Source organism: Capra hircus, chromosome 1, assembly GCF_001704415.2.
Source record: "Capra hircus breed San Clemente chromosome 1, ASM170441v1, whole genome shotgun sequence".
In the NCBI taxonomy this organism is placed as follows: Eukaryota; Metazoa; Chordata; class Mammalia; order Artiodactyla; family Bovidae; genus Capra; species Capra hircus.
The window spans coordinates 55,057,385-55,129,473 of NC_030808.1; positions in this window are offsets into that span (position 1 = coordinate 55,057,385).

Genomic DNA, 72,089 nt, shown 5'->3' on the forward strand with positions numbered 1-72,089 from the left:
TACAGTCAAAGAAATTTTCTCTTTTTCTTTAAGTTTAATCCATTTTTTAAATTAGTGTTGGAGAAATTCTAGTTATCACAAATTTGATGACATGAGAGAAAGATGGAAAGTCTCAGGACAAGAACTTGACCTTAAATTTGGCATTTGGCTTTGGTTAACTTATTCACTACATATACAATAAAGACTTAGATGCAGATATGATCTCTCCACAAAGGTTCTCGTATAAATGAAACCTTTAGATCCCTTGATAATGTGAACTGTCCTGAGAGCTAGAGCTGAGTCTTCACCCACAAGTAATTTTAAGTTGCAAAATGACTTCTACATAAGAGAACTGACAAATGAATAGAGAGGACTTCTGCTGCTCTTGCCAAAAGTTTCCTGTACACTATCTTTTAGTTGAATTTGTTTCATGCTTGCTAATGAGACATGTCTTTGGCTAAGAATGACTTTTGGCCCATCCAAGTAAAACTCACCCGCTGTGCTGTTGCAGACATGGATCAAGCCTTATCCTATTCTCTTCAGCAGAATATGACATGCAAGTAGTGAACTCAGCATGCCAGTGGTGAAGCCAGCAGAAGGAGACTAAAAGGGTTTATCATGTGCTTGAGCAGCATAAGGGGTTTTACTTCCTAAGGATCCACATGACATGCCAAATTACATATTTTCATCCCCCTGGTTATTAACATTTCGGTGCCTCTTTCTAACATCCCAGCTATCTTATGACATGCTGCTGCTGCTGCTGCTGCTGATAAGTCATCTTCAGTCGTGTCCTACTCTGTGCGACCCCGTAGACGGCAGCCCAGCAGGCTCCCTTGTCCCTGGGATTCTCCAGGCAAGAATACTGGAGTGGGTTGCCATTTCCTTCTCCAATCTTATGACATAGTAGATGTCAAAATAACTATGTATTTATATTGGTGATATTTTGGAAACATAGTATGTGCACAGATTGTGTGGTCTCAAAGATGTGACCAATCACTGTGCTGGATTAGCCTATCATCAAATTGGGCAGACATCAACATTTGTTACGAGCATGTTTCACAAATTGGCATTGTTATGTCATCTCTATACTGTTCCCTTTCACGCAGGATTTTGCTTCGTATAAATTTAGCACTGGCCTCAAAGCCATGCTGGCAGGCCCATGAGCATCTACTATGCTGCAGAACTCCCTCAGAGGAAATGAATCACTTTGGAGGAATGAAGAACATTTCACTTTTTATCCAAGGAAGGAAACAAAGCTAGGAAGCTTAGGAAATAGGAGGAAACGAGTTATACCCTTTATAATGAGATAAAGTCAGATTCTATTACTTTGGGACACCAAATCCATTCCTTTTAGATTCTAACAATTTCATGGAACCAGTATAAGAGTACTTCAGAGAAGCATTGGTTATAGAAATTATCCGTCTAATCTTGATCTCAGGCTGTATGGCCCCATTGAGGCATCTGCCAGGTAAATTTGTGTCCCAGGGCCAGAGCTAGAGTGAATTTTCCTTCTGGATAGAGCCAGGGTTGGGACAATCTCAGAGGTGAGTCTGAACCTGATCACTTATGAGTAACGCGTATTGATCTATATGTCAAAAATACAAGAAGAGTCAAAATCACTTAAGCTAAAATTTAGGAATCAATTAAAATTGGAACACTTACTCAATTAAAACTGGAATGCAGCCAGTTAGGGTACACATAGCTGAAGTACCTGAGGTTTATTTTTTGTCATTCAATTAATTCACAATCTTTATTAAGCACTTACTGTATGCCAGGCACTATTGTCAGCACTTGGGATAGTTAGTGAAAAAAAAAACAGGTAACGATCTCAGATTTCTAAGAACCTAACTTCTAGGTTGAGGGTTAGGAGAAGATAATGTCCTATGGACATAATAAGTATATTATATAATTATAAGAAAGTCATTACTATGGAAAAATTTAAACTGTAACAGGGTAATGTGGATTAGACATCCGAGGAGAAGATAGTTCGCAATTTTAAATAATGATCAGTGCAAACTTCATTGAGAATACAACATTTAAAAAGATTTGAAGAAATTGAGGGGATTAGCATGTGACTGTCTAAGGCAATAATGTCCCAGGCAGAAGGAGCGGCCAGTGTGTGCCCTGTGGCAGAAGCATGCCTTAACCATAAGAGACTTGTGCTTTTGTGTTGAACTGGCCTCAAGGTTAAAGGATATGCACACATTATAAAGGCTTCCTGAGTCCTTTCATTTTTCAGTGGCTGCCCATGGCCCTTACTTTGGTCACCTGTATTTTGTCCATTAGCCCCATAGAACTTTTGCAGTATCTGTCTCTGTATGGCTCAGATGCTGTAACTCCCAGTAGACAACCGTAAATCTGCTTTCACCCAACTGAAGATTCATCGAACTGAAGATCCACTTACCAAACACCATTTCTGGAAGTAGGGTGAATCCAGATGGACCCAGTATGTGCCCCAAACATTCCTATATTTTATCTCTGCAACCTATGAATATGTTACCTTACAGGAGAAAAGGGACTTTGCTGATGTGACTAAAGTTCTTAAGTAAAAAGAGTATCCTGGATATTCTTTGTGCTGTGCAAGTCACATCAGTTTTGTCCGACTCTTTGTGACCCTATGGACTGTAAGCCCACAAGGCTCTTCTGTTCATGGGATTTTCCAGGCAAGAATACTGGAATGGGTTGCCATGCCCTCCTCCAGGGGATCTTCCTGACCCAGGGATTGAACCTGTGCCTCTTGCATCTCCTATATTGGCAGATGGGTTCTTTACCACTAGCTCCACCTGGGAAGCGATATATATACAAGGGTCCTGATGAGAGTGTATTGATGGGTCAGAATCAGAAAGAAAGAGATTTGAAGTGCATGTTGCAGCTTTGAAGATGAGGGAAGGAGCCTAGAACCAAGGAATGCAGGCAGCTTCTAGAAGATGAAAAAGGCAAGGAACTGGATTCTACCCTAATGCCTCCAGAAGTAAGCATGATTTTCGAACTTTCAACTTCTGTGGCTGCAGGAGAATAAATTTGTGTTGTTTTAGGCTGAAAAATTTGTTCTAATTTGTTACAGTAGCAAGTTGCAAGAAGTCATCAAGAAGTGGTGACCTCCAGTTGACTTGTGAGCTAGACCCAGGCAATTGGAGGCTGCTCACCCTTTCCTCAGGGCTTCTCTGGTGGCTCAGTGGTAAAGAACCTGCCTGCTAATGCAGGAGATGCAGGTTCTGATCCCTGGCTCGAGAAGATCCCCTGGAGAAGGAAATGGCAACTCACTCCAGTATTTTTGTCTGGAAAAATCAGTGGACAGAGGAGCCTGGTGGGTTACACTCCATGGGATCTCAAAGAATTGGACACAACTAAGCAACTAAACAGCAGCAGCAACACCATTCCTCATCCTTGTGTGTTGTTTGCCTTCCCCATTCCCAGAAACTGATTCAAGGATATCACCTTGAATTGGAAATATGAAGTTGAGGTTATCTGAACTATGAGTGGGCAGGCACTGCTGCTGCTAAGTCACTTGAGTCGTGTCCGACTCTGTGCGACCCCATAGATGGCAGCCCACCAGGCTCCCCCGTCCCTAGGATTCTCCAGGCAAGAACAATGGAGTGGGTTGCCATTTCCTTCTCTAATGCATGAAAGTGAAAAGTCAAAGTGAAGTCGCTCAGTAGTGTCCAACTCTTAGCGACCCCATGGACTGCAGCCTACCAGGCTCCTCCGTCCATGGGATTTTCCAGGCAAGAGTGCTTGAGTGGGGTGCCACTGCCTTCTCCAGGACAGGCACAGAATCTACTAGTTTTGCAGCAACCCATGAAAATCTTCATAACCAAGTTCTCCTGCTTATAAACCTGTCCCCCAGCAGTCTGAAGAGGTCTGTCCTTTTCTTCTGTTTCTCCCTATCTTCTCTGTGTATGGGGGCCAGTTTCAGATTATATTGGGGAAACCTCAGAGGAGGCTGCAAAGCAACACAACAAAAGGAAATTAATGCAATATGTCATGAGTCTGGATTTATTTGCCTGAGGAGCCCCAATCCTACTATTTCTGCTGGTCCCAAAGATCTGCGAAGATTCTGACCTATGGATGAAACATAGAGACAAAGTTTTCTCAGTGCCTAATTAACTTTTCTGAAGAACAGCCTTACAGCTCATAGAAATTGTTTCCCAAATTCATCAGAAAACCTCAGTACCTCGTGCCAAGTACTCTAAGTTTTCAGGGAAGCCCCAGCCCAGCCCAGATCCCTAGTGTAACTCAAAGTTTGATTATGTATAGGTTGACCTTGGTTTATAGGAAGTCAGAGGGTTATTCACATCATTGCTTTGTCTTCTCTGTGCCACATTATTCTCCTATTACCTTGACAAGGCTGATATTTTAATATGCATTGGCAGATTTGAAAAGACTCTCTATGTCTAAGACTTACAGTTCTGGGACATGGGAAATATCCTGAGACCATTTGTATTCTAGTTCACACATTCAATGTAGGATACATCATTATATGTTGATAAAATAACAGAGCGAATACAACGGAATAGATTGTACTCTTAGCCCTGTTGAAGATCGTGTAGCCTTGAACACTTGGCCTTGCCACACCACTCTCTAGCCTCTTAAAATGTAATAATCCTTAAGGTTATTGAGAGAATAAATGCTCTGAGATACCTGGAAGAACTCAGAGGTAGAATTTCATAAACATCTAAAATATAAAATGCTGGAACTGGAAAGCAGTTTATAAATGAAATGATCTAAGACTCATTCCCTAGGCAAGAAAACTTTCGGACAGAGAAATACAGTGATTTATACAACATCATATACCTGGTGAGGGACAGAGGCAGTGACACATAGCCAGGGGAACACAGCTCCCTTAGTGCCATCCCAGGCTGCACTCATTTTAGCATATAGATTAAAAAAAAAAAAATCCAATGTTTTCAAAAGAGTAAGCAGAATTCTTTAAATCTTTATTACAACTTTTTTTTCTAACACCCCATCAACTTACTGTAACCAATAAATTTCCACTTTATTAAGACTAAAAGTGGGGACAGTGCCCTTTGGGTTAGCGGTTTCTTTTAATGATGAGCCTGGATGAATAACGAAGTAGAAACAGGAAGGCTTTGAATAAACAACTTTTGAAATATATGAAAACTATGATTTCCCTCAATTTGTTTCCTTGTTTATGGCTTGGAAAAGTTTTTATGTTGTTTAGCTCTTCTAAATGTCATCTAACAAATGATCACTCACCTATCTATATATGCATTTTTCGCTCTAGTTTCTCCCAAATGGCCGTCTTCAGAAACTCTAAAATAATATTGGCTTTATTACCTGATGGATATTCCTCTCTTGAAAACAGCAAGAACATCAGGAAACATAAGGCTATGGACAGAGAAGGAAATTGTTCCATGCAAAGAATAAACAAAGAGATTTTCCTGAATGCCTTAACTCATGCCCTCTGCCTTCTTCAAGGTGGTTTAGTGCAGGAATAAAGGACTTCTGAGAACACAGAGCCACGTATGGAATAAGCCTGAGTAGATGTGAGCCTTGGATCCAGAGTCAAATAAAGGAAAGAAGCCATCATTAAAGGTGTGAAACAATAGATATGAAATAAGAGAGTCACCAGGTCATGCAACTAAACCAGCCACAGTGATGCAAGATCACACAATATGAAAGTAGGAATCAGAGTCCAATTATTGAGAAACTCCAGTAAAGAGAAAATCACTGCTGGAATATCATTTGAGTTGGACACATGAGTCCACTGTGGTGAGATTTTTTTTCTCCTTTCTGTAGTAGGCTAAGCTTGATTCTGCAGTATGTGTGCCTAAAAGCAAAATTGAGGGTGTGTTTGATACCATTCAGTCCTGCATCTCTAATATGACAGAAGGAAGACATTTTTGTAATAAGTAGTCATATCAATAGGAGTTTCTCAGCTTCTTTTGGTACATAGTAAAGACTCTTGCTTCAGTTATAGCAAATATGAACAAAGGATCCTGCCCTTTGAGAAATTCACAACTGGGCACTTAATAAATATGTGCTTTATTACTTTTCTTAAAAGAGAATTTCCATAGTTTACAAGACCTTCAAACCCCAGAGATAGGGGATTTTTTATTTTTATTAATATTGAGAAATGTCACCCACTATTATGTTTTTATGGTTGGATCCCTGGTGATTATCTATTATCACTACAGACAACAATTCCACACTGTGCTGCTAACATTTTCAAATACCTGAATTAAACCAGAAGTGGTATGAGGTCCTGAGAACCACAGGAAAATGTGTTTCTTTTTTAGTTTGCCTTGTAACAATAATTTTATATTTTAAAAAATTAATGTGGGAGCTAGCTGTTTAAAAACAAGGCAGAGTGTATAAAACAAATAAAATCTTGGCAAACAGGACATCATGACCCCATTCACAAGGATGATGAGGAGAGCAGGCTAAGTTTTCAAAGTGGCATTTTAGAAACTTTATTCTAACCCGTTTTTGGAGATTTAACCACCCATGGTACATGCCATGTGTTGTGAATTTCAAGCATTTCTTATGCTTTTACTTCTTGGAATTCTTCTATTCTGTGTTGCAACAGTTCATCCTAGTCATCTTTGTACTGCTCTTTAAAAATGGAGGAAAGAAGGAAGGAAGGAAGGGAGTTACAAAACACTTCACCCTTTACATCACAAAAAGGACTTTCCTTTGAATTAGAAAAACTGACAGAAGAATTTACACCTTTCTCACAATTACAAAAACTTTTAACTAATAAAAATTGAAACTTGTATTACAAAGAGTGTCTTTTGCTAATATAACCAGCCATGGCAACAAAACCTGATAGAACCACTCAAGGTACCAAAATATTCACCAAAGAAATAAAACCACCAGAACCAATGGAGATAGAGAGAGAAAGACTTTAATTGGCTTGTGCAATTGTGGAGGCTTGGTAAATACAAACTCCCAAAATCTGATGGAGTCGGCCAGCAGGCTGGATTCTCGGGGAAGTCTTACAGGACAAATCCAAAGGCAGTATTCTAGTAGGCTTTCTTCTTGCCAAAGAGGAGATTGGTCTTTATTCTATTCAGACTTAGAAAGAAATAAGTCAAGCCCATGCACTTCATGAATGGTCCTCAGTGATCCATACAAAGAAATAGAGGAAAACAATAGAATGTGAAAGACTAGAGGTCTCTTCAAGAAAATTAGAGATGCAAAGGGAACATTTCATGCAAAGATAGGTGCAATAAAGGACAGAAATTGTATGGACCTAACAGAAGCAGAAGATATTAAGAAGAGGTAGCAAGAATACACAAAAATATATGAAAAACATCTTCAAGACCCAGATAACCACGATGGTATGATCACCCGGCTAGAGTCAGACGTCCTGGAATGTGAAGTCAAGTGGGCCTTAGGAAACATCACTATGAACAAAGCCAGTGGAAGTGATGGAAATCCAAGGGAGCTATTTCAGACGCTAAAAGATGATGCAGTGAAAGTGAGGCACTCATGCCACAGGACTGGAAAAGATCAGTTTTCATTCCCATGCCAAAGAATGTTCGAACTACAACACAATTGAATTCATCTCACACTCTAGCAAAGTAATGCTCAAAATTCTCCAACAATACGTTGGAGAATTCTCCAACAGGCTTCAACAGTATGTGAACCGTGAACTTCCTGATGTTCAAGTTGGATTTAGAAAAGGCAGAAGAACCAGAGATCAAATTGCTAACATCCACTGAATCATTGAAAAAGCAAGAGAGCTCCAGAAAAATATCTACTTCTGCTTTATTGACTGTACCACACATTTGACTGTGTGGATCACAACAAACTGTGGAAATTTCTGAAAGAGATGGGAATACCAGACCACCTTACCTACCTTCTGAGACATCAGTATGCAGGTCAAGAAGCAACAGTTAGAACTGGACATGGAACAACAGAATGGTTCCAAATCAGGAAAGAAGTATGTCAAGGTTGTACCTTGTCACCCTGCTTATTTAGCTTCTATGCAGAGTATATCATGTGAAATTCCAGGCTGAAAGAAGCACAGATGGAATCAAGATTGCAGGTAGAAATATCAATAACCTCAGATACATAGATGACACCACCTTTATGGCAGAAAGTGAAGAAGAACTAAAAAGCCTCTTGATGAAAGTGAAAGAGAAGAGTGAAAAAGTTAACTTAAAACTCAACATTCAGAAAACTAAGGTCATGGCATCTGGTCCCATCACTTCATGGCAAATAGATGGCAAACAATGGAAACAGTGATAGATTTTATTTTCTTGGGCTTCAAAATCACTGCAGATGGTGACTGCAGCCATGAAATTAAAAGATGCTTGCTCCTTGGATGTAAAGCTATTACCAACCTAGACAGCATATTAAAAAACAGACACATTACTTTGCCATCAAAAGTCAGCCTAGTCAAAGCTGTGGTTTTTCCAGTAGTCATGTGTGGATGTGAGAGCTAGACTATAGAGAAAGCTGAGTGCCGAAGAATTGATGCCTTTGAACTATAGTGTTGGAGAAGACTCTTGAGAGTCCATTGGACTGCAAGGAGATCCAACTAGTCCATCCTAAAGGAAATCAGTCCTGAATATTCACTGGAAGGCCTGATGCTGAAGCTGAAGCTCCAATACTTTGGCCTGAACTGACTAACTGGAAAAGCCCCTGATGCTGGCCAAGATCAAAGGCAGGAGGAGAAAGGGACAACAAAGGATGAGATGGTTGGATGGCATCACTGACTCGCTGGATGTGAGTTTGAGCAAGCTCCAGGTTTGTTGATGGACAGGAAAGCCTGGCATGCTGCAGTCCATGGGGTTGCAAAAGAGTCAGACAGGACTGAGCAACTGACCTGAATGAATTGAATTTGCTTTACTAAGTCCACTGATTTAAATGTTGTGGTTTATTTGCCAAGGTAAAGTCTTTGTGACTCTATGGACTGCAGCCTTCCAGGCTCCTCTAGCTATAGGATATCCCAGGCAAGAATACTGGAGTGGGTTGCCATTTCCTTCTCCTGGAGATTCTCCCTACTCAGAGATCCAACCTGCTTCTCCTGTGTTTCATGTGGTCTCCTGAATTGTAGGCAATCATTATTGCTGAGCTACTATAGAAGCCAGAGTTAAACGTTAATCTCATTTAAAAAAACACCTTTGCAGAAAACATTCAGGATCATATTTTTCTATGTATATGGTCACCATGGCCCAGCCAAGTTGACACATAAAGTTAACAACTACAAATATGTAGTTTTAAAATCAGTGTTATCAATAGAAAAAAAAAAGATCCAAGAGAAAAAGAATACACTTTTATTTCACACTTAAGGCAAAGTACCAATTACCCTCCATACGTTGGCTTAGATATACCTGCAATCTACCTGGGATCTGTGTGTGGTATGCTCATGTGTGTATACACATCATTCTAATGATAGAAATTATAAGCATTATGGAATTTCACTGTGATGCTAAAGATCTCTGTAGATATGCAGTAGTTACTGTTCACCATCTCCTGCTGCTTCTCCTTAGTCACTTCAGCTGTGTCTGATTCTTTGTGACCACATGAACTGTAGCCTGCTAGGCTCCTCTGTCCATGGGGATTCTCCAGGCAAAAATACTAGAGTGGATTGCCATGCCTTCCTCCCGCACCATCTCCTAGGAGAGAACTATTTTCTAATTCTTTGTTTAGTTTTTCTCTTGGATTTGGTTGGCTTATTAGATTATTTTGGATGTAATATATTATTGGATATGGATTGTTTTCTGGACAGTAATATGCAATGCCTTTCTTCTTTATAAAGAGTATGACTATTGAAATATTTATTTCATATACTTGAAAAAATAATTGCTTCTAATTTTTTCACCTACACAAAACAAAAATTTTGAAGTAACAGTCACTTTTTTCATTGTAGGAAGTATTTTCACACTATGCCAGGAAGTCATTAAGTGTTTTCAAGGTTAAGAGGTAATGTACTTTGTGTTAATTGTGTTTAGTCTAGATGTTTCTTATTAAGTGTTGGAAAGCACTTACGAGTAACAAAGTTAAATCAATTTGTTGTATTGGCTCATTTTGACACGTTCGACATAGATAAATTGGCTCCTTTTATTAATGAAAACAGTTTCAAAGTAAATAAAGTAATCATGGTGTTTGTACAACATCAGTAGGATATGAGAGGAGAAGTGTTAATGACCTTCAAAAGCCTTTCGAAAAATGTTTTGGTGAATCAGGTACTTTCAAGTTTTATTTTTTCTTGTTTATTTTATTGGCAAATAAATAAAAACTCTCACTTTTAAAGTGAAATTAATGTCCATGAACATATTTAATCAAGGGAATGTATAAACACATCTCATTTTTTTCTTAAAGACCACAGCTCCATTTTTCTGATTTTTCTGTAGTTCCCAGTATAAGACTATATATAAAATAGGGAAAATCAATATTTTGTCCTCCTGAAAAATGGTTAACAAGTCACCAACTTTTTACTAATAGACCATCTGTCCTAACGTGTTTAATGCCATGCCACAGTCATTCTAATAAAGAAATTGAAAAACAGGAAAATGAGGATCTGGGTGGTCCTAGGTTCTTCACCTACATTGACCAACTTCTTAGATCTTCCTATGTTTCAATCCAGCTTTGCTATGGCATTATGTGAGGCAAAATTAAAACTAACTGGGCAAAGGAAGCTAATAGTTTTCAAATTTTTAGTATGACCTTGCAACAATAGGTGGTATTATATAACTTCTAATTTAATTCTCAGAACAATCTTTAGAAGGTAGGGTCAATACACTCACTTTACACATGTAGAAACTAGAGAGGAGTTAACAAACTTGAACTCTGATCTACTGGACTCTGTAGTTTATATTCTTTATGCCATTTTCCCTCATGTGAGAAATGTCATTTTCAAGATGAGATATGCCGTTATAAACTCAGGAGCACTAAATTAAGCAATACTCAGTCATTAGTATTAGTCGATCAGTTGTGTCCAGCTCTTTGCAACCCCATAAGCTATAGCCAGCCAGGCTCCTCTGTCCAAGGGATTCTCCAGGCAAGGATACTGGAATGGGTTGCCATGTCCTTCTCCAGGTGATCTACCCAACCCAGGGACTGAAACTGGGTTTCTTGCAATGCAGGCAGATTCTTTACCATCTGAGCCACCAGGGAAACCCAAAATAAACAATAATTACATTTAATCTATTTAACAATACTGTTTAGCACTCAACTCCATGGTATATACAAAAGGCTCTGAATTTCCTCACTTTAGGGTGAGGAGGGAACCCACTGTCACTGCCCTACTCTGGAGTCTGTGAATTTCATGGAGTTGTTTCAGGGTAGACAGTGTGCAGTTGTGGTATCCCCAACCTTTAAACAGAATAACTCCTCTTTGATTTGCTTTATGTATGATCTCCCAGTGCGGGGAGAGGGGGAAACTTCACTGATTTTAAGAAAAATAGGTTTGACCATAATTCAAAATGATGTGTATACCCCACTATTCATTGCAGCACTATTTACCATAGCCAGAACATGGAAGCTGCCTAGATGTCCAACAACAAATGTCTGTTCTTATAGCGCATATACACAATGGTATATTACTCACCCATAAAAAGGAGTAAAATTCAATCATTTGTAGAGTTAGTAATGGACTTAGAGTCTGTCATACAGAGTGAAGCAAGTCAGAAAGAGAAAAACAAATATCATATATTAACATATATATGCGGAGTCTGGAAAATTGATACTGGTGACCTATTTCCAGGGTAAGAAAAGAGATACAAATGTAGACAACGGACATGCAGACATAGGGAGGAGAAGGGAGGGTGGGATGAATTGGGAGATTAACATCAACATATATAGACTGCCATGTGTAAAATAGATAGCTAATGGGAGCTTACAGTGTAACAAAGGAGCCCAGCTCAGTGCTCTGTGAGGACCTAGATGAGTGAGGTGGGAGTGGGGAGAGAAGTCTAAGATGGAGAAGATATATGTTTATGTATAGCTGATTCACTTCATTGAACAACAGAAACTAACACAACATTGTAAAGCAATTATACTCCTGGGAGTATTCCTTCTCCAGGGAATTATGTCTAATTTAAAAAAAAAAAAAAAAAAACAGTGTTTTCCTTAAAAAATAGATTTGAAACTAGATGATTTCTAAAAGATCTTCCATTTGGAATATGAATTAATCTGTGAATAGCATGACATCTGACTTTAAATACAAAAGTTCCTTAAGAGCAGGACATGACTGAGTATCACACAAATGCTCATAGTGGCTTGGAAATCAGCTTCCCCACCCTTCTTGAATTGTACCTGGCACGATACAGGTGACTCTGTCTGGTCTGAGGAATGCAGGAGCTTCTCTTTAGTTTAACTGCCCCAAAAGTGCATACCTTGGACTTTCCTTGTTCTAAATAGATTGTTAGAACCCAATGTTCTGACATTTAAAACTTAATAAATGTAGACAAAGAGTATGATTTTTGCATAATTTAAATCTCCATCATATTAAAAATAAAATTTTAAATCGAGCAGGGAAAGGAAAGATACACTCAATCACCTACAAGATAATAATGAAAGAAACAAACTGGACAATCAGCTGCTTTTTCTCATGAATTACTGTTCTGATATAAAATCATCTTTTGGAAGAAAATACAAAACGCTCTTAAATAATCTTTACTTTCCATTTTGCGAGTTGCTTGAATTTGAGGGACAAATGAATAAGACCTCACATTGTAAACCGAAGGCAAGATGAGCATAGGAGTCAGGCAGATGGAATTAAACTATTGGTTTATTACTGATAGAGTTGGGGAAGTGTGTGTCTTTAGGTTCATTAGCCAAGTGGGCCTGCTAAAAGCTTATTCCTAAATCAGTTCTTCACTTTCAGTTGCAGTCATTGGCAACTCAGAGCACCTGGCTTCCCCTCTGCCTCACCCTAAAAAAATCACTTGGTGCTGGAAAACTTACTGCCCGGTCCTGAGCAGGAGGGTTATACATGTTTTCTTCAGGCAGACTTTTCCCCAGATTCAACGATTGGAAATCAGCATTCCCTCTTTAAAAGGAAGACAAGAGAAGGCCACTGACAAGGCCTGACTGATGTCAACTAATCAAGTCATTTGTCTACTTGGTTTTCAGTACCTCTTCCATAGTAGGTGATTTTGATGGGTGTTGTATGTGTGCAAAAATGTATACTCTGTGCACTCCTGAATATCCACCCATGTTCCTTTCCTCCACACCTTATCATTGATCTTCCAATCACTTTTCCTTCCAGGCTCCTGAATCACTAGCTAGGCCCTTGACCCCTTTTCAGGTATCCATATATATTCTCACCTTCAGCCTTTTTTTTTTTTTTCCAGTGTGGGGAGGACCCAGCAAGTCATTTGCATCTCTGCTAACTGGGGAAATTTTCCCTGCCTTATTCTTTCAACACCATCTTTCAGTATTACAGAAATACAGATACCACTCATCTTTGGCTTGTGCTCACATAATGAATGATCTGATACATTCTTAAACCAAATGGGATCTTTTCCTTATCATTCAGCTGGTTATCTGAGATACTTTTTCATATAGCTGTAAGGGAGAGATAGGTGTGTTCTGCTGATGGGTAGTGTGACGGTTGACCACCCATTGTGAAGCTCACTTGTACTCTATAGTCCTGTTTGAGGGCAATGGCAAGGCAGCTATGCCATTTCCATCTTAGAGTGGACTGCTGGTACATCTGTCTGTCTTTATAATACCAATGCCAGCTCAAGATGGAGTTTCTGGCGGGCATTCCAGAAGCGCAATCAGTATCTCATGGTTATGAGTCCTGTCTCTCCCAGTGCCCAATTAAAGGCTGGAAGCTGTTTCTCAAAAGTGATACAATTCTGTTAAAAATGGCATTTCTTGCTTCTGAACTCAGAGGACTGTGTGGGGCTTCTTTCATTGAAAAGGACTATGGCTTGGATTTGGGCCATAGTCCTTGGTCAGCCCCAAATATAACTGAACTCACACCTCTCGGGTTGTGTGTGTGTGTGTTTTAGTAAACATGGGTTTTCTGGCCTCATGAAATATGTTCAAACCAGCATTACCACTTTCCTCAAAGTTTTTTTTTTTTCCCCTTTTTCTATACACCAGGGAACCCCAGGCTTTCCCACTTCTCTCAGCATGAATCATGCTTCCTTTGGGCTTTTGAGAACTACCCTCAATAGCTTGTCACCCAATCCCCTGTAGTTCCTGCAAGGTTATAAAATCCTTTGTCCCCAAAACTAGTGCCCTAAATCTATGAATCTTTATTTGTCTAGTCTTATGTTCAAGGGCCCTGATAAAGTGTCCTCAAAGTCAAATCCTAATGCTGGCTATGACTGTGGCTTATATAGGAAGGCAGCACACTGCACATCTAGACATTATGATCAGACCCATATAACATGTGACACAAAAGAAAGCTTAACAGGAAAAAGCAGAAGTTTATGAATGGGTACCTAAGTGTACCGCTGCTGCTGCTGCTGCTGTTTAGTCACTCAGTCATGTTCAACTCTTAGTGACCACATGGACTAGAGCCCAACAGGTTCTTCTGTCCATGGAATTGTCCAGGCAAGAATACTGAAGTGGGTTGCCATTTCCTTCTCCAAGGTATACATCTGGAAGCACTCAATGGTGAGTAACTAAAAGGAGTAGTTACAACTTGGACTTATATACCATCATACGCTAAAGAAAAAGAAAAAAAAAAGGAATTCTAGGTTTCTGGAAAGGTGAAGCCATTTATGGTAAGGTGACCAGGAAAAGTATGGTAAACAAGATTCGTTCTGTTTAGCAACATTTGTTACTTTAAGCTGGTGACCCATTGATAAGAAGTTGCTAAGAATTCTCCTCTTCTAGTACTGAAGAGGGTGGTGTCTTTACTAGTGGAAATTTGCTTTATAACTATACATTTCTTTTATATAGGAAAACGTGTGTCTTGTTTTTAGAACTTTTTCTGTATCTGCTGGTTCTCGGTGCCCCTTAGTTTAAAACAATCTGTATGCTAAAAAGGCATATTTTGTTGTGAAATGTGGTGCTAGTGATAAAGAACCCATCTGCCAATGGAGGTAGACATAGAGAAATGGGTTCAGTCCCTGGGTGGAGAAGATCCCCTGGAGGAGCACATGGCAACCCGCACCAGTATTCTTGCCTGGAAAATCCTATGTACAGAGAAGCCTGACAGGCTGTAGTCCATACTATTGCATGGAGTAGAACACGACTAAAGCAACTTAGCATGCATTCTGATACCATTAGGGGGAAGTGGTATCTACAATGACAGAGAAGTGGCTATTTATTACTAAGCTTCACTGATGCAGAGGGATAATGAAAAACTGAGGGCTGTTAACAAGAATCAAATGATAAGTATGAGAGCTAAGGGCTTCTTTGCAATGCTCAGTAATTCAGTCATGTCTGACTCTTTGCATCACCATGAACTGTAGCCTACCAGGCTTCTCTGTCCATGGAATACTCCAGGTAAGAATACTGGGGTGGGGGACCATTTCCTCCTCCAGAAGGGCTTCAGTTCACTTCAGTTCACCAGCTCAGTTGTGTCCGACACTTTGCGACCCCACAGAACACATCATGCCAGGCCTCCCTGTCCATTACCAGCTCCCGAATTTTACTCAAACTCATGTCCATTGAGTTTCTGGTGCCATCCAACCATTTCATCCTCTATTGTCCCCTTCTCCTCCTGCTTTCTGTCTTTCCCAAAATCGGGGTCTTTTCAAATGAGTCAGTTCTTTGAATCAGGTGGCCAGAATATTGAGTATCAGCTTCAATATCAGTCCTTCCAATGAACACTCAGGACTGATCTTTAGGATGGACTGGTTGGATTCTCTTGCAGTCCAAGGGACTCTCAAGAGTCTTCTCCAACACCACAGTTCAAGAGTATCAATTCTTCAGCATTCAGCATTCTTTATGGTCCAACTCTCACATCCATACATGACTATTGGAAAATCCATAGTCTTGACTAGACGGACCTTTGTTGGCAAAGTAATAACTACTTTTTAATATGCTGTCTATGTTGGTCATAACTTTTCTTCCAAGGAGTAAGCATCTTTTAATTTCATGGCTGCAGTCACCATCTGTAGTGATTTTGGAACCACACCTCCCCAAAAAAAATTAAATAAATAAAATAAAGTCTTCCACTGTTTCCCTATCTATTTACCATGAAGTGATGGGACCAGATGCCAAGATCTTAGGTTTCTGAATGTTGAGCTTTAAGCCAATTTTTTCACTCTCCTCTTTCACTTGCATCAAGAGGCTCTTTTCTTCACTTTCTGCCATAAGGGTGGTGTCATCTGCTTATCTGAGGTTATTGATATTTTTTCAGGCAATCTGGATTTCAGTGTGTGCTTCTTCCAGTCCAGCATTTCTCATGATGTGCTCTGCATATAAGTTGAATAAGCAGGGTGACAATATACAGCCTTGACATACTCCTTTTCCTATTTGGAACCATTCTGTTGTTCCATGTCCAGTTCTAACTGTTGCTTCCTGACCTGCATACAGATTTCTCAAGAGGCAGGTCAGGTGATCTGATATTCCTGTCTTTTTCAGAATTTTCCACAGTTTACTGTGATCCACACAGTCAAAAGTTTTGGCATAGTCAATAAAGAAGAAATAGATATTTTTCTGGAACGCTTCCTTAGGTGACAAAAATGCCCTTCTTTTCTGTAGTAAATCAGGGGGACACAGTTAATGAGAATCCTCATATGTGATGATAGGTGTCGCAGAGCTTAGTAAATGCTTAACGAAGGCAGTATTGTTATGTCAAGACATCTGGGTATGTGCACTGATGTTTTAGGCTCTGTGGATCCCTACAAACTTTCGAAACTTGCAGAGGTGTCTCATCATTTGTATTATGAGCTGGAATGTGAGAAGACAATTAACAACCTCTCTCCCTCTCTCTAGGCAACACAATTCTGCTATAGAAATTATTCTGTTATTTTTCTCTGGCTCAGGCCAATACCTGGGGTTAAAATCTCAGTATAATTGGGAACATACAAGGCCTGTGAAGAAATTATAGCCTGAAAAACCTGTATGAATTAGCTGGCAAGAGTGTTCTCTACAAGGACTTTTTTTTTTTTTTAAATAATCTATGGAGACATTTTCCCTAATCACCAGCAGTGAAATCTACAGCAAGTGAATCATGTCATTGTGTCAGGAATTAATTGTTCCTTTTTTGCTCTCAACAATGTGGTCCTCCTTACCACTTGGATGATGAGTGAGAAATTCCTACATCCCATCATGCCATCTATTTCCTTAGACCTTTTAAAGCACAGTAGCTATCCAGGTCGTCTTAGAAGCAGATGCCAAATCCAAATTTAGATGTGCAAGCAGTTTATCAGGGAAATGCTTTTTATTTTTTTTGTAAGATTTTTCTTTTATGCTTACCTGTTTAAAATCTTCATTGAATTTGTTACATTATTGCTCTGTTTTATGTTTTGGTTTCCTTCTTTTTTTGTAAATTAATTTATTTATTTTAATTGGAATCTAATTACTTTACAAAATTGTAGTGGTTTTTGCCATACATTCAGATGAATCAGCCATAGGTGTACATGTGTTCCCCATCCTGAACTCTCCTCCTACTTCCCTCCCCATCTCATCCCTCAGTGTTGTCCCAGGGCACCATCCCTGAGCACTCTGTTTCATGCATCTAACCTGGACTGGCAAACTATTTCACATATGGTAATATACATGTTTCAATGCTATTCTCTAAAATCATCCCACCCTCTCCTTCTCCCAGAGTCCAAAAGTCTGTTCCTTACATTTGTGTCTCTTTTGCTATCTCACATATAGGGTTATCATGACCATCTTTCTAAATTCTATACATGTGCGTTGTTCTACTGTATTGGTGTTTTTCTTTCTGACTTACTTCACTCTGACTTACTTCACTCTGTATAAGGCTTCCCTGGTGGCGTAGAGTTTAAAGCATCTGCCTGCAAAGTGGGATCCCTGGGTCGGGAAGATCCCCTGGAGAAGGAAATGGCAACCCACTCCAGTATTCTTGCCTGCAGAATCCCCATGGATGGAGGAGCTTGGTTGGCTACAGTCCACGGGTCTAAAAGAGTCGGACACGACTGAGCGATTTCACTTTCACTGTGTATAATAGGTTCCAGTTTCATCCACCTCATTAGAACTAATTCAAATACTTTCTTTTTAATAGCTGAGTAATATTCCATTGTGCATATGTACCACAGCTTTCTTATCCATTCATCTGCTGATGGACATCTTGGTTGCTTCCATGTCCTAGCTATTGTAAACAGTGCTGTGATGAACATTGGGGTACACGTGTCTCTTTCACTTCTGGTTGTCCTCATTTCTTTTAGTTCTTTTTTCTATTTTCCTCTCTGCTTCATTTATTTCCACCATTCTATCTTCCACCCCATTTATCCTATCTTCTGCCTCAGTTATTCTACTGCCGGTTCCCTCCAGATTTCTTTTGATCTCAGTTATTGCATTATTCATTATTGATTGACTCTTTTTTATTTCTTCTAGGTCCTTGTTAAACATTTCTTCTCAATCCTTGTCTCTATTCTATTTTTCTGTAACTCCATTTTGTTTTCAAGATTTTGGATCATATTTACTATCATTATTCTGAATTCTTTTTCAGGTAGACTCCCTATCTCCTCCTCTTTTTTTCTGGTTTGGTGGGCATTTATCATGTTCCTTTACCTGCTGAATATTTCTCTGTCTTTTCATTTTGTTTAGATTGCTGTGTTTGCGGTGGCCTTTCTGTATGCTGGAAGTTTGTGGTTCCTCTTTATTGCTGAGGTTGCTCCCTGTGGGTGGGGTTGGACTAGTGTCTTTCAAGGTTTCTTGGTTAGGGAAGCTTGAGTCAATGTTCTGGTAGGTGGAGCTGGATCTCTTCTCTCTGGAGTGCAATAAAGTGTCCAGTAGTGAGTTCTGAGGTGTGTATGGGTTTGGTGTGACTTTGAGTAGCCTATCTTTTAATGCTCAGTGCCATATTCCTGCATTGCTGGAGAATTAGCATGGTATGTCTTGCTCTGGAACTTGCTGGCTCTTGGGTAGAGCTTGGTTTCAGTGTTGGTATGGAGGCTTTTGGTTGAACTCTTATTGATTAATGTTCCCTGGAGTCAGTTTTCTGATGTTCTCAAGTTTTGGATTTAAGCCTCCTGCCTCTGGCTTTCAGTCTTATTCTAACTGTGGCCTCAAGACCTCTCCATCCTTACAGCACAGATGATAAAACATCTAAGTTAATGGTGAAAAGGTTCTCCACAGTGAGGGACACCCAGAGAAGTTCACGAGTTACATGGAGAAGAGAAGAAAGAGGAGGGAGATAGAGGTGACCAGGAGGAAAAGAGGGGGAACCAAAAGGGGTGAGAGCAGTCTAGCCAGTAATCAGTTCCCTAAGTGTTCTCCACAGCCCAGATCACCCAGAGAGATTCACAGAATTAAGCAGAGAAGAGAAGGGGGAAGGAGGAGATAGAGGTGACCTGGGGGAGGAAAGGGAGGGTCAAAGGGGGAGAGACCAATCAAGCCAGTAATCACACCCCTAAGGAAAAATGGAAACTGAAGACTAGATTCCTAAAGGTACAAAATTGATAACAAATACCAAAAAGAAAAGATTAAAATCCTAGAGAAGTTAGACTCTGAAAATACAATATTAAAAATATAAAACAAAATCAATGACAAAAATTATAAAAAATATATTTATGAAATATGTTTTAAAAAATGGGTCTTTTTTTTGCAAGGTAATAGTAAGCTATAAAAATGAAAATTCATTTCAGTTCAGTTCAGTCGCTCAGTCATGTCCGACTCTTTGAGACCCCATGAGTTGCAGCACACCAGGCCTCCCTGTCCATCACCATCTCCCGGAGTTCACTCAGACTCACGTCCATTGAGTCCGAAGGAGTGATAAAGAACTTAAAAATTTTAAAAATTAAAAAATGATAATAGTAAAAATGTATCTAGGAATATCTCTGGAGCTGTTGAGGGTAGTGTGGGGTCAGTTCAATTTCAGATAGTTCCTTGTTCCAGCTTATATTTCTTCTCAAGGTCTCTAGGCCTTTTCCAATGCTTAGTCAATGTTAACTACAGGGTTTCCATCTGTTGCACCTGTCACTTCTTCCAGAGCAGTTTCCTCTTCTTTGTTTGTTTGGGTTGTTTTTCTTTTTTGGCTTCCTTTGTTTGCAAGTCTCTTCAGTGTCTAATTTCTGCCTTGACACAAGGTGGTGAAGGTGGTCACTTATTTAGGCTCACTTGCTCAGTTGTGCTGTAGGGAGGGAGGAACACTGCAAACAAGTATCACTGGTGTGTGTGGGGAGTGCTCACAGTGTATGGACTACACTGGGTTTGCCCCAGCTCACGGCGTGTGTGCTTTCCTGTCTACACTGCTCAGGCTCCAAGTTGCTTTGCAAGGGAACTGTCCAAAGCGGGCCCTGGGTTTCATGCACTTCCAAGGTCTAAGCTGCTCAGGTTCATGTTCTCCAGTACTCCACAAAGGCACAGACTCGGTGGGTTGTGTTTTGTGCCCTTCCCAGGTCTGAGCAGCTCAGGTGACCAGGTGCTTGGTGAGCACACTGTCCCGGTGGGTGGTGCATCTTGATCACCTCCCCGGTCCCAGCTGCTCAGTTTCCTGGGTGCATAGCAAGAGCACTGTCTCAGGTGTGCAGTGTGTCTCCTCTGGGGAGCTGATCTCAGGCTGCAACCCTCCTGGCAGATGTCAATCGTCCAGGATCCCAGGAAGACTTGGTTAGCAACTGGGGGCCTGCTTACAGTTTGGTGGAGGATGTCATCTCTGAGGCCAAGATTTCCCCTTGCTTTCTGGCTCTGGCTGTCGCCCGCCTGCCTCTCTGCCTCTGGTGGGGGCTGGGATGGGCCAGTTCACAGCCGGCTAGCTTACCTCTGGTGTTTGCTCTCTCAATCCTTTGTTCTATGAGCAGGCCAGGCTGTGCCTCAGGTTAGAGCTTTTCACGACTAAGTTCTCTCTCTCTCTCTCTGTCTTTTTTTCTCTCTCTGGCTATCCCACAGTTTGGGTTGCTATCTCAAGTTAGCTCTCTCAGATTGTTCTCAGGGCATTCAGGCCTGGTCCTTACCCTAAGCATGCAACCCTCACCTCCCTGTTGAGCCCCTGCTTGCTGATGGTGGATGCAAGCATCTGGGCTACTTCTCTGTTTGGGGGTTGCAGTTAGGTGCGTATTCTGCAGGTTTTTTTCCCCCTTCTGGTTATGTTGCCCTCTGAGATTCCAAAACTCCCCACAGACCTACCAGTGAGAGGCTTTCCTGGTGTTTGGAAACTTCTCCTCCTTCACAACTCCCTCCCCAGGATGGGTCTCCATCCCTAACTCTTTTGTCTCTCTTTTTGTCTTTTATATTTTGTCCTACCTCCTTTTGAAGTGAATGGGCTGCCTTTCTGCATGCCTGGTGTCCTCCGCCAGCATTCAGAGGTTGTTTTGTGGAAGTTGCTCAGCATTCAAATGATCTTTTTATGAATTTGTGGGGAATACAGTGGTCTCCCCATCCTATTTCTCCACCATCTCAGCCCACTCCAACCGTGTTTTGGCTTCTTGACTGCTATGCATGTGGGATCTTGGCTCCCCAACCAGGGATCAAACCCACAACCCCTGCATTGGAAGGTGAAGTTTTTACCACTGGACAATGAGGGAAGTCCCAAGTGAAAAACTTCTGAAGGATGAAGGGGGAGAGAGAAGGAGTGGACAGGGAGACCTTGATGCATGCTTGACACCTATGAGAGAAGAAGGGAAGGAAGATTGTATGAAAAGAGCCTCATACAATAACATAGACCTGAGAATACTATGACCTGTTCTAGGAGTGTCACATGCAGTGGTAACGATTCAGCTCTAAAATCCTCTCCTGTGCTCTGTCGTTGTCTGGAAACATCCTGGGTAACTTTGGTGAATGCTTTGAGATTAATATGGAGGTATGGCCACCAGAATTATCACCCACAGCAGTTCTCCTGAGAGCATGTGTGAAGAACAAAACCAAGTCCCCCATATTCAACATTGACTTGATAACTCTTAGAAATTATACCATAGAGTCATTCTTAGAATTAGAACAGGCCATAAAATATAAGGTCAGTAACAGATAGATTAAGGGATTCAATTTATGATAGAAAAAACACCAGACTGGATGTTAGGAAAGTTGTGAACTCCTCTCAAACTCTACCTTTTTAGTCTTCATTAAATGAAGACAATAGTAGAAAACCTTTTATTTAAAGCTATGCCACTGGTCATTAAGGAAAAATCATTAAAGGGAAAAAATTTCAATGACATGTCATATATTTTATTTGTATTTATAATAAAAACAGCAACAGAAAATGCACACCATCTTTTGAACAAGGGTCCATGTTTGAGTTTGTATTTGCCATATTTGGAATTCTGCCTTTTCAATTTTTGTAATATGAGCTTCTGTGTGTGTGCTCAATGTCTCAGTCACATCCGACTCTTTGCAACTCCATGGTCTGCAACCCTAATGTCTGCAATGCCCCCCTGTCAGGCTCCTCTGTCCATGAATTTTCCAGGCAAGAACATTGGAATGAGTTGCAATTTCTCCAAGGGATCTTCCCAACCCAGGGATTGAACATGCATCTCTTGTGTCTTCTGCCTTGGCAGGAAGATTCTTTACCACTGCGCCATGTTAGAAGCCCTAACCTGAGCTCAAAGTACACCTAATTTTTATTCCATGTTTCTCCAATCTCTTTTAATTGTTTTCTTACACCTGATTTGACAATGATGCTTTAGCAACTCAGCTTTACTTAAACTATCCAAGGAAACTTGCACTGTTTTATTTTGGGGCTTTTTGTAATCATGTTTTATTTGCATGCAGAAGTCATAATTAAGCAAATATAGGACCAATTCTTAGTAAAACATACTTCAAGTCATTAAATAGAAACAATTTGAAACAATAGAAATTAGCCTAAATTCTGCTAGAATTTACAATGTTTATAGAAATGGCATGAGCTGGAACTACAAAGAGTAGGTGACATAGTAAAGATGAATTAAGAAAACCTCTACAAATCTCAGGCTTCCCTGGTGGCTCAGATGGTAAAGAATCTCCTGCAATGTGGGAGACCTGGGTTCAATCCCTGGGTCAGGAAGATCCCCTGGAGAAGGAAATGGCAACCCGCTCCAGTATTCTTGCCTGAAGAATTCCATGGACAGAGGAACCTGGCGGGCTTACAGTCTGCGGGGTTGCAAAGAATCAGACATGACTGAGTGAGTAACACACATATACTACAAATCTCAGAGGGCTTTTGGAAATTCTAAGTTGAATGAATAAATAAATAATACACAAGCAACAATCATCAGATTAATTTTTAAAGGTTTATCCTTTGTACATCATTTTTATATTTTGATTGCCTTTTATCTCCTTCCTGTCAAGATGTGGTTTCTACAAAACTCCCTTTTAGAATCTTTTTTTTTTTTTTTTTTTTACAAAGATGCTCACATGCACTAGGTATTTTCTGGGAAGCCGTGGCTAATGTGTTTGCTTTTCAGAAAGGCACTCATACCCTAGCTTCTCTTCTATGATATCTTCCGTGACCTGCCTAGGTTTGGATTACTAATCCCTACGTTATCTCTTTTCATCATATACCAATTCTAAGTGGAAATTGGGCTTCCCTGGTGGCTCAGCGGTTAAAGTGTCTGCCTGGAATGCGGGAGACCCGGGTTCTATCCCTGGGTCGGGAAGATCCCCTGGAGAAGGAAATGGCAACCCACTCCAGTACTCTTGCCTGGAGAATCCCATGGAGGGAGAAGCCTGGTAGGCTACAGTCCATAGGGTCGCAAAGAGTCAGACACGACTGAGGGACTTCACTCTCTCACTTCACTCAATTGGAAATTATTACCCTAAATGGTCAAAATAGCCCTAAAGTTAATACTGATTCACAGTAGCTCTTTACACAACTTGATACTCTGTATTTGAATGAATTTCTTGAGCATTTTTTTTTCCCAAAAAAGTTGAGGATCTTTCTAGCAGTTTGTGTATCTTTTACATTGCAAAATTTAGACGAAAGTGAGTTTGACTCTGTAAGTAAGCTTAGCCTCTTCTGACCATTAATTTTTATTCAGAGATTTGAAAAGGAGAAGAGCCCAGAAAGTTCATCAACAGGTAGAAGTGATGCTGCTTTTCATGAAAATCAAGTCTTATTTTCCACTTCACATAATATAGTGCATGTTCTCATATCCTTTTCATTATGATGTCAGGCTCAAGTGCCTAAACAATTAAATGGTGTTCCAGATGACAAGTTCAGCTCAACAAATATTTCTTGAGTCTTTATTGTGTGCTGGACATTATGGAAAAATGAGAAGATTCATAACATACAGTCTGTACCCTAATGAAAATGACAATAAATTGGGTAGTTTTCAGACAAATAAATAATTGTGGCATAAGGCAGCAAATCAGTTCATTTGAGAAAATTGTATTGACTATAAAGCAAAATAACCCAATACAAGGTGTAGCAGAAACTTTAGAAAGGAGATTAGGATGCCAGCAGTTGGACTGAGATTTAATGAATGAGAAACAGCCACCAAAAAAAGACCTGGAAGAAGAGCATTCAAGGCAAAATGACCTCAAAGATAAAACCCCTTAGACAAAAAATAAGCTTGTTCTGTTTGAGGAATAGAATTAAGACTAAAGTTGCTAGAGTATAACAAGTTCAGGGGATTCTAATATGAAGTAAAACAGGGATACCACAAAATGTCTTGTCTAGATTCAGTGTGAAGCCTGTAGTGGGTTTTAAGCAAGGAAGTTGCATTCTATTATGTTTGCTTATCACATTCTATAATTCTATGATATTATTTATATGTAACATGCATGCATGCATTCTAAGTCACTTTAGTCATGTCTGACTCTTTAATCATGTCTGACTCTTTGCGACCCCACGGACCGTAGACTGTAAAGCTCCTCATCCAAGGGACTCTCCAGGCAAGAACACTGAAGTGGCTTGCCATGCCCTTCTCCAATATACAATGTATGTATTATATATTATAGGGCTTTCCAGGTGGTGCTAGTGGTAAAGAATCTGCCTGCCAAAGCAGGAGACACAGGAGACGCATGTGTGGTCCCTGGGTGGAGAAGATTCCCTGGAGGAGGGCATGGCTACCCACTCCAGTGTTCTTGCCTGGAAAGTTCCACAGACAGAGGAGCCTGGCAGGCTATAGTTCACAGAGTCCCAAAGAATCAGACACAACTGAGCAACTGAGCACTCATTCTATATTATGATTACATAGAGATGATCCCTGAAATAGTGTTTCAGTTAATATTTTTCAATTTTATGATGATGTGAAAAAATCCACATACTTTGAATATTGATCTTTCTCCCAGCTGGCAATAAGCAGGACTCTCTTGTGATGCTGGGCAGGGATAGTAGCCGAGCTTCCTGTCAGCTGCACAATCACAAGAGTGAACAATGGATACACGTACAACCATTCTGTACCCACAAAACCTTCTCTTTTTCAATTTCAGCACAGAGTTCAATGAATTACATGATATATTAAACTCTTTATTCTAAAAAAAACTTGTGTTAGATGATTTGCCCAACTGTAGACTTCTTTAAGTGTTCTGAGCAACTTTAAGGTAGGCTAGGCTCAGCTGTGATGTTTGGTTAAGTTAGGTTTATTAACTGCATTTTTGACTTACAATCCTTTCAACTTACAATGGATTTATCAAGGCGTAAGCAAGCAAAGTTATAAATTAAATAATCATATTATTCCTCGTTTGTGGCTGTAGAAATAGAATTCAGCATTATGAACTTTCTCCTTTTCTCTTGACTTTCCCCCAGTATGTTTGTTTTTGTGATTCTACTCACTGATGACTCACTTCTGTAGGACCTCAGATGCAGAGCTTGATCTCATGAAGAGGTGACATCATTAATGAGTAAAGAGACATATTCTGATATGGTCCATAGATGTGCTACAGATGGGTGAAAAGTAAAAGTGTTAGTCGCTCAGTCATGTCCGACTCTTTGCAACCCCAGGGACTGTAGCCCACCAGGCTCCTCTGACCATGGAATTCTTCAGGCAAGAATACTGCAGTGGGTTGCCATTTCCTTCTCCAGGGGATCTTCCCAACCCAGGGATAGAATCTGGGTCTCCTCCATTGCAGACAGACTTTTTACTGTCTGAGCCATCAGGGAAGCCCCACTAGAGACAGGTAGTGCTCAGAAAATTCTCAAGGTCTCTTCTGTATTTTTGTAGCTTCTTTTTCAGGAAAGTGGGGAACAATGGATTGAGTACAAGAATTATGAGCATCACTGCTGGGCCAAGACAGTTCAGAGCTGACATGTCTCCTCCATCTCTCTCTCTGGTTTGGAGGTTATATGTTGAGATAATTATGCCCCAGCTATGTGAATCCTATTTTCTAAAAGTCAAAATGCTCACACAAAATTGCATAACATTTTATAAAAAGAAGTAAACTTTTGTCCTAAGCCATTGAGATTTCCAAAGGGGTTTTTTTTTTCTTTTTTAAATTGCAATTGTTTTGACATAAATTACATTAACTAATAAAATAGGCAACCTATTCCTGCAGTGAACAGAAGAAAACGAGCCTGGAGAAGGTCTCCTTCTACACTTCCATTAGAAATACATGATATATTTCTCTCTTCTCACTGCTCTAGCATTCACTGTTTGAGACATGGATCATCCTTTACATTTGCTTAAGCATTTAGAATTGTGCAAACTATCTATACATAGTATCTACTGTGATCTTCATTAGAAAGTGAGGGTGAATAATGAAGTTAAATACCCTTAATGCACCCAGCTTCCAGAAGAGAGAACTCTTTATTCCACTGTAGGTATGTGTGTACATAATGTTGAATATATATTCATTCAGTCCCTCAGTCATGTCTGACTCTTTGCAACCCCATGGACTTTCCCTGTCCTTCACCAACTCCTGGAGCTTGCTCAAACTCATGTCCATCGAGTCGGTGATGCCATCAAACCATCTCATTCTCTGTCCATCCCTTCTCCTCCTGCCTTCAGTCTTTCCCAGCATCAGGGTCTTTTCCAATGAATCCTTTCTTCATATCAGGTGGCTGAAGTATTGGAGTTTCAGCTTCAGCATCACTCCTTCCAATAAATATTCAGGACTGATGTCCTTTAGGATTGACTGGTTTGGTTTCTTTGCAGTCCAAGGGACTCTCAAAAGTCTTTTCCAACACCACAGTTAGAAAGCATTGATTCTTCAGCATTCAGCTTTCTTTGATTCTGAAGCTGAAGTTCCAATCCTTTGGCCACCTGATGCGAAAAGCTGACTCATTGGAAAAGACACTGATTCTGGGAAAGATTGAAGGCAGGAGGAGAAGGGGATGACAGAGGGTTAGGATGGTTGGATGGCATCACCAACTCAATGGAAAGAGTTTGACCAGACTCCAGGAGATGGTGAAGGACAGGGAAGCCTGGCGTGCTGCAGTTCATGGGGTCACAAAGAGTCAGACACAACTGAGCCACTGAACAACATACACATGTACATTTAAATTTAAGTGTATCTTAGCAAAACAAATGAAATCCTAGTTTCTTTTTCTTCTGATTTCTAAATCTCTTGCCTAGGGTACCAAAGAATAGCATTAGTGATTTATATTCTCTAATGTACAAAACTGCTTAAAGTTAGGAAAGCTGAGATAATAGTAATAATAGAAAGAACAGAGGTCTGAGAGTCAGAAGATATAAGGGTGATTCTTGGCTGTGAACATACCAGTTGTGTGTCCTTGACCCCTTCAACTACTTCTGCAGGTCTCAGTCTCCTGATCTGTGAAATAAAAGTACTGGGAAAAATATGCTCTGATAATCTTTGTGGTTTAAAATGTTATACTTTATGTTGAAACAACTAGATGAGATCTCAGTAGTAGGAAAATTTTTCTCCTTATTTTAGGAGCAAAGATAATTATTGCATTTTTAGAATTCAGGAGCTGGACTAGTGAAAACATGATCTGTGTTAAAAGAACTTGGAGAAGATTATCTTAAGCCATAGTGTCTTTCAGTAATACCATTTTTAAAACTTCACTGTTTGAGCTCTAATTTTTAAGAGCCATAAGGTGTAGTACAATATTAAAACCTAGATTTTTATTCTCCCTATGTTATAAACTTATTTTCTCATTTGGGTCAAGTTCCTATATTCCACAGTTTTTGTTGTTGTTGTTGTTGTTGTTTTGTTTGTTTGTTTTTGTTTTTTTTAATGGCTATAATAGTACTGTCCTACTGCAAGAATCATTACAGGAGTTCTTAGGAAAAATAAATTAAAACAAACATTTACATTCATTTGGCTCATAGATTTGTATAATAATTAATTGGTGAGTTTCATTAAGAATATACTGAGTGCTCAGCACTTACTTTCACCTGGAGAATTTAGAAAATTTTTATCCTCCTAGCCTCTACACTCATTTTACAATGGTCCAATGAAGGAGTCATTTCCCCAAATCAGTGACTAAATTCATCAGCATGTCCCTAGAAAAAATTATGATATTAACATTTTTCTTTCTCTTTCATAAGTTTCTCTTCTTTGACTCTTAGCTCTTCTATGTACTTTGAATATCCTGCCAATTCTGTTCCCTTTGCCAATAAAGGTCATTCTAGTCAAAGCTGTGGTTTCACATCTGTACAGTAGTCATGTACAGATGTGAAAGCTGGTCCATAAAAACGCTGAGTGCTGAAGAATTGATAGTTCCAAATTGTGGTCCTGGAGACTCTTGAGAGACCCTTGGACTGCAAGGAGATCAAACCAGTCAATCCTAAAGGAAATCAATCCTGAATATTCTTTAGAAGGACTGACACTGAAGCTCTAAAACTTTAGCTACCCAGTGAGAAGTGCTGACTCACTGGAAAAAGACCCTTTTGCTGGGAAAGACTGAAAGCAAAAGGAGAAGAGGAAAGGCAGAGGATGAGACGGTTAGATAGCGTCACCCATTCAGTGGACATGAATTTGAGCAAACTACAGGAGATGGCGGACAACAGAGGAGCCTGGAATGCTGCAGTTCATGGAATCACAAAGAGTCAGATATGGATACAGCTTTTCTACTGAACAGCAGCGACAATCCTGTTCCCTCCCACCCTTCTCAGATCCCAGGAACCAGGCTTTCTCTAACACTGCTTTCCCCACTGCTCCCCTCTGTGAATGAAGATCTTTTTTTGTGTGAAAGATGGATAACATATTTCTTCAAATATGCAAATAATTAATATCACCAAAGGACTTATTAACAGACGTAATGGATCAAACCAAAAGGAAAAGCATGGATTAAACTTATATATCTAAGTAGGTAAAATTGCAGATTTTAAATCCAGCTGGGAGGGAACAGTCTTAATATTTACAGAATATGCAGTGTGCTCCTGACACTGTGAAAGGAGTTTTCACATATATTATCTTCTTTTATCTGTACAGTAACGTCATGGTTAAATATGATGCTTTTTTATATATAGATAAAGAACAGTGTTTGAGAAAGATAAGCAATTTGCTGAAGGTTACAAAGTCAGTAAGTAGCAGAACTGGGATTTCATTTCCAGGTCTGTCTGACTACAGAATCCACACTTTACTTCTCAATCATTTTAAATCTTCTAGTTTCTGAAAGGATGTTTTGTAAAGAGCTGTAAGCCCCTGAGGCTGGCCCTGCTTAAAGCTCTATAGAATCACACTTTTAACTCTTATTACTTGCCAAATGACATTATCTAAATTTTAAAACATCTCTCACAGTGTGAACTCTATTTCCCTGTTCCATCTAGGTCTCCTGTAAACAAAAATGCTCTGAAAAAAAAAAAAAGAGAAGAAAAAGACAAAAGCAGAATTTACGACATCTACAACACAGGTATGATTACATTTAAGCACTGCAATGGCACCCCACTCCAGTACTCTTGCCTGGAAAATCCCATGGACGGAGGAGCCTGGTAGGCTGCAGTCCAAGGGGTCGCTAAGAGTCGGACACGACAGAGATTTCACTTTAACTTTTCACTTTCATGCATTGGAGAAGGAAATGGCAACCCATTCCAGTGTTCTTGTCTGGAGAATCCCAGGGATGAAGGAGCCTGGTGGGCTGCTGTCTCTGGGGTTGCACAGAGTTGGACACGACTGAAGCGACTTAGCAGCAGCAGCAGCAAACCTATTTTTTTCCCTGCTCATTTAATGCAACTTTCACAAAAATATTAACCCCAATGAAAGTAATACAGATTTATTTCCTTTTTGTGGGGAAGCCTCTCATGAAATGAAGGCTTTATTATTTTATCTTTTACTTTAAGGAAAATCTGAGCAATATCATTTGTAATTTTAGTTTTTCAGAGTCTGCAGCACAAGAAGTTAGGCTAGATTTTGGAACTGAGTAAGCAAACCAACTGGATTGCACTACACTTCCAGGATTTACTGCTTTAGAATGCCTTTATCTTGGGCTTGAAACTATAGGAAGTCTGACGAAGGTCAGAATATTTAACAGTGAATTTGAGAGCATATATTCATATATACGGAATTCCTCAACATTTTTTACCTAAAAGGTACTAATCAACATCACAAAAAGGGAAACAAAACAGAACTATCTCATTTGCTTGTACAGAAGCAAAAATCCTAAGAAAATAATAGCAAGAGAATACATCATGACATTAAAAGTAACAATATGTCACAACTCCAAATAGTAAAGGCAATATAACCAAGCTCCAAAATGGACTTTTTTTCTTGAAAATAGTTTAAAGGACATTATTTTTTTATTCATGATTTTTCATATTAACAAGTATTAGTATTCTAATAAAAAGCTTCTCAGTAAGTGCTAAATATTAGAAAATAAGTTCTGAAAGAGAAGGGAATTAGAGACGACTTGATCTGCCTCTTGAGAAACCTGTATGCGGGTCAGGAAGCAACAGTTAGAACTGGACATGGAAAAACAGACTGGTTCCAAATAGAAAAGGAGTACGTCAAGGCTGTATATTGTTGCCCTGCTTACTTAACTTCTATGCAGAGTACATCATGAGAAATGCTGGGCTGGAAGAAGCACAGCTGGAATCAAGATTACCAGAACTATCAATAACCTCAGATATGCAGATGACACCACCCTTATAGCAAAAAGTGAAGAGAAACTAAAGAGCCTCTTGATGCAAGTGAAAGAGGAGAGTGAAAAAGTTGGCTTAAAGCTCAACATTCAGAAAACGAAGATCATGGCATCCGGTTCCATCACTTCATGGCAAATAGATGGGAAAATGGTAGAAACAGTGGCTGACTTTATTTTTGGGGGCTCCAAAATCACTGAAGATGGTGACTGCAGCCATGAAATTAAAAGATGCTTGCTCCATGGAAGAAAAGTTATGACCAATCTAGACAGCATATTAAAAAGTAGAGACATTACTTTGTCCACAAAGGTCCATCTATCAAGGCTATAATTTTTCTAGTAGTCATGTATGGATGTGAGAGTTGGACTATAAAGAAAGCTGAGCACAGAAGAATTGATGCTTTTGAACTGTGGTGTTGGAAAAGACTCTTGAGAGTCCCTTGGACTGCAAGGAGATCCAACCAGTCCTTCCTAAAGGAGGTCAGTCCTGGGTGTTCATTGGAAGGACTGATGTTGAAGCTGAAACTCCAATACTTTGGCCACTTGTTTCGAAGAGCTGACTCATTTAAAGAGACCCTGATGCTGGAAAGGATTGAAGGCAGGAGGAGAAGGCGATAACAGAGGATGAGATGGTTGGATGGCATCACTGACTCAATGCACATGAGTCTGGGTAAACTCAGGGGGTTGGTGATGGACAGGGAGGCCTGGTATGCTGTGGTCCATGAGGTCACAAAGAGTCAGACATGACCGAGTGACTGAACTGAACTTAACTGAAGGGCAATAAAGATTTTAGCTTAGTGACAACAGAATTAAAAATGTTGTCTATTATTCCACATTATTATTTAAAATCTTCACCTGAAAATGATTAGAATGTTTATCTAGAAGTATGAACTCTTAACAACAGTTAACAAAAAGTTAAAAAAAATTTCAAATCATTGCAGAAGAATTTATTTTTTCAGATGTTAAAACGTGTTATAAATTTTTAGTGAACAAAATATTTTTATACTGTTGAATAAACAAATGGTTCAATATAACAGCATAGAGAATGCCAAAGGAGAAAATTAGTTAAACATTAATGTTTTGAATTACTGATTATTCATTATAATATTTTGTGACAAGTGCTGGGTGTTCATTGGGAGGATTGATGTTGAAGCTGAAACTCCAATACTTTGGCCACCTGATGCGAACAGCTGACTCATTGGAAAAGACCCGGATGCTGGGAAAGATTGAGAGCAGGAGGAGAAGGAGATGACAGAGGATGATATGGTTGGATGATATCACTGACTCAATAAACATGAGTTTGGGTAAACTCTGGGAATCGGTGATGGACAGGGAGGCCTGGAGTGCTGTATTCTGTGGGGTTGCAAAGAATCAGACACAATTGAGAGACTGAACTGAACTAAACTGAACTAACTGGGGCAAAAAAGTCCAAAAGATGGACTGTTGTAAATCTCCAGATGGAATTAACTAATTAAACAGAAAAATAAATCCACACAACTACTAAAGGAAAATTTAGGTTACTATATCCACAATATTGTAGCAGTAATTATTTTTAAAAGGTATCATGAAAGCTATAAATTGTCAAAGAAATAATGGTTAATTGAAAATATGTTAATATTAAGAGTAAAAATCTCTGTTGAGAAAGTTGACTTCAAAAGAGGCTCAGGACACATTTTAAGTGAAAAAAAATCATTTAACAGAGCACTATGTGTCTTAATAGTATTTTATTTGTATGTGTGTGTATGTCTCAACATGAATAAATTTCAGTGTGCCTACACATGTCTATATAAACAATGACTAGAATTCTATTCAACAAAATGTCTTTAGGTATTACCTTAGGACAGTGGAATCATGGGCATTATCTTTCTGTATTATCTGACTCTTATACAAGGATTATATATGATACTTACATATTTTTGCAAAGCTATTTTAATTCTTGAGAAGGATTATTTTTGTTTACTTAACATACTCTGTTTATAATTTTCAGTCAATTCATTTATGGATAAAAACAAACAATACAAAAGATTCTTATAATGGAAATGATAAAACTCTGTTGAGAGACATTATATAAGAACTAAATAAGTGGAAAGTGAAAAGTGAAAGTGAAGTCACTCAGTTATATCCAACTCTTTACAAACCGATGGGCTGTAGCCTACCAGGCTCCTCTGTCCATGGGATTATCCAGGCAAGAGTACAGGAGTGGGTTGCCATTTCCTTCTCCAAGGGAGCTTCCTGACCCAGGGATCAAACACAATTTTTGCACATTGCAGGCAGATGCTTTACCATTTGAGCCACCAGAGAAGGCAGATAAGTGGAGAAGACCTAAATAAAGACACTAAATAGGTAAATATTTATTAAAAAGAAAAGTCAACATGGTAGAAATGTGAATTCCCCCACAAACTCTGGTAAATCCTATACTTTACAAGTGGTGACTGCAGTCATGAAATTAAAAGATGCTTGCACCTTAGAAGACAATCCATGACCAACCTAGAGAACATATTAAAAAGCAGAGACATTACTTTGCTAACAAAGGTCCATTTGGTCAAGGCTGCAATTTTCCCAGTAGTCATATATGGATGTGAGAGTTGGACCATAAAGAGAGCTGAGCAATGAAGAACTGATGCTTTTGAACTGTGGTGTTAGAGAATACTCTTGAGAGTCCCTTGGACTGCAAGGAGATCCAACCAGTCCATCCTAAAGGAAATCAGTCCTGGATGTTAATTAAGTACTGATGTTGAAGATGAAAACTCCAATAATTTGGCCATGTTATGCGAAGAACTGACTTATTTGAAAAGATCTTGATGCTGGGACGAATGAAGGCAGGATAAGAGGACAACAGAGGATGAGATGGTTGGATGGCATTACCAACTCAATGGACATGAGTTTGGGTAAACTCTGGAAATTGGTGATGGACAGGGAGGCCTGGTGTGCTCCAGTCCATGGGGTTGCAAAGAGTCAGACATGACTGAGCAACTGAACTAAACTGATATAGATTCAGGAATAAAGAAGTTAACCAGTGGAACAAAACAGAAAGTACAGAAATGAAAGTAATTAAATATATATGTAACAAATGTGAGAAAAGAATGGGGTATTCAAGCATGGAGCTAGGCAGGGAGTATCAGTTAATTGGAGAAAAAATGTAGTTGGATAGATAAGAGGCAAATCTAGGCAGTTTACTGTGATTGTTCAGAAATTTACACTTGTAGTTTCAAATTAAAAACTTGGTATAATTTTCTTAATTTAGACTTTGAGGTTTTCGTTTTGTTTTGTCTTCTCTTTTTGGCAGTATAAACAAGAGGGAATTATTTACTTGACCTAGAGCCAATTTTAAAATAAGCAAAAGAGCACCCATGAACTTGATTTGATTTTCCCAAAGCCAGTGCTAATTTTCATCCTTGTTTTATCTACTTAAATGAGTCATTTACCTTTGCCCCAAGGCAAGGTCATTTACCTTTGCCCCATGTCTGAGGTCAGGGGCAGCGGCCAAGAGGAGCAACCCCGTATCCAAGGAGTGGTGGCTGTGCAGGTGCAGGAGGGCCTAGAGGAGTCCACGTTCAAGGTCAGGAGGGGCGGTGAGGAAATACCCCTTGTCCAAAGTGAGGAGCAGCAGCTGCGATTTGCTGGAGCAGCTGTGAAGAGATACACCATGCCCAAGGTAAGAGAAACTCAAGTAAGAGGGTAGGTGTTGTGAGAGGGCATCAGAGGGCAGACACACGGAAATCATAAACAGAACACTAGGCAATCTAATGTCCTAGACTAGAACCACAGCCTTGTCTAACTCAATGAAACAAAGCCATGCCCTGTGGGGCCACCCAAGACGGGCGGGTCATGGTGGAGAGGTCTGACAGAATGTGATCCACTGGAAAAGGGAATGGCAAACCACTTCAGTATTCTTGCCTTGAGAACCCCATGAACAGTATGAAAAGGCAAAATGATAGGATACTGAAAGAGGAACTCCCAGGTCAGTAGGTGCCCAATATGCTACTGGAGATCAGTGGAGAAGTAACTCCAGAAAGAATGAAGGGATGGAGCCAAAGCAAAAACAATACCCAGTTGTGGGTGTGACTGGTGATAGAAGCAAGGTCCGATGCTGTAAAGAGCAATATTGCATAGGAACCTGGAATGTCAGGTCCATGAATCAAGGCAAATTGGAAGTGGTCAAAGAGGAGATGGCAAGAGTGAACGTCGACATTCTAGGAATCAGCGAACTAAAATGGACTGGAACGGGTGAATTTAACTCAGATGACCATTATAGCTACTACTGTGGGCAGGAATCCCTCAGAAGAAATGGAGTAGCCATCATGGTCAACAAAAGAGTCCAAATGCAGTACTTGGATGCAATCTCAAAATGACAGAATGATCTCTGTTTGTTTCCCAGGCAAACTATTCAATATCATGGTAATCCCAGCCTATGCCCCAACCACTAATGCTGAAGAAGCTGAATGATGCTATGGAGACCTACAAGAACTTTTAGAACTAACACCCACAAAAGATATACATTTCAGTATAGGGGACTGGTATGCAAAAGTAGGAAGTCAAGAAACACCTGGAGTAACAGGCAAATTTGGCCTTGGAACATGGAGTGAAGCATGCCAAACTCTAATAGAGTTTTGCCAAGAGAACGCACTGGTCATAGCAAACACCCTCTTCCAACAACACAAGAGAAGACTCTACATATGGACATCACCAGATGGTCAACACCAAAATCAGATTGATTACATTCTTTGCAGCCAAAGATGGACAAGCTCTCTACAGTCAACAAAAACAAGACCAGGAGCTGACTGTGGCTCAGATCATGAACTCTTTATTGCCAAATTCAGACTTAAATTGAAGAAAGTAGGGAAAACCACTAGACCATTCAGGTATGACTGAAATCAAATCCTTTATGATTATACAGTGGAAATAAGAAATAAATTTAAGGGCCTAGGTCTGATAGATAGAGTGCCTGATGAACTATGGACTGAAGTTCCTGACATTGTACAGGAGACAAGGATCAAGACCATCCCCATGGAAAAGAAATGCAAAAAAGCAGAATGGCTGTCTGGGGAGGCCTTACAAATAGCTGTGAAAAGAAGAGAAACAAAAAGGAAAGGAGAAAAAGAAAGATAGAAGCATCTGAATGCAGATTTCCAAAGGCTAGCAAGAAGAGATAAGGAAGCCTTCCTCAGCAATCAATGCAAAGAATTAGAGGAAAAGAACAGAATGGGAAAGACTTGAGACATCTTCAAGAAGATTAGAGATACCAAGGGAATATTTCATACAAAGATGGGCTTGATAAAGGACAGAAATGGTATGGACCTAACAGAAGCAGAAAATATTAAGAAGAGGTGGCAAGAATATACAGAAGAACTGTACAAAAAAGATCTTCACGACCCAGATAATCATGAAGGTGTGATCACTCACACAGAGCCAGACATCCTGGAATGTGAAGTCAAGTGGGCCTTAGAAAGCATCACTATGACCAAAGCTAGTGGAGGTGATGGCATTCCAGTTGAGCTATTTCAAATCCTGAAAGATGATGCTGTGAAAGTGCTGCACTCAATATGCCAGCAAATTTGGAAACATCAGCAGTGGCCACAGGACTGGGAAAGATCAGTTTTCATTCCAATCCCAAAGAAAAGCAATGCCAAAGAATGCTCAAACTACCATACAATTACCCTCATTTCACATGCTAGTAAAGTAATGCTCAAAATTCTCCAAGCCAGGCTTCAGCAATACATGAACCACGAAATTCCAGATGTTCAAGCTGGTTTTAGAAAAGGCAGAGGAACCAGAGTTCAAATTGCCAACATCCTCTGGATCATGGAAAAAGTAAGAGAGTTCCAGAAAAACATCTATTTCTGCTTTATTGACTATGCCAAAGCCTTTGACTCTGTGGATCACAATAAACTGTGGAAAATTCTGAAAGAGATGGGAATAACCGACCACCTGACCTGCCTCTTGAGAAACCTATATGCAGGTCAGGAAGCAACAGTTAGAACTGGACCTGGAACAACAGACTGGTTCCAAATAGGAAAAGGAGTACGTCAAGGCTGTATATTGTCACCCTGCTTATTTAACTTATATGCAGAGTACATCATGAGAAACACTGGGCTGGAAGAAGCACAAGCTAGAATCAAGATTGCTGGGAGAAATATCAATAACCTCAGATATGCAGGTGACACCACCCTTATGGCAGAAAGTGAAGAGGAACTGAAAAGCCTCTTGATGAAAGTGAAAGAGGACAGTGAAAAAGTTGGCTTAAAGCTCAACATTCAGAAAACTAAGTTCATAGCATCTGGTCCCATCACTTCACAGGAAAAGATGGGGAAACAGGGGAAACAGTGTCAGACTTTATTTTGGGGGGCTCCAAAATCACTGCAGATGGTGACTGCAACTATGAAATTAAAAGACGCTTACTCCTTGGAAGGAAAGTTAGACCAAACTAGATAGCATATTCAAAAGCAGAGACATTGCTTTGCCAACAAATGTCCATCTTGTCAAGGCTATGGTTTTTCCAGTAGTCATGCATGGCTGTGAGAGTTGGACTGTGAAGAAAGCTGAGCACCAGAGAATTGATAATTTTGATCTGTGGTGTTGGAGAAGACTCTTGAGAGTCCCTTGGACTGCACAGAGATCCAACCAGTCCATCCTAAAAGAGATCAGTCCTGGGTGTTCTTTGGAAGGATTGATGCTAAAGCTGAAACTCCAATACTTTGGCCACCTCATGCAAAGAGCTGACTCATTGGAAAAGACTCTGATGCTGGGAGGGATTGGAGGCAGGAGGAAAAGGGGACGACAGGGAATGAGATGATCGGATGGCATCATCGACTCAATGGACTTGAGTTTGGGTGAACTCCTGGAGTTGGTGATGGACAGGGAGGCCTGGTGTGCTGCAATTCATGGGGTCACAAAGAGTCAGACATGACTAAGAGACTGACCTGAACTAAGGCAAGAAAGTGTAAGCAGGATAATCTGTTAAGATATAAATGTATGTACGGTTTTTCCTTAATTTCCTGTTTTCCCATTCAAGCAAGTAACAAGGCCTATGTATTCATCGCCTTAAATATGGATAATTTCATAGGTAAGACATCAGATAACATCTCCTTTCTCTGCTAAGTAAATGTCCAGCACATTGAAGAGACTCTGGGTACAGAATTAAAAAGAGAGAATTCTTAGAAATATGGAAGAAGCAAAGATGGGTGAACCTTGGCATCTGTGGACCTTTGTGGTCTGCTGTGTGGGGATGCCCTGGCAGGAAGGTAAGACTTCAAGGGTTTGGAGGCGTGTTGTATGAGGGGAGCCTGGACACTGGATGGAGCCATTCACCTCTGGGAAAATGTCCATGCCCGCTAATAGCTCATGAGTTGACTTCTGGCAGTTATAGCAAATGGGAACAGCAGCAGGTGTCACAATGCAGGTCAAGATTTAAGGTCCTGACCCTGTTTCTGAAGTTACTTAGTCTTCCCAATTTCTAGAGCCATTTTGTTGAAAAGAAAGGCCTTGACACTAATTAAAATAAAATCTTCTTCCAGAGGGTATTGGAGTCGGCAGGGAGAGGTTTGGAGGTGGCTTTGAAAGTGAAAGTCACTCAGCTGTGTCCAATTCTTTGTGACCCCATGGACTGTAGCCTGCCAGTCTCCTCTGTCCATGGAATTCTATAGGCCAAAATACTAAAGTGAGTAGCTGTTCCCTTCTCCAGGGGATCTTCCCAACCTAGGGATCAAACCCAGGTCTCTTGCATTGCAGGTGGATTCTTTACTGCCTGAGCCACCAGGGAAGATTTGTGTTGATTTAAACAATATTTTGAAGCAGCCTTTGTTTCTTGCTCTCCAGAGTTTGCAAATTAATATTCATTATTAATATTCATGTATGGTATATGCCTGATAATAACACTTATTGAGTCAACAGGGCTGACTTGACAGAACTTCAAGGGTCCCACATGGAAGTATTGTGTTTATTTAGATTGAGTTGATATCTTCAAACACATGGGAATAGAATAATGATCTTTAGTATGTATACACACTTGTAGAATTTCAGGAAGAAAAACAAACAAACAAAAACTATTTAAGCTGATCTCATTTTTTTTCAGATGGAAAAGAATCTGGAATCCAAAACCACAAGATGGCCTTGAAGATTACCAAGGTTGAGCAGTAATGCGACTAGAGTGTGGAATGGGGCTCCTGCACTACCAGACCCTCCAGGTCACGTTCATAAAGCTCCTAAGCAAGGCTGACCCTCCTTCCAAAAGTGATTGAGAAGAGAAAACCTTTGCCTTCATTCATGGCAAGTTTTTCCAAGTTATTACTGCTGCCTTCAGAAAATAGTATTCTTTCGGTAGCTCATCTACCACATGATATTATTCCTCACAGTAAAGCCTTGAAGGTTTTGGATCTATTAGTTTGATTTGTCATCAGGCCCCACTATCATCAATTCATCAGTTCATGTGTGAGGCCTGAGATGGGAGATTATTCTAGGAGTAAAAAGAGATGTATTGAGTTAACTAACAGCTCAGATATGCAGATGACACCGCCCTAATGGCAGAAAGTGAAGAGGAACTAAAAAGCCTCTTGATGAAAGCGAAAAAGAGGAGTGAAAAAGTTGGCTTAAAGCTCAGCATTCAGAAAACTAAGATCATGGCATCTGGTCCCATCACTTCTTGGGAGATAGATGGGGAAACAGTGGAAACAGTGTCAGACTTTATTTTGGGGGCTCCAAAAAAGTGAGGTGCTACTTTGGCCACCTCGTGTGAAGAGTTGACTCATTAAAAAAGACTCTGATGCTGGGAGGGATTGAGGGCAGGAGGAGTAGGGGACAACAGAGGATGAGATGGCTGGATGGCATCACCAACTCAATGGATGTGAGTTTGAGTGAACTCTAGGAGTTGGTGATGGACGGGGGCCTGGTGTGCTGCAATTCATGGGGTCAGACATGGCTGAGTGACTAAACTGAACTGAACCGAACAGCTTGCAAGAGAGACTGAACAAAGTCAGCCTTATTTCTGGGCTCGTGTAGCAGCATGAACAGCACAATGTTGAAAGAAGGGGATTTCCCCCTTTCAGTCTGTAACTGTCCATAGTTACAACTGGAGAGACTTCAGCAAGACACTGCACATCTCAGCAGCAGTGAGCTAAGATGGAGGAAAGGTGGGTGGCAAGAAGGAGACGGGGCCCTGGGTCCAGCCTACAGCTCTTTCCAGGAAGAGAGTAGGACCTGCGACAGTGGTGAGGCCTCTTTCTGCTGCTCCTCCTCAGCAGCACAGCATCCTCTTCATCCCCAGAGAGAACAAGGAATGATGGGCCTTCCAAGGGAGCAGAAAGGATGTGGCTGAGCACATAGGCAACACCCTCTTAGGACCCACAGAAATAATCCATGGCAAGAGGTAGAACCTGTCATAGTTTCTCTGACAGAGGGCTAGAACTGTAGAAACAGAATCAGAAATGGTTAATGTGATCCAGTTTTTACCCAAGGGCTGCTTAGGGGCTTTAAAACCATTCAAATAAAATAAAATGAGATCAGGCTAGAGAATTCCCCAACCAGACAAAACCACTTAATCCATGTGCATGTCTGCCTGTGTTTTTAGTTTTTCAGTGGTGTCTGACTCTTTGTAACCCCATGGACTGTAGCCTGCCAGGCTCCTCTGTTCATGGGATTCTCCTGGCAAGAATACTGGAGTGGGTTGCCATTTCCTCCTCCAGGGGATCTTTTCAACTGAGGGATCAAACCCGAGTCTCTCTTAGGTCTCCTGAATTGGCAGGCAGATTCCTTACTATTTGTGCCACCTAGGAAGCCCATTTCTTATAAGTCCCTCTGATAACCAGAAAATAAACTTTATTATCTTCTTAAATGCTATAACACAAGCACCTTTAAACTGCTGTCTAGAAATACTTATGGTAATAAATGATCTTTGTAAAAGTTAGATGACTTCCTGCTTTTCACTTCTTAAGTCACCCTGTTATGTCATGCCTCTGAGCTTCACACTGGTTTTGAATTTGAAGACTCCTAGTACTCTTGCCAGGAAAATCCCATGGATGGAGGAGCCTGGTGGGCTGCAGTCCATGGGGTCACTAAGAGTCGGGCATGACTGAGCGACTTCACTTTCACTTTTTACTTTCATGCATTGGAGAAGGAAATGGCAACCCACTCCAGTATTCTTGCCTGGAGAATCCCAGGGTCAGAGGAACCTAGTGGGCTGCTGTTTATGGGGTTGCACAGAGCCGGACATGACTGAAGGGACTTAGCAGCAACAGCAGCAGTTCACAAACTGGGCTCCCTGGTAGTTCAGATGCTAGTAAAGAATCTGCCTGCAATGCAGGAGACTCGGATTCAATCCCTGGGTCAGGAAGATTCCCTGGAGGAGGAAATGGCGATCCAATCCAGTGTTCTTGCCTAAAGAATCCCATGGACACAGAGCCTAGCAGGCTACAGTCCATAGGGTCCTAAAGAGTTGAACACAACTGAGTGACTGAGTATGCACGCAGTTCACAAACTGTTATTTTGTGCACAGTAAACTCTTACTGAGTACTTTTATTGACCTGGCTTTAATTTATGCTGTTTTTAAATGTTTGACAAGACAGAGGGATTCAACTGGAGCAACTGTTTAGTATTTTCCATTTTTATCTAACCGCTTTGCCCTCCCCAGTTCCTACTCTCCTCTCCACCTGGCTCAGACTTTCTTTTCCCAATGTGTAGTGTGAACTTCGACTCAATTTTGAAACGCTTCCAAATCAGAACTTCAATGACTTTCTGATCTCTACCACTGAGTTTTAATTTGTTCTATGCTACCTAGTCATATTGGTCATCTTTTCATGTGTATCTAATTTTCCCCTTGTAGATTGTAAGCCTCTGGATTTTGTCTATGAATAACTATCGTTCAGCACAGTTGCTTAGTCATGTCCAGCTCTTAGCGACCCCATGAATTGCAGCACGCCAGGCCTGCCTGTCCATCCCAACTCCCGGAGTTCACCCAAACTCATGTCCATCAAGTTGGTGATGCCATCCAGCCATCTCATCCTCTGTCATCCCCTTCTCCTCCTGCCCCCAATCTCTCCCAGCATGAGATATTTCCAATCAGTGAACTCTTCATATGAGGTGGCCAAAGTATTGGAGTTTCAGCTTTAGCATCAGTCCTTCCAATGAACACCCAGGACTGATCTCCTTTAGAATGGACTGGTTGGACCTCCTTGCAGTCCAAGGGACTCTCAAGAGTCTTCTCCAACACCACAGTTCAAAAGCATCAATTCTTCAGCACTCAGCTTTCTTCACAGCCCAACTCTCACAGTCATACATGACCACTGGAAAAACCATAGCCTTGACTAGACGGAACTTAGTTGGCAAAGTAATCTCTCTGCTTTTGAATATGCTATCTAGGTTGGTCATAACTTTCCTTCCAAGGAGTAAGCATCTTTTAATTTCATGACTGCAATCACCATCTGTAGTGACTTTGGAACCCAAAAAAATAAACTCTAACATTGTTTCCCCATCTATTTCCCATGAAGTGATGGGACCAGATGCCATGATCTTAGTTTCAGTTCAGCTCAGTAGCTCAGTCATGTCCGACTCTTTGCAACCCCATGAATTGCAGCACGCCAGGCCTCCCTGTCCATCACCAACTCCCAGAGTTCACTCAGACTCACATCCATCGAGTCAGTGATGCCATCCAGCCATCTCATCCTCGGTTGTCCCCTTCTCCTCCTGCCCCCAAGCCCTCCCAGCATCAGTCTTATCCAATGAGTCAAGACTTCACATGAGGTGGCCAAAGTACTGGAGTTTCAGCTTTAGCATCATTCCCTCCAAAGAAATCCCAGGGCTGATCTCCTTCAGAATGGACTGGTTGGAACTCCTTGCAGTCCCAGGGACTCTCAAGAGTCTTCTCCAACACCATAGTTCAAAAGCATCAATTCTTCAGTGCTTAACTTTCTTCACAGTCCAACTCTCACATCCATACATGACCACTGGGAAAACCATAGCCTTGACTAGATGGACTTTTGTTGGCAAAGTAATGTCTCTGCTTTTCAATGTGCTACCGAGGCTGGTCATAATTTTTCATCCAAGGAGTAACTGTCTTTAAATTTCATGGCTACAATCACCATCTGCAGTGATTTTGGAGCCCCCAAAAATAAAGTCTGACATTGTTTCCACTGTTTCCCCATCTATTTCACATGAAGTGATGGGACCCGATGCCATGATCTTCATTTTCTGAATGTTGAGCTTTAAGCCAACTTTTTCACTCTCCTCTTTCACTTTCATCAAGAGGCTTTTTAGTTCCTTTTCATTTTCTGCCATAAGGGTGGTGTCATCTGCATATCTGAGGTTATTGATATTTCTCCCTGCAATCTTGATTCTAGCTTGTGCTTCTTCCAGCCCAGCGTTTCTCATGATGTACTCTGCATAGAAGTTAAATAAGCAGGGTGACAATATACAGCCTTGACGTACTCCTTTTCCTATTTGGAACCAGTCTGTTGTTCCATGTCAACAGCTCTAACTGTTGCTTCCTGATCTGCATATAGGTTTCTCAAGAAGCAGGTCAGGTGGCCTTTAGATACAGAATGTATCTCTTTCAGAATTTAGATACAGAATGCATCTCTTTCAGAATTTTCCACAGTTTATTGTGATCCACACAGTGAAAGGCTTTGGCATAGTCAATAAAGCAGAAATAGATGTTTTTCTGGAACTCTCTTGCTTTTTCCATGATCCAGAGGATGTTGGCAACTTGATCTCTGGTTCCTCTGCCTTTTCTAAAACCAGCTTGAACATCTGGAAGTTCACGGTTCACGTATTGCTGAAGCCTGGCTTGGAGAATTTTGAGCATTGCTTTACTAGTGCATGAGATGAGTGCAATTCTATGGTAGTTTGAGCATTCTTTAGCATTGCCTTTCTTTGGGGTTGGAATGATAACTGACCTTTCCCTGTCCTGTGGCCACTGCTGATGTTTCCAAATTTGCTGGCATATTGAGTGCAGCACTTTCACAGCAGCATCTTTCAGGATTTGAAACAGCTTAACTGGAATTCCACCACCTCCACTAGCTTTGTTTGTAGTGATGCTTTCTAAGGCCCACTTGACTTCACATTCCAGGATGTCTGGCTCTAGATGAGTGATCACACCATCGTGATTATCTTGGTCATGAGGATCTTTTTTGTACATTTCTTCTGTGTATTCTTGCCACCTCTTCTTACTATCTTCTGCTTCTGTTAGGCCCATACCATTTCTGTCCTTTATCGAGCCCATCTTTGCATGAAATGTTTCCTTGGTATTTCTCATTTTCTTGAAGAGATCTCTAGTCTTCCCCATTCTGTTCTTTTCCTCTACTTCTTTGCATTGATCGCTGAGGAAGGCTTTCTTATCTCTTCTTGCTCTTCTTCTTTGGAACTCTGCATTCAGATGCTTATATCTTTCATTTTCTCCTTTGCTTTTCGCTTCTCTTCTTTTCACAGCTATTTGCAAGGCCTCCCCAGACAGCCATTTTGCTTTTTTGCATTTCTTTTCCATGGGGATGGTCTTAATCCCTGTCTCCTGTACAATGTCAGAAACCTCAGTCTATAGTTCATCAAGCACTCTGTCTATCAGATCTAGTCCCTTAAATTTAGTTCTTACTTCCACTGTATAATCATAAGGGATTTGATTTAGGTCATACCTGAGTGGTCAAGTGGTTTTCCCTACTTTCTTCAATATCAGTGAGTTTGGCATTAAGGAGTTCATGATCTGAGCCACAGTCAGCTCCTGGTCTTGTTTTTGTTGACTGTATAGAGCTTGTCCATCTTTGGCTGCAAAGAATGTAATCAATCTGATTTCGGTGTTGACCATCTAGTGATGTCCATGTGTAGAGTCTTCTCTTGTGTTGTTGGAAGAGGGTGTTTGCTATGACCCATGCATTTTCTTGGCAAAACTCTATTAGTTTTGCCCTGATTCATTCCATATTCCAAGGCCAAATTTGCCTGTTACTCCAGGTGTTTCTTGACTTCCTACTTTTGCATTCCAGTCCCCTATAATGAAAAGGACATCTTTTTCAGATGTGAGCTCTAAAAGGTCTTGTTGGTCTTCATAGATCCGTTCAACTTCAGCTTCTTCAGCATTACTGATTGGGGTATAGACTTGGATTACTGTAATATTGAATGGTTTGCCTTCAAACCATGATCTTAATTTAGAGCCCCTTAAACCTTGTAAACTTTTGATAAATGTCTATTGATGGTTTTATTGACATGAAGTTTAAGGTTTAGTTAAACATTCCGTATCTAATTACAAAGAACACAGTAATAGAACTGTAAAAATAGCTGTTCATCCACTTGTGTGTTCCATAAATTTAAAGATTCATAGTTGTTTGCACTGACAATTAAAAGACTGTCTGCCCTAGATTCTCTCCCAATGCAAAATTGATATGGTGTTTAATCAATAATCACCTTGAGCAGATGGAAAGCAGTTTTCAGGTTTTTTTTTTTCTTCATTTTGTGCTGTGCTAAGGCTCTTCATTGTGTCCGACTCTTTGTGACCCCATGGACTGGAGCCCACCAGGCTTCTCTGTCTATGGAATTTTCTAGGCAAGAATACTGGGGTGGGTTGCCATGCTTTCCTCCAGGGGATCTTCCTGACCCAAGGATGGAACTCTTATCTCTATGTCTTCTGCATTGGTAGTGGTTCTTTACCTCTAGAGCCACCTGTTAAGTACTCCTAAATACCTCCTAATTTAAAAGGAATCAGTGGGTAGGGGACAGTGATTTATCTATTATTATCTGCACTCTATCTATTGCAGGTAAGCTACAGAAAATAAATGCAGTATTTTTTAGATACTGATTTAAAAACAAAAGATTTAAAAACTAGATTACAAATTAAAAGCAGTCAAAACACCACATTTCACACTTTATTTAAAATGTGAGCTAGTTAAATTTGTTTATTTCAAACTTAATAATCACATGTGAAGGTTGATTATTTTTCTTTTGAAGATTTCCCTGAGGACTTTAAAAAAATGAGTTCCCTGACACCTTTAAAATCTGAATCAACCAAAGTCCACTCCAGGATAAACAAAGACTTTTAAAACCCTCCAGTGTCTCCATCCATTTCATGCCTTCACAGAAAATTTAGGGCTGGTCCTCACCTGACCTCTGCCTACCTATTAGCCCCAGGATGTGTCCTTCACTCCAATGAATGTTGCTGTCTTACCATTTCTGTCTTTCGTTTCTGGAGGGTGCTGAGCTTTCCTGTTCTGGCCCTTGCATTTGCTGTTTCACCCTTAGAGAGCTCTCCTTTGCTCTATTTATAGACATAGCCAGCAGACAGGTCTCACCAGTCCCTGTGCCCAAAGCGTTTCTCCCTGAATTCTTAGCATTTGTCTCATTCCCAGTCTGTAACACACATGCCTGCTTCAGTAATGTCCAACTCTTTGAGACCCTGTGGATTGTTGCCCACCAGGCTCCTCTGTCCACGGGATTCTCCAAGCCAAAATACTGGAGTGCATTGCCATTTCCTCCTCCAGGAGATCATCCCAACCCAGAAATCAAACCCATGTCTCTTATGTCTCCTGTATTGACAGGAGGGTGCTTTACCACTAGAGCCACCTATGGAGGCTTCCCAGCTCCCCCCGCCTCCTTGCCATTCTCTGGATTCAGCTCAAATGTCACAGCCACAGAGCTCTCCCCTGACCACTTTGTCTTTCTCAATTTCACTTCTATCTTTTGGTCCAATTATATCCTTTGTGGTAATAACAATTTTCAGGGTTTTTTTTTTTAATTTGTCAATAAATTTGCTTACTTATTTGTTTGCATGTTTATTGTTGGATTGCCCATGTATTAGTTCTTTGAGATCTTATTTGTCTTGCTCTGTAGTTCTAAATTCCCCAATTCCTGTCACATAGACTACCATCATAAAACAGGAATGAGTTTTGAAATGTTCTGTTAGTACTTGTAAAAAGCAGCAGGTTGATATCAGGTTAGAATCAGGAAACATTTGAGATAGTCTGGAATTTGGGAAGCTGAAGAAGACCATCAGTGGAGACTTTACTTCTAGCTTTCCCAGGGAGCTAGCCATGAGATTCACAGTGGGTGACTCTGGATGACATATTTTAGACACTTCAAGGCTTTAAAACTCTATAGTGATAGTCGTGATAGTCGCTCAGTCATGTCCAGACTCTTTGCAACCCCGTGGACTGCAGCCTACCAGGCTTTTCCATCCATGGCATTTTCCAGGCAAGAATACTGGAGTGGGTTGCCCTATAGTTCTGTGATTTATTGACTTTGCTTTAGATTCAAGTGATTACATTGTGCTACTTTTCTAAGATAATCAATAGCCTATGCTTAATTTTCCTTTGTTTTAATTTTTTTCAGCATTAGCTGTCTGACTTCTCTCCAGCAACTTAACTTTTTGTTGTTGTTGTTGGTGGTGGTGGTGGAGGCAGAGGTTTCTTTATTTGTCAGTTTCTTCATCTATAAATGGAAAGGGCAGGAGGAGAAAGAGTCACTAAAGGTTCTTTTGGCAGTTTCTTTTTTTTTTGCTTTTTTTCACTTTTTTGTTTTTTATTTGTTTTTTTCTTATAATATAAAGTGGTATGAAAGAGAAACCAAGGGAAAGAGAAAAATAGACACCAACAACCTACCTTGTGGAGAGTCTTCCAGAGGATGCTAGCAAGCCCATGGCTACTTGCTGATGATTGAAGCCAACTTCCTTTTATTACTTGCAGGTATAAATATACACATTTTCTGTTTCTTCTGCAACATAACCACTCAGTAAATTTCCAAGAGCGTTAGCTGGTTTTAGACAACTGGTATGGCGTTTGTCACATAGAAGGGCATACCTAAATGTTTACAAACATAGTCTTTAAGATAAGAGCTTTAAATGATAGTTGTTTAATATCTGAGAGTGAGAAAGCATGGAAACAATCGTACAGGTGGAGTCAGCAGGAACACTGGAGGAGTGGATGTGCTTCTACTATTTTAGGCTTTTCTAATTTTGGCCACCTCATGCGAAGAGTTGACTCATTGGAAAAGACTCTGATGCTAGGAGGGATTGAGGGCAGGAGGAGAAGGGGACGACAGAGGATGAGATGGCTGGATGGCATCACTGACTCGATGGATGTGAGTCTGAGCGAACTCCAGGAGTTGGTGATGGACATGGAGGCCTGGCGTGCTCCGATTCATGGGGTCGCAAAGAGTCGGACACGACTGAGCGACTGAACTGAAATGACTGAATGTCTTACTCACTGATACTTTTAGAATCCTGTTTTCCTTTTCCCACTGAATTTTGCCCAGTACAAGCATCCTTATTTCTGTCCCTTTTGAACTGGTAACCTGATGGAGCAGATGGGTTACTTGGAGTAGCACATGGCTTTAGGAGCATTTACTTCTGTATTCACATAGAAGGTTCATCAATGGAAAACCAAGGTCTATAGCAGTCAAGAGGCTGCTGGCAGCTGGCATCAACTTCACACATATGAATGTACCCTGAATAAATGGTTGTGTCTTTCCCCTATCCTAAAATAAAGGTTAGGGTTCACCTAATCAAATCCTCTCGATTTAAAGGTAACCATGCTGTTTTAAGAGTGAAAATAGTTGATTCATTAAATACACTGATTAACAGTTGTCTGGATCTGTATCCTAGCCCTACCACTATTTTCTGACTTTGGAAAGTTTAACATCTTAGTGCCTCCTACCTCGTCAGTAGAGCTGATGTAGTATAGTACCAGGAGATGTGATAAATATTTTACATTCATTTTCTATTTAAGGAAGCATCCCCCTAAAATGGGAATCTTTGAGCAAGCAGATGACTTTGGGAGAGATACATTTGAAGATGTGAGATTTTTTTTAAAAAGTGTTCTTACACCTAACCATGACTCAACTAGGTTAATCCTGTGATAACTAGTATAATGGGGTTTTACTTTCTCAGACAAAAGAGACTGTCATGAAGGAGAAAGTCTTCCATAACCCATTAACTGAAAGAAAATTACACCACCACTAATTATCTTCTTTAAGTATTTTATAAATACCAGAGTGTCTCGCTCCCGAAAATAGGATTTGTAAATTTTAGGCATATGTGAAGAACTTTCTTAAACTTGTTGACTGATAATGTGAATCATCAGAAATACTGAGCAAGAGGGGCCAAGTGAGATGAGAGAGAAAAAGTGGTTTTTCAATGTCTCTATCTCATTTAGAGGCAATATGAGCATACTGTAATGTGCTGATAAATAAAATACAAATTATTTTCTTATTATTTCAAGTCAACTTACAGAAATGAGCAATTAATACTAAACTTTTAAAGACAGAAACAAGCCAATTAAATTTATGTTCTTACATAGTTTCTTTGAATTATCTCCTTTGAGAATATCATTAATTTTAGTTCTCCATGCTTTCCCAACTAGAAATAATGTGAAAGTCAAAATTACAATATAGGAATTTTAAAGAATTTATTATTTTATTGTCTTTGTGCTCATTTATCTGCCATTTCTCCTATAAGTAGACTGTCTTTCATTTGGTTTTGTTTAGTTTGACTTATTCTTGACTGATTTAATTTGGGTAATTTTTTTTCCTTTGGTTCTATTTTGCTGTTCAGTTCAGTTCAATCACTCAGTCGTGTCCGACTCTTTGTGATCCCATGAACCACAGCAGGCCAGGCCTCCCTGACCTTGGACTTCAGTTAATAGAGTCTATTCATGAATAAGTAAACTGTCATCCAGCACATTGCCCACCAATGCAGGAGGTGCAGAGACTCAAGTTCAATTCCTGGGTCAGGAAGATCCCCTGGAGAAGGAAATGGCAACCCACTCCAGTATTCTTGCCTGATGAAGCCCATGGACAGAGGAGCCTGGCAGGCTACAGTCCATAGGGGTGCAAAGAGTCAGACACGACTGAGTGCCTGAGGATGCACACATGCATGCACATGCAATTTATTTATGAAACTTGTGTGCATACTAGAATATTCAGTTCAGTTCAGTTCAGTCACGCAGTCGTGTCCAACTCTTTGCGACCCCATGAATTGCAGCATGCCAGGCCTCCCTGTCCATCACCAGCTCCTGGAGTTCACTCAGATTCACGTCCATCAAGTCAGTGATGCCATCCAGCCGTCTCATCCTCTGTTGTCCCCTTCTTCTCCTGCCCCCAATCCCTCCCAGCATCAGTCTTTTCCAATGAGTCAACTCTTCACATGAGGTGGCCAAAGTACTGGAGTTTCAGCTTTAGCATTATTCTTTTCAAAGAAACCCCAGGGCTGATCTCCTTCAGAATGGACTGGCTGGATCTCCTTGCAGTCCAAGGGACTCTCAAGAGTCTCCTCCAACACCACAGTTCAAAAGCATCAGTTCTTCGGTGCTCAGCCTTCTTCACAGTCCAACTTTCACATCCATACGTGACTACTGGAAAAACCATAGACTTGGCTAGACGGACCTTAGTTGGCAAAGTAATGTCTCTGCTTTTGAATATGCTATCTAGGTTGGTCATCACTTTCCTTCCAAGGAGTAGGCGTCTTTTAATTTCATGGCTGCAGTCACCATCTACAGTGATTTTGGAGCCCCCCAAAATAAAGTCTGACATTGTTTCCACTGTTTCCCCATCTATTTCCCATGAAATGATGGGACCGGATGCCATGATCTTTGTTTTCTGAATGTTGAGCTTTAAGCCAACTTTTTCACTCTCCTCTTTCACTTTCATCAAGAGGCTTTTCAGTTCCTTTTCACTTTCTGCCATAAGGGTGGTGTCATCTGCATATCTGAGGTTATTGATATTTCTCCCAGCAATCTTGATTCTAGCTTGTGCTTCTTCCAGCCCAGCGTTTCTCATGATGTACTCTGCATATAAGTTAAATAAGCAGGGTGACAATATACAGCCTTGACGTACTCCTTTTCCTATTTGGAACCAGTCTGTTGTTCCAGGTCCAGTTTTAACTGTTGCTTCCTGACCTGCATATAGGTTTCTCAAGAGGCAGGTCAGGTGGTCTGATATTCCCATCTCTCTCAGAATTTTCCACAGTTTATTGTGATCCACACAGTCAAAGGCTTTGGCATAGTCAATAAAGCAGAAATAGATGTTTTTCTGGAACTCTCTTACTTTTTCCATGATCCAGCGGATGTTGGCAATTTGAACTCTGGTTCCTCTGCCTTTTCTAAAACCAGCTTGAACATCTGGAAGTTTGTGGTTCACGTATTGCTGAAGCCTGGCTTGGAGAATTTTGAGCATTACTTTACTAGCATGTGAAATGAGGGTAATTGTATGGTAGTTTGAGCATTCTTTGGCATTGCTTTTCTTTGGGATTGGAATGAAAACTGACCTTTCCCAGTCCTGTGGCCACTGCTGATGTTTCCAAATTTGCTGGCATATTGAGTGCAGCACTTTCACAGCATCATCTTTCAGGATTTGAAACAGCTCAACTGGAATTCCATCACCTCCACTAGCTTTGGTCATAGTGATGCTTTCTAAGGCCCACTTGACTTCACATTCCAGAATGTCTGGTTTGAGATGAGTGATCACACTATCGTGATTATCTGGGTCATAAAGATCTTTTTTGTACAGTTCTTCTGTGTATTCTTGCCATCTCTTCTTAATATCTTCTGCTTCTGTTAGGTCCAGACCATTTCTGTCCTTTATCGAGCCCATCTTTGCATGAAATATTTCCTTGGTATCTCTAATTTTCTTGAAGAGGTCTCTAGTCTTTCCCATTCTGTTCTTTTCCTCTATTTCTTTGCATTGATTGATGAAAAAGGCTTTCTTATCTCTTCTTGCTCTTCTTTGGAACTCTGCATTCAGATGTTTATATCTTTCCTTTTCTCCTTTGTTTTTCACTTCTCTTCTTTTCACAGCTATTTGTAAGGCCTCTCCAGACAGCCATTTTGCTTTTTTGCATAACTAGTATATTAGGTCACGGCTAAATCCAAGAAGGGTAAAATTTCTTCTTTGTTACGGTTTTAAAATAGGTCTTATCAGAAATCAATACAGCTTATTTTGTATTCAAATTAGATATTGTGAAATATTTCAGAGTTGAAATAGTACATTTAGAAGCTTTGTCTTGAATTGTGTTGTTCTTTTGACTCCAAACAAGGGTACTTCTGTCTTAACTACTATCCAACCATTATTAGGAGGAATAATCATGATTGCATGTCAGCAAGTAACATTGTTTTAAAGTAAATACTATGTACAGGTACCATGTTTAGTATTATCAAGTATTTTCTGACTTAATATGTGTGTGTGTGTGTTAGTCACTCAGTCGTATCTGGTTCTTTGCAACCCCATCGATTGTAGCCCGCCAGGCTCCTTTGTCCATGGGATTCTCCAGGCAAGAATACTGGAGTGGGTAGCATACCTTTCTCCAGGGGCTCTTCCTTACCCCAGGACTGGACCTGGGTTTCCCACATTGCAGGCCGATTCTTTAACCATTTGAGCATCATACAGCAGATGTTAAGTATCATTGTTTCAAGAAACTAAGTAACTTGACCAGTTTCAGAGTTACTAATGTAGTGAAGCTGAACCTTTAACTTGAGTTTATTTGACCAAAAGACTAGATATCAGTCTTCACTTTTAAATTAACCAGTATTTGATTCTTATTCTGCCAAATAGCTATATTAAAATGAACACTCTCAACAGTAAAAATATAATACCTTTAAAGATCTTTATTGCTCTCAATTGAGAGAGGAACATTGACATATATACACTCAGTTGTGTCTGATTCTTGGAGACCCCGTGGACTGTAGGCTGCCAGGCTTATTAGTCCATGGGGATTCTCCAGGCAAGAATACTGGAGTGGGGTGCCATGCCTTCTTCCAGGGTATCTTCCCAACCCAGGGATGCAACCCTGGTCTCCTGAATTGCCAGCAGATTCTTTACTGTCTGAACCACCAGGGAAGCCTAAGAATACTGGAGTGGGTAGCCTATCCCTTCTCCAGGGGAAGGTCCTGACCCAGGAATCAAACCAGGGTTTCCTGCATTGCAGACGGATTCTTTACCAGCTGAGCTACCTGATGCTGCTGCTGCTGCTAAGTCACTTCAGTCGTATCCGACTGTGTGCGACCCCATAGATGGTAGCCCATCAGGCTCCCCCATTCTGGGATTCTCCAGGCAAGAACACTGGAGTGGGTTGCCATTTCCTTTTCCAATGCATGAAAGTGAAAAGTGAAAGTGAAGTCGCTTCAGTCGTGTCCGACTCTTCGAGACCCCCATGGACTGCAGTCTACCAGGCTCCTCCGTCCATGGGATTTTCCAGGCAAGAGTACTGGAGTGGGGTTCCATCACCTTCTCCGTGAGCTACCTGAGAAGACCTATATATACACTACCATGTGTAAAATAGATAGCTAGTGGGATGCTGTTGTATAGCTCAAGGAGCTCAGCTCCATGCTCTATGATAACCCGGCAAGGGGTGGAAGGCAGGGGAGAGAGTACGTGGGAGGTTCAAGAGAGGGGATGTATGTATACTTGAGACTGACTCATGTTGTTGTACAGCAGAAACCAATACAAAACTGTGAAACAATTATATTCCAATTTAAAAATAAAAATCTTTATTACTTGTGCTTGCTCTCTTTCTCTTTATTTACCTCTCACTTTCTCTTTAAAATTTTTGTGAAAAATAAGGATATTGAATTTATCAGTATATTCTACATTCTCAACAAAATGCCTTCTGTTTTTAATTTAATGTATTTCCATTTAAGTAAATGTACTTTTAGAAAAATCATACAAACATGTTAGATATTTTAAAAGAATTCTTCACCTATACCATTTATTTAATTCAACAAAGAAGATTTAGCAGAATAAAATTAGCCATAATATCATACATTCATATTTCTTTTTAGCACAACAACCATCCATGAGTAGCTTCAACATTCAACAAAGAAACTCAGCAGAGTGCTTATATTATCTTGAACTGAATTACCTGGAAGCAAATTGAAAATGAAGAAAATTAAATTCATGTGCTGTGTAGACTTCAATACAAATTTTACAATAATTGTTTTCAAATTTCAGTTTTTGCTCCACTTAACAATTGTATCCCTGTGAGAATTATTGGGAGAATTGTGAAGAAAAAAAATAGGTATAAAATTTCTAAAAAAAAAATGTTACTTGAAAAGTTTTTTTTTTTTATATAAACTTATTTATTTTAATTGGAGGCTAATTACTTTACAATATTGTATTGATTTTGCCATACATCAACATGAATCTGCCACGGATATACACATGTTCCCCATCCTGAACCCCCCTCCCACCTCCCTCCCCGTACCATCCCTCTGAGTCATCTCAGTGCACCAGCCCCGAGCATCCAGGATCATGTATCGAACCTGGACTGGCGATTCGTTTCATATATAATATTATACATGCTTCAATATAGTTGCATTTTGAAAAAGCATTGTTTATAGTTATTAAGTGAAAATCAATTGTTTTAAATAGAGAGTCTAAAAACTCAGTATATGATACCTCTTGAATTTGAACTCAAAATGATGCATAACAGAATATGGGAATATCAGGTGGGATAGAGGGCAGAAGATGGAGAGATTATAAAGGCTGCATAATCTGGGTTTTGGCAGATGTCAGAAGACAGACTGAAGAATTCCATGCCATCCTCAAATTCTTTCATTTTGCTGATTTGAGTGAAAACAAAGTTTTAACACTAGAATTATGGTTTGATTCACAAAAAGAAAGAATTCAGTTGAAATTGCATAAGCTCATACATCATAACACAAAATATCAAATTAGGAGAACTCAGTAATCCAGACTGGAGAAAACTCTTGAGAGGCCTTTGGACAGCAAGGAGATGGAAACAGTCAGTCCTAAAGAAAATCAGCCTTGAATATTCATTGGAAGGACTGGTGCTGAAGCTGAAGCTCCAATATTTTGGTCATCTGATGCAAAGAGTTGACTCATTGGAAAAGACCCTGATGTTGCAAAGAATCAGACATGACTTAGAGACAGAACAACAGCAACAGATTACCCAGACTAACCTTGAGTTCTCTCTGGAATTATAAAGCCACTCTTTTAGTCCAGTATTTATTGAAAATGTGGTCCATAGACTGTTTATACCATAATGCACCAAAGGAATCTATAATACATATATAGATTTCAGGTAGGGACTACCATACTACCAAATCAAAATACCTGTGGCAGAGCTCAGGAGTTTCTATTTCAGAAGGTATTCCAAGGTTTTTTGTTTTTGGTTTTTTTTTTTTTGGTTTTTAAGTTTGCTTCTCTTTATGAGATGAAATTTTATTATAATACATTTTTAAATGTTTATTGGAATATAGTTGATTTACAATGTTGTATTAGTTTCAATATAACATTAAAATACAGAAATCTCAAGTGTATCTGGATGAATATTTGCGTATGAATATACCCACATAACCTCCATTCAGAATCAAGATATAGTAAATGATCATCCATAATGTATTCTGTCTTAATTGCTTTATAGTTTCATAATGGATATTTGGGTAGTCTTCTAGTCAATTCTTATAAACTATAACATTTAAAAATCTTTCATTTAGATCTTTTGAGAAGTATTCTGTGGTGGATTGATGCAGCCTGCAACCAAAATAAGAACTTTCAAAAGTGGTATCGCCAAATCATTTTACCATGGGGTTTCAAATCTGAATAACTTCCTTGGTTAAAATAGTCACAGAGGTTTGAATTTATATTTATATAAATGTTATCTGAGAGAACCTTATATGTATAAACTACATAAAATGCTTTATCATGTTACCATGTATAGGTTTATTAGATTAGTTTGAAGGTTAAAACAGGAAAAAATAATGAACAAGAGGTATGAAATTCTATTTTGATGATAGAAACAGGGGAGGGAGAGTTAAGGAAGAGAAAAAAGGAGTAAAGTGGTTCGTAGCACCATTGGCCACTTTCTCAAATACATGGCATCCCTTTTCAGTCTCAGCTCAGATAGCAAAGTGTCTGCCTACAATGCGGGAGACCGGGGTTCAGTCCCTGGGTGGGGAAGATCCTCTGGAGAAGGAAATGGTGACCCACTCCTGTACTCTTGCCTGGAAAATCCCATGGGAGGAGCCTGGTAGGCTACAGTCCATGGGGTCACAAAGAGTCAGACAGGACTGGGCGACTTCACTTCACTTCACTTTTTGTTGAACTCATCCTGGATTGGGTAGAGAATTTCATTCTCTTTCCATGTGATCTGAGAAAAAATACCAACATCAAAAAGGCAGGAATATCTCTTAAACTCTCTTTTCCCAGGTTTAGGCAACAAGACCTAGGTTGACAAGAAAACTCCTCTCTGTGTAGCTGTTGTTGGTGCCTCATCCAGAGTAGCTTCAGGCATTGCCTCTGACAGACAATAAACACAGAAGTTTCCAGTGGTGGTTTATGAATATAGATGTTCTCAAACTTCACCCTTTACTCAGCATGGTGCTGGATACAGTTTAGGGACACTCAGAGAATGGGACATTCCCGGGGTACAATTTAATCCATGTTCAAATTTACTTTTGAACAGTAGATATATTTCTTGTGTAATAAAACTAGGAAATGCCTTCCATTTGACTGGGGAACTGGTTTCTTTGTTGGGTCCCTGAGTATCTGAACCAAGGGTCAGTGAAGAAGCCTGGATTTATGGTAGCAGTCTAAAGCTTTTTTGCAGTCTTCCATATGAAACTGTCTTTGTATATTTACATATGTGTACATGGTACATGGTGTAAATGGTTTCTGAATAGGTTCACTAGAATGTGCTGGACTGGACTAGGACTCCTTATTATTTCTCAACTTAATTCTTCACATTGGAGGCATTGTTGTCAAAATTCAGTCAAAAGCTGAATATCTATCATAGTCTTATAGCACTTAAAAAGTACCTAATATTAACAACAACTGTGAATCCTTGACATTTCATATTTTGCATGGGATCATTCATAAAAATTTCCCCCTTATTTCTTAATTATTTTGCTGTAGTAGCAACAGCCCATTTTCTGGGTGTTTCTCTGGTTTTCTAACCATCTATAACCAATTACATAATGACTTCTGGAATCTGAAAACTTTTCGAGATTTAATGTTTTCAAAATAATGCATACTCAAGAATTAAGAAAGCTTTTGAGACTTTTACAGGGTGGGTCAGAACAGAGTCTTGTTTTGTTTTGTTTTTTACTTTGAGAAATTGGGCAACTGAGGCAAGAAGAAATAAATTATTTATTTGAGTGAATTAAGAAGTGATGCTAGGTATAAACCTTACTGTTAGGTTATTGCCTGCATTTTTGCACAAATTTTTGCTAGAAAGAGAACAGCTAATCCCAGAGGCCCTTGCACAATCTTTTATGGAATTTTTGAGTTCAGTCACTACAGTAAGAAAACCACATGTGAAAACTGAAAAAAAAAAAAAAAAAGCTTGTCTTTGTATAAGAATACACTTCTCAAGGCCAATTTCTAAAGCACCTTTGCCTTTCATTATAGAAAAATGCACCATTCATATTTTTATTATAAGGATTGGAAATTGTCTCCTTTTAACAATTTAGCATTGTTTTGTTCTTCTCAAACACTGGGAAGACCCCTGAATGCTTGTCTCTCTCACTTCCATACATAGATGTTACACTAGAGCAATCAACTTTTACTCGCAACATGCAGTTCAACCAACCTGAGAACATCTAAGTCAGCTCAGAGGACTTTGCCAGAAATTTTGGTAGCTTCTTATCTTGTCCAGAAAGGAATCCAAAACCTAAAAAATAGAAATAAAAAATTCAAATTCCTTACATTGGTCCATAATTTTTTAGATTATCTGTTGCCTCTCTAACTTCCTCTCCTACCCTTCTCTTCCTCGCTCCTTTATTTCCCTAGGCATATTGGCTTCTTTACTGTTCCTCACACACCCAAAGCACACACCTAGCTCAGGGCGTTTCCCCTCACCAAGCCTTCAGCCTGAACTACTCTTTCCAGAACTATTCCCATAACTTGTTCCCTCAGTTCAGTTCAGTTCAGTTGCTCAGTCATGTCTGACTCTTTGTGAACCCATGGACTGCAGCACGACAGACTTCCCTGTCCATTGCCAACTCCCAGAGCCTACTCAAACTCGTGTCCATCGCATCAGTGATGTCATCCAATTATCTCATCCTCTGTTGTCCCCTTCTCCTCACATCTTCAATCTTTCCCAGCATCAGGGTCTTATCCAATGAGTCAGTTCTTAGCATCAGGTGGCCAAAATATTGGAGCTTCAATTTCAGCATCAGTCCTTCCAGTGAATATTCAGGACTGATTTCCTTTAGGATGGACTGGTTGGATCTCCTAGCAGTCCAAAGGACTCTCAAGAGTCTTCACCAACACCGCAGTTCAAAAGCATCAATTCTTCAATGTTCAGCTTTATTTATAGTCCAACTCTCACGTCCATATATGACTACTGGAAAAACCAAAGTCATGGTTTGACTAGATGGACCTTTGTTGGTAAAGTAATGTCTGCTCTTTAATGTTGTCTAGGTGGGTCATAGCTTTTCTTCCAAAGAGCAAGCATCTTTTAATTTGATGGCTACAGTCATCACCTGCAGTGATTTTGGACCCCCGAAATATAAAGTGTCATTGTTTCTATTGTTTCCCCATCTCTTTGCCATGAATTGATGGGACTGGATTCCATAATCTTAGTTTTCTGAATGCTGAGTTTTAAGTCAACTTTTTCACTCTCCTCTTTCACTTTCATCAAGAGGCTTTTTAGTTCTTTGATTTCTGCCATAGAATGCTATCTTCTGCATATTTGAAGTTACTGATATTTCTCCTGGCAATCTTGATTCCAGCTTGTGCTAAATTCAGCCTGGTATTTCATATGATGTGCTCTGCATATAAGTTAAATAAGCAGAGTGACAATATACAGCTTTGATGTACTCCTTTCCTGATTTGGAACCAGTCTGTGGTTCTGTGTCCAGTTCTAACTGTTGCTTCCTGACCTGCATAAAGATTTCTGAGGAGGCAGGTATGGTGGTCTGGTATTTCTATCTCTTGTAGAATCTTCCACAGTTTTTTGTAAACCACACAATCAAAGGCTTTGGCGTAGTCAATAAAGCCAAAGTAGATGTTTTTCTGGAACTCTCTTCTTTTTCAATAATCCAGCGGATGTTGGCAATTGATCTCTGGTTCCCCTGCCTTTTCTAAAACCAGCTTGAACATCTGGAAGTTCACAACTGACATATTGTTGAAGCCTGGCTTGGAGAATTTTGAGCATTACTTTATTAGCATGTGAGATGAGTGCAATTGTGTGGTAGTTTGAGCATTTTTTGGCATTGCTCTTCTTTGGGATTGGAATGAAAATTGACCTTTTCCAGTCTTGTGGCCACTGATGAGTTTTCCAAATTTGTTAGCATATTGAGTGCAGCACTTTCACAGCATCATCTTTCAGGATTTGAAACAGCTCAACAGGAATTCCATCACCTCCATTACCTTTGTTCATAGTGAGGCTTCCAAGGCCCACTTGACTTTGCATTCCAGGATGTCTGGCTCTAGGTGAGTGATCACACATCACACCATCATAGTTACCTGGGACATGAAGATGTTTTTTGTAAAGTTCTTCTGTGTATTCTTGCCACCTCTTCTTAACATCTTCTGCTTCTGCTAGGTCCATACCATTTCTGTTCTTTATTGTGCTCATCTTTGCATGAAATATTCCTTTGGTATCTCTAATTTTCTTGAAGAGATCTCTAGTCTTTCCCATTCTGTTGTTTTCCTCTATTTCTTTGCTTTGATCGCTGAGAAACGCTTTCTCAACTCACCTTGCTATTCTTTGGAACTCTGCATTCAAATGGGTTTATCTTTCCTTTTCTCTTTTGCCTTCAACTTCTCTTCTTTTCTCAGCTATTTGTAAGACCTCCTCAAACAATCATTTTGCCTTATTGCATTTCTTTTTCTTGGGGATGGTCTTGATCAGTGCCTCCTGTACAATGTCACAAACTTCTGTCCATAGTTCTTCAGGCACTCTATCAGATCTAATCCCTTGAATCTATTTCTCACTTCCACTGTATAATCATTAGGGATTTGCTTTAAGTCATACCTGAATGGCCTAGTGGTTTTCCCTACTTTCTTCAATTTCAGTCTGAATTTAGCAATAAGGTGTTCATGATTTGAGCCACAGTCAGCTCCCAGTCTTGTTGGTGCTGACTTTTAGAGCTTTTCCATCTTTGGCTGAAAAGAATATAATCAATCTGATTTCGGTATTGACCATCTGGTGATGTCCATGTGTAGTCTTCTCTACTCAAATGTCATTGTATTATGTAGAACTTTCTTGACAGTGCTGAATAAAAGAGCGACTTCTTTTCTCTCTGGCTCTCCTCAGCCCCTAGACATATTACTGCACCTTCACTTAGTGAAAGTTCATTGCCTGTTGCTATTTCTCCCAACTAGAAGCTGAGTTCCATGAGGCTGCACCTTTCCTTGTTCCCTACAGTTTTCCCAAGAATGGAAAATAGCACAAAACTGATGCTCAAAACCTAGGGACAAATAATGATATAGTAAAACCTAAATTGTGAAACAGCTGAGGTCAGGCCCAAATCTGTTTGTCTTTTATTAGCAAAGACATTATTGTAAAGACATGGCAGCTGGCCTAACAGGTGCCAACACAAATGTTTGAAGCTCACAGACAAAAGATTTTGGGGTGACATGTGTATCAAAGACAGGGAGTATATTTATGTCTCATTTCTATAGAACTGATGTCTCTGCAGCATGCCCTAAGAGGTCACAGAGACATAAATCGTGAACCTCACTCCATGCAACAGGTGTGACCTCGAACCCTCAGCCTCCATTTGTAGCTTCAATGGGCAATGAAACTACGACACATCAATAAAGAGCAAGGATTCAAAACTGGTTTTGAGATTCTGTTACCTTTCAGGTATATATTTTAATCTCTATCTTCTTTTCTTCCTTGACTTCCTAATTCTTTAACACTTTCCATCATCTTTTCTACATCGTTGAAAAGTACCAATTTTCCCAGTTCTAGAATAGCTCCTCAATTGTTTCTGTTTTCTCCCTGCATGCCATTTGGTGAGGAAATAGTCTGTACCTTGTCTCATAGTTTCTGAAACAAGCTCTGTCCAATGCCAATGCGGATACTCTGCTCTCTCAAGAGGAAGCAAGTGGTCTGTTCGAGACTTCAAATCAGAGTCAGCAGGAGCAGCCTTTTGTTTCTGTTGGTACCAGCTTTTCTCTCATCCCACATAGAAATTCCCCTTAGAAGCCTGTGTTCTAAACCAGCAGGAAGTACAAGGGAAGAGGCCTAGATGTGGGGAGTTATAAACATCTTAGTGACGGATGTTAGCAATAGGAATAAGCACTCAACTCATCTATAGTTTTTCTAACTGCATATATACCTTTAAAGTGGTCCCACTACATGATGAAAAGTGGGGAGAAAATCACATTTGATTGTTTTTAACTGCAATTACCATTTTACAAAGTGGGAATGAGGGAATGAGGAACCCAACAGAACAGCGAACATAGAAATAGTGGCTGTTTTAGAATAGGGAGATGATAGGTACATTTTTTTCAATTTTGAATTTTATGATTGTTTTATTACCAGGAAGTTGCATTAATGATTATTTAAAAGTTGGGAACAAAGTAGATGTTGTATGGTGGGTTTGCTGGTACTAAATCTAGGGACTGTATTTCAATTCTTAAAAGAAAAGATGCATAATAGTACCTATAAGTGCTTTCCATTCACATCCAGCAAATAGCACTATATCAAAGTATGGAAAAATTAGGATTATAGGTGATTATAGCCCACTTTATGCAAATCAAGCACTAAAGACAATTTCACCAAGACATGGAAGGTCAAACAGGAAGAAAGTAATTCTTGCCAAGCATGTCATATATGGCAGACATTCTCAGGTTGTCTCATTCACTTCCACAGAAAATCTTGGTGATGAATGTATTACCTCATTTAAGAGAGGAGCAAATGGAGTTTTGAAATGATTGTGTAACATCCAAAACCACAGAACCAGAGAACCTGATTCAAACCTGTGTCTACCTCCACTTGCAATAGGAGCCTGTGAAAATTAATAATCACATGATCCTAACAGAGTTCATAGCTTTTATATTAGCAAAGAATTTTTATGTTCATATTTAAATAATATGGGAACTCTGAGTAGCTGGGTTCTTGAGGACTCATTATTTTACTCTAACTTTGGTGAATTTATATATTTCAGTTCAGTTCAGTGGCTTGGTCATGTCAGACTCTTTGCAACCCCATGAATCGCAGCATGTCAGGCCTCCCTGTCCATCATCAACTCCCAGAGTTCACCCAAACTCATGTCCATCGAGTCGGTGATGCCATCCAGCCATCTCATCCTCTGTTGTCCCCTTCTCCTCCTGCCCCCAATCCCTCCCAGAATCACAGTCTTTTCCAATAAGTCAGTTCTTCGCATCAGGTGGCCAAAGTATTAGAGTTTCAGCTTTAGCATCAGTCCTTCCAATGAACACCCAGGACTGATCTCCTTTATGATGCACTGGTAGGATCTCCTTGCAGTCCAAGGGACTCTCAAGAGTCTTCTCCAACACCACAGTTCAAAAGCATCAATTCTTCGGTGCTCAGCTTTCTTCACAGTCCAACTTTCACAGCCATACATGACTACTGGAAAGACCATAGCCTTAACTAGATGGACCTTTCTTGGCAAAGTAATGTCTCTGCTTTTGAATATGCTATATAGGTCACTCATAACTTTCCTTCCAAGGAGTAAGCATCTTTTAATATCATGGCTGCAATCACCATCTGCAGTGATTTTGGAGCCCCAAAAAATAAAGTCTGACACTGTTTCCACTGTTTCCCCATCTATTTCCCATGAAGTGATGGGACTGGATGCCATGATCTTCTTTTTCTGAATGTTGAGCTTTAAGCCAAATTTTTCACTGTCTGCTTTCACCTTCATCAAGTTCACCTTCACCTTTAGTTCTTCTTCACTTTCTGTCACGAGGGTGGTGTCATCTGCATATCTGAGGTTATTGATATTTCTCCTGGCAATCTTGATTCCAGCCTGTGTTTCTTCCAGCCCAGCGTTTCTCATGATGTACTCTGCATAGAAGTTAAATAAGCAGGTGACAATATATAGCCTTGACATACTCCTTTTCCTATTTGGAACCAGTGTGTTGTTTCATGTCCAGTTCTAACTGTTGCTTCCTGACCTGCATACAGATTTCTCAAGAGGCAGGTCAGGTGGTCTGGTATGCCCATTTCTTTCAGAATTTTCCACTTTAAAGAACACAAAACTAGGAAATACAAAGGAAGCATTGTAAGTATAATTTATATAAAAAGATTGAAATTTTAATTGCAGAATTAACTTGTCCTACAATAAATATCAGAAAGTTAATAAACATATACATTTAGTATAAAAATTTTTAATATGTTTAAATCACTTCTCATGAGTATTTGCTTTAAATAAAGATTTTGATTAATAAAAATGACTCTTCTTAATTAATAAAAATTAACCATCTTCTGTTGATTGCCTCACTTATTAGTTTTGTATTAGCAGCTTGAAACTATTCAAATACAATACTAATTTATTTTTTCAGTTTTTGGATATCAGAAGTCAATGTGGATGAATTCTCTACTCAAGATCTCACAGAGCTGAAATCAAGATGTCAGTCATGTGGGGCTGCCATCTGGGATTAGAGTTCCTCCCAAGCCCACTGGTTGTTTGCAAAATCCATTCCTTCGAATTCTAAGACAGAGGTCTCCCACTTTCTGTTATTAGCTGGGGACCACTCTCAGCTCCTAGAGACTGTCCACAGTTCTGTGCCACGTTGGCAATTCACAACAGGGATTTTTTTTTTTTTTTCCTGGTCTGTCTCTGGTATTCTCTTCAGTGATCAGCTGGAGAAAATATTCTACTTTTAAAGGGCCCTTGTGACTACATTAGACACTCTCGGATAATCTCACTTTCTTAAAACTCTGTCTTATTTGCATAACTTAGTCACCAGAGTGAAATGAATTACAGTCACAGTGCCTATAACCATAGAAGACTCATGCACTAGGAGCTCACAGTCTAAGCGGGCAGTGAGATTTCTGCACCACAGTCATGGAAGAGGCTGACTTGCGACTGCAGTGACTCCAGTATCCCCCAGTCCACATCAAATAAGCAAAGCTCAGCTGAAACCAAATGACTAGCTGTAACCTCTAGTTGTTGCTTTCATTTTTTTTTCACCATTTTGTCCTTTCCAAAACAACCTAATGTTTGAAGGATGAAAAAAGCCTCATGATAATATTATCAAAGAGTGGTGGTTGCAGTACCGAGAGAAGGAGAAATTCTTATTTTATTAACAAAACACTTGAAAAAAATTCTCAGTCAGACATCCTCCTACTCTCTGACACTCACATAATTTTTCTTTAAGAAGGGACTTACTTTCCAAAGAAAGTGCATTTATTTGGAATATTATTAGTTCGGGTTGGTGAGAGTAGATCAAAAATGTGAATCCCAAAATAACTATTTGCTGTCTCCAAGGAGAAAATACTTCACAATAAAAAATTAAGATAATAGCAAAGGAAAACAATAGCAACGATGCAATCTCTGAGAACTAGACGGGCTGTAGCCCGTCGGCAGTAAATGTAGTCTGCAGTCAATGAGACTCTGCTGATGACCACCACACACCAAGGAATGTCAGAAAAGAGGTGTTTTGATGGCTGGTGTCGCTGTGGCCTGTAGGTGCAGACACCATGGTTCTTTCCAGATCTGTTAATCTGTGCTTCCTACTTTGAAGGGCATCAAACAGCCTCCCCTTCTCTATGAGCCTTAGCACCAGGTAATAAGTGTGCCCTTTGTCATCACACACTCTCCATGTTTTCTTGGAATGAAAAATGGAAGCATAACTGATACAAGTGAGAAGCTGATGGTGAAGCACGTTTCCAGTCCTTAAAGAGACATTCCCCAGAACTTCTCTGGGCCCAAGGAAGCAAATCTTTGTGCTGTTAAAGGTAAACAACAGCTGGAGAAATAGAGGAAATTTAAGCACCAAATGAATGCTATGGCTGGATGTTTTTAAGACTCTTCCCTGCTTTTCTGTGAACCTATATATAGACTATATCATAAAATGTCGAGAAGACTTTAGAAGTCAAGCAAAGTGGATACGACTGAGTCAATAGTTGTGAGTTATCATATTTTCATCCTTTCTGCTAAGCACCACTCCCAACAAAAAAATCAGTGGACCTTTCTTCAACCTTTCCATTTGTTGTTCCTTGAGTAACCGTTATCTCATATAAGACATAAATATATGACTATCATGTATAAATGGTGTTTCAAAACATACATACTTTAAAATGCTTAAACAAAACCACCTGAAATATTATCAGCTGAAGTATAATGCAAATGGTCCAGATTTAAATAATATTTAGAAGCATTGTAAGAATACAATGGCATTTCAACTTGTAGAATTAAAAACAGAAATTTTCCACTTTCAGTATCCAAACTCTTATGGTCATTCAGTACCAGCCACTTTAATATAGAAGAGAAATATAAATTTCCAGAATGGCTACCAATTCTACATAGGAATAAAGCAGGCTAGAAATTTTGCATCAGCATTTATAACTTAAGTGAAGCATATTTTGTGATGAAATTCTTTAGAAGTATGTAGAACACCTAAGATCTCTTGGCCACCAGAGATCTTAATGAACTCTGAGTCGTGGATGGAACAAACTCAAGAAATATAGCTGAATTTCCCTGAATCAGGCCTTACAAAAGTTTGCTCCAATTTTTCATCTCTTTTGACTATGCTGCTACTGTGGCTTAGTCTCTCAGTTGTGTCCAACTCTGAGACCCCCTGGACTGTAGCCTGCCAGGCACCTCTGTCCATGGGATTTCTCCAGGCAATAATATTGGAGTGGGTTGCCATGCCCTCCTCCAGGGGATCTTCCCAACCCAGGATTCAAATCAGGGTCTCCTGAATTGCAGGTAGATTCTTTACAGCGAGGCTAACAGGGAAGCCTCTTTTGACCATACCCATTCCTTCCTATAATGTGGACATGAATTTGAGCAAACTCCAGGAGATAGCAGAGGACAGAGGAACTTGACGGGCTGCAGTCCATGAGGTCGCAAAGGGTGGGACACATCTTAGGGACTGAACAACAAACAATAACCTTCCATAATGACTCTATCAGTTTTTCACACTGTGCACTCAGCCTGTTACCAGATGTCTGACAGAAAAACAGTTTGAAGGGGGTCAGAAATCCTGATACACTTCTGTGCGAGTGTAAAATAGTGCTACCACTTTGGCTATCAAATTTGCAATTTTGTAAAACGTTAAACATACATTTACCCTATGGCCCATAAAATTCACTCCTAGGAACTCATTCAAAAGAAAGGAGAATATGTGTTCATGGAAAGCTTGTACAAAAGTTCTCATAACAGATTTATTTATAATACCTAAAAAGTGGAAACAATCTTTGTGCCCATCAAGAGGACAATTAATAAACAAACAGATATACAATAAAATATTATTGAGAAATAGTATTGAGTTACTAAAACATACAAATTAACTGAATCTCAAAAACCATGTTAACTGAAAGAACTTAGCCACAAAAGAGTGTATATGTATAATTTCATTTATATGAAAAAGGCAGAAGTACCTTACAATGATAGAACATGGATTTATGGATTCCACAAAACTCAAAGATTGACTAGGGAGCAGGAGGTACTCTTTGCAGTCATGAAATATTTCATAACCTGATGAGGAGATATGAGTTAAACAGATTTTTGCATTTGACGGAGCTATACAAACTATAAACTCAAGATGAGTGCATACACTATAAAAATACTACTATCATCAAAAATAATTTTTAAAAATTTTTTAAATTTTTGTTTTAGTTAATAAGTTTGAAAAACATAGGATTAAACAAAGTAAGACTTCACTGGTAGTACCAAGAATACTATTTCTTTTATAGAATTAATGTTTGTGCTCAGTCACTTCAGTCATGTCCTGCTCTTTGCAACCCCACAGACTATAGCTTGCCAGGCTCCTCTGTCCATGAGGATTCTTCAGGCAAGAATACTGGAGTGGGTTGCTGTGCCCTTCTCTGGAGTATCTGCCCAACCTTGCATCTGCATCTCCAGCACTGCAGGTGGATTCTTTACCACTGAGCCATTGGGGAAACCCAAAGTATAGATATTCACTATGAATTTTCAAGCGCTGTAGTAAGTAAACTTTTGCCATAGAACATTTTGAGGACCACTTTTAGAGAGTAAGACTCTTCAGACCACAACCCAAGGGTAAAATTTTATCATAATGCATACCAAAAAATATTGAGAAAAAGAGTATGTGTGTGTTAGCAATATGGTAATAGGAGTGAGATTAAATTAAGAAGACATCAGTTTCCATGGTACAATGACACATATCGTCTCTTCAATACCACCTGTTAATAAGATCAGGAAAAAAATGGAAATTGTTCCTGAGCCTGCAGAGAAGATTAGAGGAGACAGCTGAAGAGCGCAGCAAAGGGAGATACCAGAACAATAAAAGAACAGTGTATTGGGACTTTGATTCACAGAAGCAAGGCAGTTGTATAGGAATTCAGGAGTTTCATTTCAGCTCTGTTGCAGACTTAGCCAGGGGCCCCTGAGCAGTTCATGTATGCAATTTATGACACTCTGGTTGGCTTAGTATATCTGACCCAAGAGTGTGCAATTGTCTGTGACTAGTGGCAGCTGTCACTGGAGTACAGTAAGAAGGTGATTCTTCTGTGCTTCATGTTTTGGGAGCCACCAAAGCTACAACAGAAAATAGACTAGTAAAGAAAATGAAATATTCAAGATCAACTGTAAACAGATCACTTTGTGAATACTCCTGATGAATTGCAATTCTTACTTTAAGTGTCCAGGTGTTTCAGAGCTTTCAGAGAACTGTAAAATACACTCCCAGGGCTGGAGATAGACAGTAGGATGAGGGTGACTCCAGTGGCAATCTGATGCCAAGAAAGAACTTAAAGACATCTATTAGGTTGATATAAAAGTAACTGCAGTTTTGCATTGTTGAACTTTCTCATTTGATATTGGAATACATTCTTAAATAAATGTGGTCATGTTATACATCATTTTAATGTGCATTTCCCACTTTATGTTTTTTTTCCTAATGACTTATTACTTGCCATTTATTTTATGTTTATTTTAGAGTGGGAAATGATTTTCAATAAAAAAGCAAATTTGAGCAATTTTCTTATTTAAGTTCAAAATGGGTTGTAAGGCAGCGGAAACAACTCTCAACATTAACACCACATTTAGCCTATGAACTGCTAATGAACAGACAGTGCAGTGGTGGTTCAAGAAAATTTGTAAAAGACAGAAGAGTCAAAGATGAGGAGTGCAGTGGCCAGACATCGGAAGCTGAAAACAATGAATTGAGAGCAATCATCAAAGCTGATCCTCTTACCACTACACAACAAATTGCTGAAGAACTAAACGTTAACCATTCTGCAGTCATTTGGCATTTGAAACAAATTGGAAAGGTGAAAAGCTTGATTACTGGGTGTCTCATGAGCTGACCACAAATCAAGAAAATCATCATTTTGAAGTGTTGTCTTCTCTTATTCTGTACAACAACAAAGAATCATTTTTCAATCAGATTGTGACATGCGACAAAAAGTGGATTCTATACAGCAACTGGCAATGACCAGCTCAGTGGTTGGACCAAAAAGAAGCTCCAAAGCACTTCCCAAAGCTTGTATATTCTAATATACAAGGGAAGGGGAGGGTCAGTTGTGAGGCAGAAAGCCAGTGACTCATATATTGCTGGAATTTCAATAGAACATATCTGACATTAACATATCCCACTGATTGATTAACTTAGTGGAAAAATACTAGGGGGACATGAATAATTGAGGTTTGTTTGAGTCACCAGACACACTGCTGCCTGAGGGCCTTTGCATGTGTTGCTCAGAAAGCTCTGCCTCTAGATATCCTCCTAACTCACTGACTTCCTTAAAATAACAGAAGTCATTACTCAATGATGTCTTCTCTGGACAATCTATCTAATATTTCACTCCTTCTAAGTATTTCATATGTTCTGTTTCATTATTTTTTCTAAGCACATATCACATCCAATGGATAATCTATTATTTAATTATTATTTATCTATTTGTTGTCTTCCCCATACAAATGTACACTCCACATTGCAAAGGACTTTTATGTCCTTTTTTGCTGCCAAGGCATAGCACTTAGAACACTGTCTAGTACATAGTAGGCCTTGTTAGGCATTTTGTGAATAAATAAATAAACCTATGTTGAATTATTATCTCTGCAGAGCAAGAGGCTGAATGGGTTATTATTATTATTATTATTATTATTTTTAGTCTTGTAAAGCTAATAATAACCTTGAAGATCAAGAGGCTGGACCAGTTTTTATTATTGTTAGTATTAGTTTTATACTATAACTTTACTGAGACACACTCTCATTGAAAAGTATATATACATGTGTGTGTGTATGTGTGTATTTAATATTTATTTATTTTTGGCTGTGCCGAGCCTTAGTTGTGGCATGCAGGATCTTCAAAGCTGTGTGTGGGCTTCTCTCTAGCTGTGGATTGTGGGCTCAGGAGCCCCAAAGCACGTGAGATCTTAGTTTCCCTGCCACGGATCAAACCCACATCCCTTACATTAGAAGGTGGATTTTCATCCACTGGACCATCAGGGAATCCCTGAAACGTATACTTTTTTAAATAAAAAGATCAAATATAAAGAAAAATCTTTCTAATATGATAGTGAATTTGAAAAATGTTTGGACAGTCCTGCGGAGGTTTCAGATAGGTTTTAACCCTTTTTGACAGCCAGTCTGGAGACATAAGTACTAAATAATGAATAAGTTTGAAAAATTAGCTATTCTACTAGTTACTGAAGACAAGATTGAATGCTTCTCAGAAGAGTTACTGGCCAAAATATTTTAAAGACTAGATCTAAAGAAATAACCATGTGGAGAAAATGATAGAATTATCTTTTAATTCTGTAAAATTCAAGACTGAGGAAAATTTTTTAATTTTTTTCTCCTAACAAAGAATATATATATTTCATTGTGTAACATTTATAAAATGGAAATTGGCAAAATGAAGAAGTTTAATTCATAATCCTATTGTTCAGAAACGTTTTTAATAAATGTGTGGACATTTTAGAGTTCTATTCCCAAATGTGTATGTATGTGGGTACGTTTGTGTGTTGTGAATATGTAAACTCCCCCTTATTTTCAAACTGGGATTTGTGATATAAATACATTTGATGAGGAAAGTTGGACACTTTTCTTCTTTGTACTAGCAAACTGGTCATTTGTACTCTAAAGACTACACAGCTACTATTGACTAAGAGTAGATTAGAGCTTTTGACCCTGAGGTTGAAGTTCCCATGTCGCCTGTTACTAATCTCCTGAGACAGCTTGTCCCAGACATTATTTCTTTTTGGCATGTTTTTGCCTAAGTTCCTTCTCATAATAACCCTCTTAGAATCTCTCAGTCTAAGACTGAAAACTGATCCTTGGAAAAACCATACCATGCTTCTCAAAACATATGTTGAACCTTGATCTTCTTGTAGAAATTTCATGGTTGGTATGAACTGCCCTATCCAGAAAGTTTCTCTTTACTGTTAATAAGGAATAGCTCAGAGAATAACTTTTTTTTTGTTAACAGTGCAGTTTCCAAACACATATGGAGCACACCAAATAGAAGCTTTCCAAAAAAGAAAGCCACTTTTTCTGGGTATCATTCCCTATTTTTATACATAATCAGGTAGCTATTTTCTCCCTTTTTTGTTTTGATCCCTCCATTCCCTCTTATAGATTCTGTGCAAAGGACCTGATGCAATCATGACAAAGTCAAAAAAGCACTCAGATCCAAACCCATGCATAAGAGAGAAAACAAAAACAAACAGTATTTGCCTTAAATTTATCTCTCTTTTGGCACTCAGTTATCATAGATATATGAAATAGTTACCAAACTGAAGCCAGGAAAAGGAAAAAATTCCTTGTGACACAACTGAGATTAAAATACCAAAGTGAATTCCCATGGCCTCAGAATAGTATTAAACTATTGCCTCATAGGAGAGCTTTACAAGTGCATATATTGGTCTAACAAAAAGTAAATCCCTTTACTGCTTCAGGAAATTATGCACCTGTTTCACTGCCATTTCAGCACGACCCTTAGTACATGGTAATATATAAACCTCTGAATACCAATTGAGTTCTTTACGTGCAATTGAATTTGTTTAAACAGCTACTTTAGTAAAATGGATCCTCTAATTCCTTAAAGTATTTATAGTCTGGAATCCAGTTAAGCATTAAACTCATTGTATGCTCAAAAACACTCAACGCCAGCATTTTTCTTGTCCAAATTATTGGCTGCAATGACATTTTTTCCTTTGTGCATTTCTAACTGGATAAAAATGCATACATTTGAGTTCGACTAGAAATTTAATATTAATAAAAGGGGTGAAATGAATCTTTTGTCCTTCTGAGATAGTATTTTTTAGCACAGCTTAGATCTAAATACGGGGCTTCCCTGGTGGCTCCTAGGTAAAGAATCCACCTGCCAGTGCAGGACATGAGGGTTCGATCAGGGTTCAGGAAGATTCCCTAGAGGAGGAAATGGCAACAAACTCCAATATTCTTGTCTGGGAAATCCCATGGACAGAGAAACCTGACAGGCTACAGTCCATGGGGTCATAGAATTGGATGCAATTTAGCAACAGAGCACACACACACAGATCTAAATGTATATGTTGACTCCCAATATTTAAATGGTGGAAAAAATGATCCTGTTCCATTCTCCTCTTGAAAATCATGTCAGGAAGAAGAATAAGAAAAAGAAGTAAAAGTCTCATTTTAAGGGAAGTGGATGATATTTAAAATTCAAAGTACAGATATAATGTGGAAAACTACATAGTGGAGGTAGAAGAGTTATGAAAAAAATGAAAAGAATGAATGATTTCAAGATCTCAAACCATTAGTTTGTTCACACCTATCCAACAAGAGATAGTACACCTCAAGGGAAATACCCAGAATCCATACCAGGAACAATAATATTGTGTGGAACTTGGTGTTGAGTTCCTCCTTAGCCTCTGAAGCGGTACCCAGAGAAACAAGGGCAATAAGGCTGAAAATCTGCTGTTTCCACAAGGAAGAGATTTGCACATGTCTTTTGGGAAGAGATTCTGAATCATGACGATCCCTGTAGCTAGAAATCCTGCTGGCTGAAGAAAACAGAAACAGGATACAAAATGTATACAGTTCTGTCATAAGGAAATTTCATGTGAATTGGGGAGAATCCTCACCATCTGGGAAACCAGTGCTGCTCACTTTTCCAATGACTATTCTGTAATTAAATCGTCTTGTTAAAACTCATCAAATTCAGAGATGA